Source organism: Helianthus annuus, chromosome 9 (genome assembly GCF_002127325.2).
Source record: "Helianthus annuus cultivar XRQ/B chromosome 9, HanXRQr2.0-SUNRISE, whole genome shotgun sequence".
Lineage (NCBI taxonomy): Eukaryota > Viridiplantae > Streptophyta > Magnoliopsida > Asterales > Asteraceae > Helianthus > Helianthus annuus.
In genome coordinates, this window is record NC_035441.2 from 113,177,073 (window position 1) to 113,249,161 (window position 72,089).

General features: G+C 38.6%; 3 protein-coding genes and 1 non-coding gene across 4 annotated transcripts; 2 read left to right on the forward strand and 2 right to left on the reverse strand.

Annotated features, from left to right (window-relative positions):
- The first annotated feature begins 21,044 nt into the window (after nucleotides 1–21,044).
- LOC118482402 lies at nucleotides 21,045–21,151 on the forward strand. Its single transcript, XR_004868442.1, has one exon. It is a non-coding gene; the product is annotated as a small nucleolar RNA R71 (small nucleolar RNA).
- Nucleotides 21,152–31,634: 10,483 nt separating this feature from the next.
- LOC110878207 (remorin) lies at nucleotides 31,635–33,865 on the forward strand. The gene is made up of 5 exons (XM_022126478.2): nucleotides 31,635–31,975; nucleotides 32,105–32,149; nucleotides 32,573–32,660; nucleotides 32,914–32,995; nucleotides 33,480–33,865. The coding sequence occupies exons 1-5, from the start codon at nucleotides 31,783–31,785 to the stop codon at nucleotides 33,672–33,674; spliced, it is 603 nt and encodes a 200-aa protein (XP_021982170.1). The 5' UTR covers nucleotides 31,635–31,782; the 3' UTR covers nucleotides 33,675–33,865.
- Nucleotides 33,866–62,996: 29,131 nt separating this feature from the next.
- LOC110874528 (transcription factor LAF1) lies at nucleotides 62,997–64,228 on the reverse strand. Its single transcript, XM_022123128.2, has 3 exons — nucleotides 63,993–64,228; nucleotides 63,742–63,871; nucleotides 62,997–63,666 (listed from the first exon to the last, which is right to left on the reverse strand). Exons 1-3 carry the CDS (start codon nucleotides 64,096–64,098, stop codon nucleotides 63,132–63,134), a joined length of 771 nt encoding a protein of 256 aa, XP_021978820.1. The 5' UTR covers nucleotides 64,099–64,228; the 3' UTR covers nucleotides 62,997–63,131.
- Nucleotides 64,229–70,498: 6,270 nt separating this feature from the next.
- LOC110878206 lies at nucleotides 70,499–71,455 on the reverse strand. Its single transcript, XM_022126477.2, has 2 exons — nucleotides 70,766–71,455; nucleotides 70,499–70,662 (listed from the first exon to the last, which is right to left on the reverse strand). The coding sequence occupies exon 1, from the start codon at nucleotides 71,443–71,445 to the stop codon at nucleotides 70,933–70,935; it is 513 nt and encodes a 170-aa protein (XP_021982169.2). The 5' UTR covers nucleotides 71,446–71,455; the 3' UTR covers nucleotides 70,499–70,662; nucleotides 70,766–70,932.
- Nucleotides 71,456–72,089: the final 634 nt, after the last annotated feature.

Genomic DNA, 72,089 nt, shown 5'->3' on the forward strand with positions numbered 1-72,089 from the left:
AGGATGAGGGAAGGTGATTCAGTTACAGCGCACATCAATAACTTAAACTCGATATTGTCTCGATTGGTGTCTGTGAACATCAAGTTTGATGATGAGGTTCAAGCCCTATTGTTATTGTCCTCATTACCCGATAGTTGGTCCGGAACCGTAACTGCTGTTACGAGCTCTTCAGATACGAGCAAGTTTACGTTTGTGAAGATGCGAGATCTTATTCTGGGCGAAGATGTCAGAAGAAGAAATTCAGGTGGATCATCGGGTGATTTAATGCATGTTGGCAGAGGAAGGAAGAATAACAGATGTAGTGGCAGCAAGAACAGAAAGAGGAGTCAGTCTAGGGCTCGAAATGATGTGACCTGTTAGAACTGTAAAGAAGTTGGACATTTCAGGAATCGATGTCCAAACGACAAGAAAGAAGTTAATGCTGCAGTAGACCATTCAGATGATGAAGTTTTGATCTGTAATGTGGAGAGCAGTGTGGATTCATGGGTTATGGATTCGGGTGCTTCATTTCACGCTACCCACAGCCGTGAAGCACTACGGAATCTTAAAATTGGGGATTTTGGAAAGGTACGACTTGCAAATGATGAAGTCTTAGATGTCACAGGCATGGGTGATATTGACTTGGTTACTCCAGTCGGATCTACGTGGACTTTAAGAGACGTGAGAGTTATTCCAGGCTTGAAGAAAATGCTTATTTCAGTTGGGCAGCTGGATAATCAGGGTCACGAGGTTAAGTTCGGTAGTGGACAGTGGAAGGTAATTAAGGGAAATTTAGTAGTTGCACGTGGCAAGAAGAGGGACTCATTGTACATGGTCAGTGTACCGCCTGAGGGAGAGGTTCTCCTAGTTCAGAAGAAGACCAAGACCCGGTTCACAGAATCTCGTGGGCAGAAGAAGGTTTGCTTTGCAGATGGCAAAGCCAGAGTCACAAGTCAGATTCAGGTTGAACGTGCTAGAAAAGGTTCAGTAAAACCAGTCAGTGGCATTCATGGCAGTGGGAGCACGGGTCGTGCTTCAGTCAGAGTTACCAGATGACAGTGGGTTAAGAGAACCAGTATTCCAGCTGTCAAAGTCTCTCCAGTTGATTATCTGCTTTATTCAGAGAGTGTTTGTTCTCAGGATGTTCCAGGATCGGGCAGTTCGTGTCAGTGGGAGCCGATAGGGACAGAGAACGAGTCACGAGTAGTGACTGATGAGTTGAAGCTCAGTGGGAGCTTCAACGGGCCTTCAGGTTAACCGATGAGAAGGCCGCCCACAACTAGTGAAGATGAAATGTTTACAGAGGTACTTATGAATATGAAGTTGCATGGAGTGTAGTTTGAAGTTGTCAAAGCCTCCAAGTGGGAGATTGTTGGGTTGTGGAGGATTTGACTAGTAGGGGTGTTCTTTGTTACACTCCTTCTGCATCTAGCAGAGGTGTTATGTGTTACACTCCTTCTGCAGCTAGCAGGAGTGTTCTCTGTTAGTATAGTTTAAAGTCAACAACCCTAATTGTAACCCCTATATATACTTCTCATTCATGTCTGCAAACTTTTGAGCACCTAATATAAAGAACTAGTTATGGAGAGTGGATGTAGGTCAGATTAGACCGAACCACTATAAATCTTGTGTTCTTGTTCTTGTGATTTAGAGTGTGTGAGTGTGTGTGCTTGCTGCAGATTGTTCTAGTGTTCGTGTGATTCGTGTTCTGGTCCCAACACACTTTACATTCGTTTACATTGTTGTTCAACACATAAACACTCTACCGCACACACACACACACACACACACATATATATATATAGGTAGGAAACCCTCCATTTTTAGAAAACCCAGGAAACTCAAAGCTCCCAACATTTTTTTTTTTTTGAAAAAAATAAGACATGTAATATACATGTTTTTCAGAGTTTTGGGCAAAAAAAAAACAAAAAAGCGCCGAAGGAATGTTTAAAAAAAAAAAAAAAATTTCAGCAAGTTTCAGCTTTTGTTGCCTAACACATGTTAGTTACCCGGACATTGCTGAAATTTGTTTATTTTTTTTTTAAAATATCCCTTCGGCGCTTTTTTTTTTTTTTTGCCCAAAACTCTTAAAAACATGTATATTACATATGTTAGTTTTTTCAAAAAAAAAAAAAAACCGTCGGGAGGTTGGGTAAAAATGGGAGTTTTCAGATTTTTCTGAAATTTTTAGAGTTTTCTATATAGCCCTCCCCTATATATATATATATATATATCCACAAGAGACATAAGCCACATTGAACATAAAGTATTTATTTTAAGCATTTTTTCGTTGCTCACAACACACAATGTGTTTCATTTTTCTCAGCTAGCGACCCCAACACCCCTTGAAGTGAAGGTTCCAGATTTTTATGTTAGAAAAGTGGCATAACCAATGTTTTAAATACCGGTATAAACCGGCTGGTTATACCGGATATCGGATATGATCTTTGTACATTTAAGACCGCTAAAATAAGAAGACGACATACGGTCTAAACCGGTTGTTCACTAGTTTAAACCGTTAAACCGGTTTACAAAATCTTTAACATGGATTTTTAAATTTTAAAAAGATTTTTAAATTTTAAAAAACCCAATATTTTGGTAACCACCGATGACATAAACCTATTGAACATTTTTATTTAAAAAAAAAAACTTTATTGGCAAATTGAATACTTTTGAATTATTTTTTATTATGGATTAACTTTTGAGTTATTTTTAATTATGGAATCATGTATTTTTGAATAATTATTATTTGAGTTAAAGTTGCATTTTATGAAATTATAAGGTTAACCAGTCAATCGGTTGAACCGTTTGGTACACACCAGTTTAACCGGTTGAACAATTTCTGAATTCAATCCAGTATGATTTAAAAACCGGTTTTTATAACACTGAGCATAACTTATACCTCAAATTCTTACTCACTATCATTTTCATAATAATTAGGCCATCACAACTTTAACTTCAGTTAAATTCTTAATCATTCAACATGCAATAAATTTATGATTTTCTCTTATCAAAGAAAATAAGATCCGTTCTAATCAAATATAAGGCTAAAGGGTGTGGGGAACATGATTTGGGTCATTAATGCCACATAGGATCATTTGTTTTTTTTTTTTTTGAACAACAGTCACTTTATATATATATATATATATATATATAAAGAGCCAGCAAGAAACTGGGGGAACAAACAAACAAAAACGAAAGAAAAAAAGCGGAAAACAGAAAATTACAAAATGGCTGCAATGTCAAAAACAAGCCATTTCCCCAGTTCGGCTGCACAAGCTTAGAACGATTAAAAATCCAAATAAACGGTCTTCTTTAATAAGGTCCACCGATTTAGAGACTGGAATGAAATTGTCGTTGACGGCTTTCTCATTCCTAGCAAGCCAAATCCTCCAAACCGTTGCCAACACAATCGTGTAGACCATTTTCTTCCACTTGGCGTCACCCGGCTAACTTTTTATGTACCTAATTAGATCAACAAAGCTATCAATATTCTGCGGGAAACTGACTCGCAGCCAAGACAGGATGGACCACCAAATGCTCTTGGACCATAAACAGTTAAAGAAAAGATGAAAGGGGTCTTCCTCACTTAAGCCACACCGCGGACACAAGACATCAGGGAGCGGAATTCCCCTATGCATCAGACCCGTCTTCGATGCAATTTTTCCAAGAAGGGCCCTCCAAAGCAAGAGATTAGCCTTCGGAGGAGCCCACGAATTCTAGACATAAGCAACCGGTTCAGTAATTCCAGCATAGGCAGCCTCTTCCAAGTCAAGCCTGACCTGTTTCACCCAAAAACAACCATTCAGGTCATTCAACCGATCCAATTACCCCCTCTTTGGATCAATTTTTCTTGAATGCAAATGCCCACTTTAGCCAGCTCCTTTTCCATAGAAAAAATATCCTTCCAAGCCCCTGTAATCGACTTTTTGATAGGAACAAAAGAATTAATATTTGCTGAGTTAACCGAGTGAATAGAACGGATGACTTTAGCCCACAACTGATTCGGGTTCTCTTTTATTCTCCACCACCATTTGAGAGCATCGCTTTATTGAAATTATGCAGCCCGCCGAGACCCATACCCCTAGATTTCTTAGATTTGATGATAAAATCCCACCTCAACCATCTCATTTTATTACCCGAAACCGATTTGCCCCATATAAAGTCTCTCCTATTTTTTTCAAGTTGGTTCAAGATGCATTTTGGAGCCGCAAACAAGGAAAGGAAATAAGAAGGAAGGCTCCCGAGAACCGACTTAGCTAGAGTCATTCTCCCGGCAAAAGAAAGGTGCCTAGCTTTCCATTTGGACAAAACGCTAGAAAACTTATCTATCACCGGTTTCCAATACCTCGCCCTTTTAATATTAACTCCAATGGGAATCCCCAAATAAGAAAACGGAAAGGAACCCACATCACATCTAGCCAAGGTCGCAAACTCCGCTATCTCGGGATCGGAGACTCCAATACCATAAAGTTTGCTTTTTAGCCGATTCACTTTCAGACCGGAAACAAGATGAAGCCATCTCAACAACCGATTTATGGCCAAGATATTCTGTTTTGACCACTCACCAACAAAGATGACATCATCGGCATAGCACAATGCGAGATAGTCGGGCCGTTATTAGGGAGCTTACAACCCTGAAAGAGCCCTTGACAGCACGCCCTATTCATCCACAAATTGATAATTTCCGAAGCAATGAAAAAAAGAAAGGGGGATAAAGGATCACCTTGCCTTAATCCTCTCTTAAATTTGAATTCCTTGGTTGGCGAACCATTGACTAGAATAGAACCCCAAGCTGACCCGAGGCATCCCTTATCCAAGAAACCCAAACCGGCGAGAAAGCATTTTATTTAACATACGAAGGAGGAATTCCCAGTTTAATGAGTCATAGGCCTTTTGAAAGTCCACTTTAAAAACAAGAAGCTGTCTTTTAGAATGCTTGGCCCAAGCAACAATTTCATTTAACATAAGGGGGCTATCCAAGATATTGCGGCCTCCCACAAAGGCTGATTGCGTAGGAGCAGTAATCTCATTCATGACCGGTTTCAATCTGTTAGCTAAGACCTTAGCTAGAATTTTGTATAGCGAGCCCACCAAAGAAATAGGGCGGAAATTAGTAATCTCCTGGGGATCTTTCAACTTAGGGACAAGCGCAATAAAGGATCATTATTTGATTGCTATACCATCCCCTTGCATCATCCACCATGGTTGGCATGGATTAAACCATGACAACCATGAGCCTCCTTTCCTTTTTTAGTGTTTCCTTTTCCTTTTCACAAATATTAATTAAAATAAGAAAATAGTGGTTTGGGTCATGACCACATCCTTAGGGTAGTGATTTTGGATGATGGATTAGAAGTGAGTGACATGGCGCTGATGTGGAGGGTCATGATGACCATTAGGGTCATGACCACACCCTATAGCCTAATAAGATAACTGTAGAAATTTTAGGAAGTTAAAAATAAAAGATTTTATTTTGCATATAATTAGGTAATATCTTTTGAATTAGTAGCATCTTAATTATTATGCAAAAGACTCACCTTCTACTTATGTATGGATTTGTAGGTTTCAATTGTGGTTCAGATTTGAAGGTAAAGAGGAAACATGTGTATCATGGTTTGGAGATGGCGCTTAATATAAAAGATGATCCGATTTCGAATGGAAATATTTCGGGAAAGATTTGTATTGATGGTTGTTGTTAGAGAGCATCAGTGGTAGGTGGTGATCATATATAACAATGAAACAGTATTTCATATACGTAGTTAGGAGGACCGGTGGTGGCAGACGGTTGTGATGGTGGTGTTTCCGGCTGATGGGTGGCGTTATGTTATATATCAATATATCATAGTGAACTATCATTAAATCTAGCATGAAATGTAGTGAAAAATAATAAACTATGGTGAAGTTTTGTGAGGTCTATCATTAGTAATTGTTGAACCATTACATATTGTTGTGAACACTTTGTTTGAATTGAAGAAAAGTAAATGAGAGCCTTCACATAAAATTTGATAAAGTACTATTTATGTTTGTCACAACTAATTTCTCTTAGACATAACTTCGATGATGAGTTCGATACTTGGAATGAGTATCAACTGTTAGATCTAAAGGGTGGGGGGTTGTATCCAAAGTCATTGGGGTTAAGGTTTGCTCCCTTTGAGATTAAGGGTTCGAGCCCCGCTGAAGACGGATTTAGTGTAATTTAAGCCGTTAAAAAAAGATCTGTTAGATTTAAGCATTAAAAATGTGTTGCTTTAATTAGCATAAAAGTCTAAGTAATAAATCAAGTCGTATATGAGTTAATAAAAGTTGAAATATAATGTTGCACCAATTAATAACATTTGATGACTCTTTATGGTATTTCAATATCTATTATAAAGGTACAGTTGTTACCATAAAAGTCGATCTGTTGTGTACGTTGGTCATCAAGAGTTAGTTGCTCAAAATACATTTTGTTTTTGAAGATAAAGTCCACCACACTAAAATCTAAAGATTAGGATCTAGACACTTAGGTAGTTTTCTTTTTTTTTTTGAAAGGCGAACTTTATTAACACACCACAAAAACGACGGGAATCTCCAAGGCGGAGACTCCCAATCCAAATTACATCACGTCAAAACTAAAAGACTGCCAATCCCTCCAACCCACGGAACCCTGTTTACAACGATTAGAAAACCAAAGAAAACTTAAAACTTTAATATCTACAATAATCTCAGCCACGTTTCGCCTTTCATTCTTGAAAATCTTCTCGTTCCGAGCTTTCCATATACGCCAACAAGCAATGATCAAAATGCCCTTTATAATAAACCTCTTACCCGGGGGCCAAGAGGAGGACGTGAACTCATGCATAATGTCGGCCACAGAGAAGAAAAAGAACGGTTGATGTTTCAACCACCTTGCAATCCCGCTCCACACCCCATTGGCAATGATGCAAGCAGAAAACAAATGATCAACACTCTCCTCTTGATCTTCACAAAACGAACACAACCCATCCCCCACGTTTATGTTCCTCCTAGCTAACGCTTGCTTCGTCGGGATCCGATCCATCAACATTCTCCACATAAATATATTGCATTTAATTGGCACCCATTTACACCAAGAAAACACCGCATTATTATCACTAGGGTAACCACTATCAATCCATTTCTTAACTTCTAAAACTGAGAAATGATCGACTGCACCTCTGTCCCAATACCACTGATCATTCGACACCACCAGGACCTGCCCCTCAATCATCTGCATACATGCCTGCAGCTGATCTAATTCCGAATCTGTAGACAAAGGTCTTCTCCAGTTCCATTGATCACCATTGATCCGGTCCCCCACCTTACACCCCTTATTACTTTCTAGACTAAATAACTCCGGGAAAAGATTTTTAATAGGGGTACGAGACACCCAAGGGTCAATCCAAAAACGTATGTCCGTACCATTTCCAAGGCGGCCCCGAATCATGCTAATGGAGTTCACATCATCCACTTTTAGCCGAATCCCACTATTCACCACCTTCGACCACGTACCCGTAAAGGTAGAACTCTTTGGATAAACTTCCCATTTCCTATTTGACCCGTGGATAGAATCAACTACCCTCCTCCAAAGCGCCTCTCCTTCTTGGCGATACCGCCATAACCACTTGACCAGAAACGCATTATTGCAATCTTCAAGTTTTCTAATACCCAAACCGCCTTGGTTCATAGGATTAGTGACTTTATCCCAACCCACCCAATGCATTTTTTTCACATCCTCACTACCTCCCCACAAAAACCTTCTGATCAATCCTTCTAAAACATTTACAACTTCCACCGGAGCCTTAAAAAGAGAAAAATAATACGATGGAAGGCTTTGTAAGGTAGTTAAATATCCACATATTTCATTACAATATGTTGACAAACTTGTACAAAATCTAAACATAAGTCACATGATGTTAGAAATGTTTATCACATTATAGCATTAAGATAATTATGTCAAGTTGTCTTCATTAGATATCTCTTGCAATATATTTCCTCAAGAATTCTACGTGTAAGAAATTTATGTGTAAAATTGAGTGAGTCAGAATTCACTTCCTGGATTTCTTTAATTGATCTCAAAATGATGTTTTTTTTTTTTTTTTTTTTTGTATTTTCACTACAAATATCTGTTATTTGCGTTCTTTATTTAATGACATTTGTCTGTGTGAATAATTTGAGTATTCAGTCTCATTCATTCTACCTTGGTCCCTAAATTCAATATGTCTTCCATCTAGGATAACACTATTTAATATACATGTTTTTGAACCTAGAGTAAACTGCCATTTTGGTCCCTGTGGTTTGGGCACTTTTGCCATTTTAGTCCAAATCTCAAACTTTTTACATCTGGGTCCTTGTGGTTTGCATTTTGTTGCCATTTTAGTCCAAAAGCAAAGTCAGCTCAGATTTAAAAAAAAAAGCCTGATTTTTTATCCTTTTCTAAAGGGCATTTTGGTCATTTTGCCCACTTGCCAACCTACCCACCCCACCCCCTCTCCTTTTCTTTTTTCCCCCTTTTCAGAACTCACATGTTCATCATCATCTTCATCCATTTCTCACTCCCATCCCACTTTTCAATCATTTCTAGCAGACACAAATTCACTAGTAATTCCACCATCCACAACCGCATCAACACCATCCGTATCACAATCCGATACTAACACATGCTCCTGAAATCAGACCTGCTACTGATTCAAGCCCTAACCTAACACCTCGCCAATTTAAATGAGACCTGCTACTGATTCAAGCCCTAACCTACTACTGATTCAAGCCCTAATTAATTGATGATGCCGTCTATTTAACTTGCTCACTATTTATTATTACTCTAGTTGTATGATCTTGTAATCCCTGTGTTTGTTCTATCTTATTGGAATTTGTATTCTACATTCTGTTGGGGTTGGTCTTATCACCGTAGTCCCAGACAATTGAGCTTTTTGCTGAAACATAAAGATACTTTAGTTGTGATGCACTGATACTTGCACATTTACATTATAGAAGCATAAAAGATCACCTGTATGGCTATTCAGGATCTGTGAGAAAAAATATTACCGCATGTCCCAGTAAAATTCGTTGGAGCGATGAGGGACTTGAAAGGGATCTATACATCAAGACACCAAGAGTAACTATTTTAGCAATGGATGGCAGAAGACGTTGGTTGGACATAAAAGAACTGGTTAGTCACACTTCACATATTATAGTGATTGTTCACTCTCTCTATATGTTATAATACAAAATAACGATGGTGTCATAGTCGGCCTTCAATTAGAAATCGATAAAATTTGATAATGCCGTCTATTTAATTAATCGCCGGTGAGAGGTTCGAGAATCGGTGTTTAGATGGTTGAGCTTTCTCTCTCTAGATACTGTGAGAATTACAGGATTGAAGAAGTGAGGATGGAGATTTTAGAGAGAGAAAATGGAAACGGTTAAGGTGTTTCTCTCTCTAGAACTTGTGAGAAAAAATGGAATTGGTGGCGGTGGTTGAGAGAGAGGGGTTTTATGGCAGTGAGGGTGGTGGAACAGTGGACCCAAAACTGCACTTCAGAGGATCTCCCAAAATTGCTTGATTTAGGGTTTGGATGAAATACGGGGAAGATGAAGATCTGGGGAAATATGAAGATGCTTTTATGATGTCCAAATCTAAATATTTAGTTATAATAATTTTAAAATGACCAAAATACCCCTGAGGGTAAGGACAAAACTGGAGGTTTTAATTTGGAGATTCTGGTCAAATATCACTTTTGGACCAAAATGGCAACAAAATGCAAACCATAGGGACTCAGATGTAAAAAGTTTGAGATTTGGACTAAAATGGCAAAACTGGCCAAACCACAGGGACCAAAATGGCAGTTTACTCTTGAACCTATGTGCCTTTACTCAAACTAGGGCTACAAATGAACCGATCAGCGAACAATTTTTAAAGTGTTTAATGGAAGTTCGTTTGTGTTCGTTCGTTTAATATATAATATATAAACGAACAGGAACAATAAATTTCACTCATTTAGTTAAATACATGAATAGAGACCACTTTCGTTCATTTATGTTCGTTAATATGTCCGTTTGTGTTCGAGGGTTCTTAACCAAGTTTTAAAAGTGTTCCAATTAGGTCACTCAAGTTTTAAAAGTGTTCTAATTGGGTCATTCAACATTCATTTTTCACTAAAATTAAGGGTTTTTTCATTCATTTCATAGGTAACCATGGTGATGTGGAGTTTTGTTTCTTTTTTCTCTTTTATTTAATGCTAACGTCGAGTAATGGCGTGGATTGTAACTTGTTTTTTTTAATGTAACTACAGTATTTTTATTTTTAATAAATATAATTTCATATATTAAAATAATTCGACCCCGGCATCTTATGCTCCATTTTTTCTTGACATATGGAAAAAAAAGATATGGCTCGATTTGAATGTTAAGTTATCTGAGTGGAACAAAAACGATACGAATGACCTAACTAGAACACTTTTAAAACTTGGTTACTATTCTGTGACGTTTCCCTTAGTTTTTATATAATCCTTCAAAATCCCCTCTAATATAATGTTTAATTAATATTAGCGTATTGTATAAAAAGATGTCAATTTTTTTCAAAATATAATATATGTTCGTTAATGCAAATAAACACTTGTTTGTGTTCAATTCGTTTGCGTTTATGAAACTTTTCTTTGTGTTTGTTTGCGTCATTTGTGTTTGTTACTAGAACTGAAATGAACGACTACAAACATGTTTATTTTCTTAAAGAACGATCACAAACATTTAATCTTGATTGATAACTGTTCATGAACGGTTCGTGAACACAATTATTTTTTTAACGATGTTCATTTGGCTCGTTTGTAGCCCTAACCAGAATATATAGCTCATATCCTCACAAGAGAGATTTTCCAAACCTACTTTAAGATTATAGGGGAAATGAATTTTATCACCCTAAAATAAGCAAAATTGGCCAATGCCACTCCCAACTTTCATTTTGGCTCCCACCACCCTCTACTTAACATTTAGGTGGTAGTGTCACCCCTTCGTTAAATAATCACTAACTCAGTTAGGTTTTTAATCCTACGTGGCAAGGGACTTGTGAGGTGGATAACCTACGTGGACTCACCCTTTATCATCTCTATCTCTGTAAACATAATAAAAACCCTAATTCAACACAAACACATATTCTCCAAATTGCAGAGGACCAGTTATCGGAATCCTCAAAGGCTATCTCGGCTTAAGCTCCGCCATCTTCACCGACATCTGCACAGCACTCTTCAACAACGATCCAGCGCTTTTCCTCCTCATTCTAATCGTCGTCCCGTTCATCCTCTGCCTCACCGCCATCGTCTTCCTCCGCGAAGTTCCTCCATCCTCCACCGCCGCCGAAGAAAAAATCGAATCTTGATATTTCAACATCTTCAACGTCATCGCCATCGTCGTCGCCGTTTACCTCTTAATCATCGACATCACCGACGAACACGGCACCACGCTTTCTCGAATCCGGTCAGATCTGAAACCATAGATGTTGAAGCAACCACGAAAACTGTTACGGAAGTGATGGAACAGTTGTTTGTTGCGGAAGAAACGATAACTGAGGCGGTTATTGTGACGGAGGATGTGAAGGAGAAGGTGCCGCCGGTGATCGGAGAAGAACATACGGTGGTTAAGGCGTTGAAGACGGATGATTTTTGGATATTGTTTGTATCGCTTTATTCGATTCGGTGATCAGAGTATTTCATGAAGTAAGTTTCTAAATTCTCTTCTCAAACATACAAACATAGGGTGTTAATCGCTTTATTCGATTCGGTTTTTGAATTTCTTTTGGCCTTGCTAAAACCGAGCCGTACCAAATTAAAATGTGTTTAATCAAACTGAATGTAACCGATTAAACAACTTATTGTGTTGAATTAGGGTTTTTATTATGTTTACAGAGATAGAGATGATAAAGGGTGAGCCCATGTGGCTGTCCACCTCACAAGTCCCTTGCCACGTAGGATTAACAATCTAACTGAGTTAGTGATTATTTAGCGAAGGGCTGACTACTGTGTTTAAAATACAACATATAAATTATATTAAATGAGGCATAAAATCAACCTTTTTTTAGTATTAATGTTGGAAAAAGCTTGCGTTTTTGTTCCTTTTGAATAAACAGGGTTAAACGAGCTTAAAAGAACAAAAGAAGCAAAAAGATAGCGAAAACCAACATAAAATGCTATAAAGGAGGATTGATCAACTTGTCGAACCTCCGTCCACATCCAAACCCAAGAAATAACAAAGACAGAAGCTCTGGCACGGGGCCTTGCCACCTAGCACGGGCCGTGCCCGGTGGGAATTTACTGCAGCAGAAAGAGACAACAACAAAAGACAAAATTCAAGCTTAACACGGGGTGGTGCTAAGCCAACACGGGGCATGGTCAACTCTTAGATTTCCAGAATCTGAAGAAGTACAGCAAGTACATTGGCCACGGGCCGTGCCGTTGACACACGCGGCCGTGTTAGTACAAGTCTGACACTGCAGTTAACGTAGAAGAGAGAAACTGATGACCACGGGGCCGTGCCAGGCGGGCACGGGCCGTGCTGGATGTTCTGTTTTCAGGTATAAATAGGGATGCTTGGTTCCACTTCAACTCATCCCTTGGCAAACCACTTCTCTCTCACTTGCCACCACTCCACCATCATCCACCACCATCATCCATTTTCCATCTTTAGAGTGTGTGTGTAGTCTCGGGATCCAAGATTGATCGTAAGAATCTTTGTCAAACAAAGGCCATGCTTGGCTAAATTCTTACATCACTTGGTGAAGACTTTTCTTTTATGTATTTCTTTTATGATTTCCAATCTTTGGCTACTTTTTACTTGGGTATGTATTAATGATGTTAATAAGTAGGTTTTTTTATATTGAAGGCGAATTTACTCAATCATTCTTCATATGTTCGTTGATTCAACATATTCATGTCTTTACGGTCTATATAAAGCATGTTAATTGCCTGGAAGGGGGTTAGAATGGTGGTTTGGGTAATTCTATGTCTCGTTCAGTGTATAGATCCTGCGAGAACCTGGTTCAAGCCTAGTAACACCTCATGAGTCGGAGCGGGCATTTCCCACCACGGGAGAGATGCAAAAAGCTTGAATCCCTTATTCTTAAACTTTTATTAAAACATTAAACCAACCCCGCAAGGATTGTATCCCTGCTGACTCAGACCAACGGGTTGAGGGTGATCGCCACCTCGGAAGAGGGGTCCACCACATTTTGCATTAATAACTTACTTAATTATCTTTCAATAATCCAACTTAGTGGGATTGTATCCTTGCTGACTCAAACCACTAGGTTGAGGGTAACGTCACCTTGGAAGAGGTGCCTACTACTATAACTAAGATAATCTCTTAAAATGCCCAAAGTGCGGAAATCATCAAAATGGTACATGAAAGATAAGTTGGATCCAAGTGATTCTTTCTTGTCTTTCATTTTTTTTATTTTTATTTTCTGTTTATATCTTTTTATTAGTTTAAAAATCTTTTCTCAAAAATTGGTTCGATTAGACGTTAACGATAAGCCGGTGCTAAAAGCTCTTGTGTCCTTGGACGACCTCGGTATTTTTCCATCACTATACTACGTCCGCGATGGGTATACTTGCCCTAGCGTGTGTGTAGAGTGATAGTAGAATATCGTGTTTTATAAATTTAAAACTTGAAATCGGCGAGTGAAAAGGAGCTAAAAATAACTAAAAAATATAGACACCCGCACGCACTTCAAGTTTTTGGTGCCATTGTCAGGGACACAAGGATTTTAAGGAAGCTTAAAATTAACGGCCTAATCAAATTCTAACATTTTTTCAAAACTGCGCGCTCGTTTTTAAATTTTTTCTTTTTTACATTAGGTTAATACGGGGCCGTGCTGCTGGCACACGCCCCTGCGCTGCAAATTTTTCTAATTTTTTTTAAAACGCCCAGATACAGAACTGAACACGGGGCCGTGCCGATTCAGCACGGGGCCGTGCTCAACTTTCTGTTAAATTTTTAATTTCTGTTTTTGATCTCGAGGCTCGTTGTCCTTCTGGGTATCTTCCAATAAAATGGATTACTAATCAGAAGACTACACCTACTATATAGAGGATGATTATGAGGAACCTTATTGTACCATTTGCGGAAAATCCCATTCGGTACAATATTGCGACCTTTTTAAGCAACCATCAACCTCGTACACTACTCCAAGTTCTTCATACACCACTTATGAAGAACCAAGGTTTGAACACACAAAGTCAAGCTTTTGAGATACCAATCCGTTTGAAGATTACGGCACTCCACCAACAATCATCCCCGAAGCCGCAAGACTCATAGAAAGTATGAAAAATCTAGAAATCTTACTTAAGAAATCTAGAGAAAAAGAAGAGGCTGTTTGCACTAAAGAGGTAATAATCGAAGAAGTAAAAATAGAAGAACAAAATGAAAAACTCACACATGAACCAACTCAACAAGAAGGTATATCTAAAACTAACGATTCTAAAACTGATCAAACTTTTTCAGAAATTCACGTTTTACAACCTTCTTTTGAAAATCATAGTTTGGTTTCTTCACATGCTAAGTTTTTAAAAGATTTAAACACTTCTACTAAAATCGAAGAATTGGTAAGCGTCACGTTAACAAATGATCAAACTTCGCTAATAAAAGATGAATATCATGAAATGAACATAAAACCGGTGCCATTTTTTTTTCAAAATATCTTCGTTAGTAATGTGCTAATCGATAAAGATCTTTGCGTTAATATAATGCCTAACTATATTTTCAAAAAATTAGGTACAAGTGAATTTTCTCCTCTTCAAATTCCTATTTTTCTCTCAAATCGCGAAACGATTACTACCGAGGGAATGCTCGGAAATGTCTTAATTCAAGCAAGCAAAGAGGTAATCCCAACCGACTTTGTCATCTTAGATGATGCTCCCCTCGTGTTGGGAAAACCATTTTTAAAATTCCATCAAACCTTGACCCAACGGAAGCAAACCAACCTACCACTTCGATTAGGGGCCGATAAAAGGTATGTCGATCTTGACCAATTAATGAAATATCCAATTCACGATGACGACCCCTTAATCGAAGATGAAGCGGAACAACCCGATACGGAAGAAGAAGAAGAGTTTGTCGAAGAGGAAATTGCCCTCAAGTAATCCTTTTCGGCCATCGACGTTAATAAAGAAGAAAATAAACGGTCTCTTGAAGACCCACCGCCACTTGAACTCAAGGAACTACCTAAAGGTCTAGAATACGCATTTTTAGACGAACTTGGTAAGTTCCCCGTCATCATGTCTTCTAAACTAACACTTTTTGAAAAAGAAAAATTAATAAAACTTTTGAAAAAAAATATAAAAATGCAATTGCATGGAGGCTCATGGATATCAAATGCATCAACCCATCCATGTGCAACCACAAGATTTTAATTGAAGATGACTATAAAACGGTAATACAACCAAAACGTCGCATAAAGCCAAATGTTCAAGAAGTGGTTAAAAATGAAGTCATCAAGTTACTTGACGCCGGACTTATCTACACTATCTCAGATAGCCCATGGGTAAGTCCCATTCAAGTAATTCCAAAGAAAGAAGGTATGATGGTAATAACAAATGATAAAAATGAATTAATACTAACAAGAACCATCACCGGATGGAGAGATTGTATTGACTATCGCAAGTTAAATGAAGCAACAAGAAAATATCACTTTCCTTTACCTTTCATCGACCAAATTCTAGAAAGACTATCCGGTCATAAATTTTATTGTTTTCTTGATGGTTTCTAGGTTATTTTCAAATTCCAATTGCACCGGAGGACCAAGTGAAAACAACTTTTACATGTCCCTACGGAACTTTCGCTTATCGACGCATGCCTTTTGGACTATGCAATACCCCCGCTACGTTTCAATGTTGCATGGTGGCCATCTTCCACTATATGATAGAAAAAACTATGGAAGTTTTCATGGATGATTTTTGATGTGCGTGTAGTGTAATATATTTTTGATGTATATTTAAGCCCCTTTTTACACTTTTAGCCAAGTTTTAAATTTATAAAACACGATATTCACTAACACTAAACACACATATGGGCAAGTGCACCCATCGTGGACGTAGTATAGTGTTGGTAAGATACCGAGGTCGTCCAAGGATACAAGAGCTTTTAATACCGGTTTATCCTCAACGTCTAATCAAATCAAAAAGTGAGAAAAATGTTTTAATCTAAGAAAATAAAAACTAACTAAATGCTGAAAAATAAAATAAAATAAAAACAGATAGACAAGATGAATCACTTGGATCCGACACGTGTATTAGTATAACCTTTGATTATTTTCGCACTTTTGCACTTGTTTAAGAGATTATCTTAGTTATTGTAGTAGGCCCCTCTTTTGAAGGCGACGTTACCCTCAACCCAGTAGTTTGAGTCAGCAAGGATACAATCCTAAAGGGTCGGATTATTGAAAGATAATGAATTAAGTTATTAATGCAAATTGTGGTAGGCCCCGCTTTCGGCGGTGACGTTACCCTCGGCTAAGTAGTCTGAGTCAGCAGGGATACAGTCCTAAATAGCCGGGTTATAGTATTAATAGTAGTTAACTTATGAGGGGGTCAAAGAGTTTGGATCCCCGCCATCCAATACCTATGGGCATTGAAGGAGATCCTACTAAATTTGACCCAAGTCCCAAGCAGGACCTCTAAACGCTGAACAAGGGCAAGACCCTTACCAAACCGTTCCCTTAACCCCCGACCAGGTAGCCAACATACCTCCATATAGACCGTGGAGACATGAATGGTGAAAATCTTTTATTTTATATAGACAGTAAAATAACGCCAAGACACCACGGACAAACGATAAGGAAAGATCACCTTCAACATAAGTAACTAGTTATTAAAGTCATTAATACAAAACCAAATAAAAAGTGCAAAAGATTAAAAATAAAAAGTATTATACTAAACACTTGTCTTCACCAAGTGATGTAAGAGACTTAGGCAAACATGGCCTTGATTGTCAAGAACTCTTACGATCAATCTTGGATCCCGAGACGACTCACACACTCTACGATGGACAATGGATGATGGTGGTGGATGATGGTATTATGGTGGTGGTGGGTGGTGGATGAAGTGTGAGAGAGGTGGTGTGCCAAGGGATGAGATGGAATGAAACCAAGCACTCCTATTTATAGGCTGAACAAAGGCTGGGCACGGCCCCGTGTCCGCTGGACACGCCCCCGTGCCCGTCTGACACTCTCTCTCCTCATTAATTGTAATTCGCAATTACAATTAATGCGCCTGCTGTACTTTCACCACGCCCCCGTGCCCGCTGGACACGGCCCCGTGGTGGGCAATGGAAGCTTCTATAGGTTTGTCTTTTATGCTGCTTCTTGGGCCCGGCCCCTTGCTGGCTGAGCACGGGGCGTGTTCAGACTTCTGCTTTCTCTTCTTTGCCTTGGAGGATGCCGTTGAGGGTCCGGGCAGTCTACTTTTATTCCTTTTCTTGTATTTATGCTAGAATTAGTTGTCTTTTTGCTTCTTTTGTGAATTTGAGCTCATTTCATCCTGAAAATACAAAAGAAAGACAAAAACACTCTTTTTCCAACATTAGTACTTAAAAAGGGTTAGTTTTATGCCTTAATTGATGTGATTTATATGTTGCATTTTACACACATCAAATACCCCCACACTTGAACTTTTGCTTGTCCTCAAGCAAAACTCTTTAAATGTGGCTTACACTCCCAAATGGAATGGGTAGAAGAGAAAGTTTTTGGCTTGTCCTAGAGTGTCGGGAATCCAAGATCTTTGTAAGTTTTATTTTTATTTATTTACAATCCTATTCGTTATGATTTATTTAGAACGTTTCATAAGATAAATTACTTATCGGGCATAGCATGCCTTATTAAAATTCCATTTATATACAAGTTCACATACCTCACGGGAGATCACTCAACACTCGGCCGAAGGTGTAATTTTTTTAGTGAATCTCTCGAGAGCGGCATGGAACTTACGCCTTCCATAGGCTTGCCAAGCAATCAATCCTCCTCCTTTTTAACTTTTTACCCTTGTAAATATCAAGAGGACTTTTTTGGTGAAGGGTTAGGCTTGGGTTAAAGGTGGGTGGTTGGGTTAGTGGTTAGTAAAAGGGCGAAAATCGTAAAAAGCGTCGGTTTTCGTGACACACCCTGTTTTTAGTGACTTTTTATTTTGAAGTATTTCTACAAACAAGCTTTTATATGGCTTTTGTTTGTTTTTGACTTCATCAAAATTTTTTATATATTATTATTATTTTTTTTAAGGAGTCACATAAAATAGCGAGCTTACGAAAAACCGAGCTTGTTACTAAAATAAAGGGTGAAAAATAAAAAGGTTTTTGGTGGGTGAAAAGGTTTTAGGGTAATGAAATGAAATGTTTAGGCTCAAAGGGGCTAACTAGGGGGATTTTGGGTAGGTGGTAAAAAAAATGAAAAATAATGGTGTAGAAAGAAAAATATGGTTAGTCCTAATGCCTCCATCACTTACTTACTTGGGTTTAAGTTGGTAAGGACCAGGAATGTATCGTCGTGGCAAGTTCTAGAGTTGTAAGAACCAAGCGGCTATTCACACAAGAAACGAAAAATGAGCATTTAGTCTAAAGATGTATATTTGTATGCTCAATAAAGGCTCAAAACTCACTTTTGTGGGAATGGGTTTTTAATGTGATCAAGTATATATAATCGAATTTTTAACTAGACTTGTTATGCCGTTTCGTAATTTTCTTATATTGGTTCTTATTATCACGACGCTATCGGTTGTAAATTTGTAAAAATATAGCCTTTTTAGAACTTGTTATTCCCAAATTAAACCAAGACAAGCAAATAGTAAAAAAAAACGAAAAGTTTTTGAAAAAAATTTGGGGTGTTTAGCGGTTCCAATAGAGTTTTGTGTAAGGCTTGTATTTAGGATTTGCAAAATTCAAGGTTTTAGCATCCCCCCCCACACTTAAATTACACATTGTCCTCAATGTGTCCAAAAATAATATTTTCGGTTGATTAGAATGTGTAAAAGTGGGTTAAAAAGCAAAGACTTATGTTACTGGCATCCTGGACACGGCCCCGTGGTGACCGGGCACGGCCCCGTGGTCAGGTGCCAGTAACAGAAATTAAAGAATTAAGACAGAAGCCTGGACACGGGGGCGTGTCCGCTGAACACGGCCCGTGTCCAGTTACCTGAACTGGGTGTTTTTCTGCAGGTGGCTCAGCACGTTGGTTGGGCACGGCCCGTGTTGAGCCTTCTGTGATGGAGATTTGTGTCGGGTTGCTCTGTTCTTCGTGCATGGGTCCATTTTTCTCGTTCCCTTTTTCATCCATTACCACCATGAGTATGTTTTATTCTGCAAATTAAAACTAAAAGATTAAACTAACTAAGGATAGTTCCGCGGAATGCCTCCGTGGCGCGCCACGTTTATAAGGGTCCTTGGCTAGACCCAATGCGAGGTTATATGTTTTCTGAGTGGGATGTCTGGCGTCCCATGTTACACCGTCGGAGAGCAGCATCCAAGCTCGAATCAATAACCTTCATGTAATTGACCGGGTCGTCGTCCTCAATTCTCTTCCCAACCCCGAACTTCACTTCATCATCCCCGTACCTCAAGGTGAGTGTTCCGTCATTCATATCTACCACTGCTTGGGCGGTGGCAAGGAAGGGTCTCCCTAGTATAAGGGGGACCTCGGTGTCTTCCTCCATATCGAGTATGACAAAGTCAGCTGGATAAACGAATCTGCTTACCTTTACCAAGACATTCTCGATGACACCTTGTGGGAATTTGACGGATCGATCGGCGAGTTGTATGCTCATTTTTGTAGGGCTTGTGGTTCCTAAGCCGAGTCTTTTGAACATTGATGAGGGCATGAGGTTAATGCTAGCCCCAAGGTCGGCTAAGGCATTACGAACGGGTGATTCCCCTATTGAGCAAGGGATCGTGAAGCTTCCGGGATCGATTTTCTTTTGGGGAAGTTTATTGAGTACGAGGGCAGAGCATTCTTCGCCTAAATTGACTAATTGCAAACTTTCAATTTTCTTTTTATGCGTAAGGAAGTCCCTCATGAATTTAGAGTACTTGGGCATTTGGGTTAGGACTTCGATAAAAGGAATATTGACATGCAATTGTTTTAACAGACTTTCGAATTTCGCGAATTGCTCATTGGTCTTTTGACGAATTAACCTACCGGGGTATGGAACTCGAGGAGCCTTGGTAGGCTCTGGTGACGGAGGGGAGTTCTTTTCCTGCAGAGGTGTGGGTATTCTTGCCTCCGTTGGTGGCAGCACTTCTGCAGGCCCTACGGTGCGGTTCCGTAGTGTGATGAGGTGAACTTGCGCTTTTGGGTTCGTTTCGGTATTGCTAGGTAATGCACCTTGTGGTCTCTCGGAAAAATTTTGAGCTATTTGATTTAATTGTTTTTCTATGTTTTGAATACTAGCTTGTTGATTTCTAAAATTTGATTCTAATTGTAGAAACCTTTCCGAGTTTTTCTTATCAGTGTCGGAGACGAGGCGAGATACAGTATCTTCGAGCCTTTCTCGTCCACTTTGTTGTTGAGTGAAATTTTGTGACTCATTTCTTGGTTGCTGAAAGTTTGTTCGTTGGGTTTGTTGGTTACTACTATTGTCGGGTTCCCTCCAACCTAGGTTTGGGTGGTTTCGCCATCCTTGGTTGTAAGTTCCCGTTGGGGGACCCGACGGCCTAGGTCTATTATCAATGTAGTTTACCATTTCTTTTTGATCGTCTGTTTCTTTCATGCAACTCCAATTTTCATGTGACCCACCACACCCTTCACAAGCCATAACCGAGACTGTTTTTGTCATTTCCAATTTTTTTATCTTTGAAGAAAGGGCCTCGATTTGGCTTGTAAAGAAGTGCTTTCATCGACCTTATGGGCGCCCGGGGCGATAGACTTATTTCCCCGGGGGGTGTGCCACTGAAAATTGGTTTGAGCAATTTCCTCAATTTGATTATATATTTCGTGTGGGAGTCGATTACCTAAAAGTCCCCCGGAGCTAGAATCAAGTGTCTGCCTAGTGTGTGGCAACAATCCATTATAGAAAGTGGATACTTGTTGCCATATTGCGAGGCCGTGATGGGGACACTTGCGTAATAGCTCCTTGAACCTTTCCCAAGTTTCATATAAGGATTCCCCGTCCTCTTGTGAATATGTATTAATTTCAGTCATTAACTTAGCAGTTTTAGCGGGAGGGAAATACTTATATAGAAATTTTTGGGCTAGTTCATCCCAGGTGTTTACCGATCCAGCTGGGAGGGCGTTGAGCCAAGCTTTCGCTCGTTCTTTTAGTGAGAAGGGAAACATACGGAGGCGGATGGCGTCGTTTGATGCTTCATTGATCCGAAAGGTATCACATATTTCCAAGAAATTAGTTATATGTAGATGAGGATCCTCGTCCGCAAGCCCATGGAAGGTTGCGGAGTTTTGGAGCATTTGTATCAAATGCGGCCGGAGTTCGAAGTTATTAGCTTCGACATTCGGAGCATTGATAGCGGCGCCTAGATTACCTACGGTGGGTCGTAGATAATCCATAAGGGTACGTTGGTCCGCCATTGGAGGTGGATCACCCGAAACCTTCTCTTGGTTTTTGGCTTTTAACCTTTTTCTGAGAAAGCGTTCGGGTTCTTCTAGTGGTTCTTTTATGTCTTTATTGGAACTGGAGCTCATACACTACGTAAGGTTGGCGTCGGGTTCCAAGTCCTGCAATAAAAACAGAAAAGAATGTTGGTCAGAAGGTTCACCACGGCCCCGTGTTGAGTGAACACGGCCCGTGGTCGGAGTTTCAGTGATTGATTTCCAAATCCCCAGTTACTGGAAGTTGGACACGGCCCCGTGTTGCACCGGCACGGCCCCGTGGTCAGCCTTCTGTAACTTGGAAAACAAAAACTGCCAGTAACAATGTTGGGCACGGCCCGTGTCCGACCAGGCACGGCCCCGTGCTGAGCTCTGCAGAAGCTGAAAAACTAAGAAAAATCCTAAAAATTAAAAAGAAAAATAAAAATATGATTAGGCCGTTGATTCCTAACTTCCTTAAAATCCTTGTGTCCCCGGCAGCGGCGCCAAAAACTTGATGTGCGTGTAGTGTAATATATTTTTGATGTATATTTAAGCCCCTTTTTACACTTTTAGCCAAGTTTTAAATTTATAAAACACGATATTCACTAACACTAAACACACATATGGGCAAGTGCACCCATCGTGGACGTAGTATAGTGTTGGTAAGATACCGAGGTCGTCCAAGGACACAAGAGCTTTTAATACCGGTTTATCCTCAACGTCTAATCAAATCAAAAAGTGAGAAAAATGTTTTAATCTAAGAAAATAAAAACTAACTAAATGCTGAAAAATAAAATAAAATAAAAACAGATAGACAAGATGAATCACTTGGATCCGACACGTGTATTAGTATAACCTTTGATTATTTTCGCACTTTTGCACTTGTTTAAGAGATTATCTTAGTTATTGTAGTAGGCCCCTCTTTTGAAGGCGACGTTACCCTCAACCCAGTAGTTTGAGTCAGCAAGGATACAATCCTAAAGGGTCGGATTATTGAAAGATAATGAATTAAGTTATTAATGCAAATTGTGGTAGGCCCCGCTTTCGGCGGTGACGTTACCCTCGGCTAAGTAGTCTGAGTCAGCAGGGATACAGTCCTAAATAGCCGGGTTATAGTATTAATAGTAGTTAACTTATGAGGGGGTCAAAGAGTTTGGATCCCCGCCATCCAATACCTATGGGCATTGAAGGAGATCCTACTAAATTTGACCCAAGTCCCAAGCAGGACCTCTAAACGCTGAACAAGGGCAAGACCCTTACCAAACCGTTCCCTTAACCCCCGACCAGGTAGCCAACATACCTCCATATAGACCGTGGAGACATGAATGGTGAAAATCTTTTATTTTATATAGACAGTAAAATAACGCCAAGACACCACGGACAAACGATAAGGAAAGATCACCTTCAACATAAGTAACTAGTTATTAAAGTCATTAATACAAAACCAAATAAAAAGTGCAAAAGATTAAAAATAAAAAGTATTATACTAAACACTTGTCTTCACCAAGTGATGTAAGAGACTTAGGCAAACATGGCCTTGATTGTCAAGAACTCTTACGATCAATCTTGGATCCCGAGACGACTCACACACTCTACGATGGACAATGGATGATGGTGGTGGATGATGGTATTATGGTGGTGGTGGGTGGTGGATGAAGTGTGAGAGAGGTGGTGTGCCAAGGGATGAGATGGAATGAAACCAAGCACTCCTATTTATAGGCTGAACAAAGGCTGGGCACGGCCCCGTGTCCGCTGGACACGCCCCCGTGCCCGTCTGACACTCTCTCTCCTCATTAATTGTAATTCGCAATTACAATTAATGCGCCTGCTGTACTTTCACCACGCCCCCGTGCCCGCTGGACACGGCCCCGTGGTGGGCAATGGAAGCTTCTATAGGTTTGTCTTTTATGCTGCTTCTTGGGCACGGCCCCTTGCTGGCTGAGCACGGGGCGTGTTCAGACTTCTGCTTTCTCTTCTTTGCCTTGGAGGATGCCGTTGAGGGTCCGGGCAGTCTACTTTTATTCCTTTTCTTGTATTTATGCTAGAATTAGTTGTCTTTTTGCTTCTTTTGTGAATTTGAGCTCATTTCATCCTGAAAATACAAAAGAAAGACAAAAACACTCTTTTTCCAACATTAGTACTTAAAAAGGGTTAGTTTTATGCCTTAATTGATGTGATTTATATGTTGCATTTTACACACATCAATTTTTCTATCTTTGGAGATACATATGACTAATGCCTCGATAACTTTGAACGAATGTTATCCCGATGTGAGGAAACTAACCTCGTCCTTAATTGGTAAAAATGTCATTTCATGGTAACGGAGGGAATAGTACTCGGTCATAAAATCTCAAGTGAAGGAATGGAAGTGGATCGGCCCAAAATAGACACTATTTCCCGACTACCTCCACCTTCCTCCGTTCGAGCCATTCGAAGTTTCTTAGCACATGCGGGATTTTATGGGCGATTATCAAAGACTTTTCAAAAATCTCTAGACCTCTAACAAAATTACTTGAAAAAGACGCACCATTCGTCTTTGACGAGGAATGTAACAAAGCATTTCTAACCTTAAAATAAATGCTAGTCAACGCACCAATCATGATAGCACCCGATTGTAAATTACCCTTTGAAATCATGTTCGATGCAAGTGACTTTGTCGTTGGAGCCGTTCTAGGACAACGAAAAGAAAAGCATTTTCACCCAATATACTATGCAAGTAAAACTCTAAATGATGCTCAAGAAAATTATACAACAACCGAAAAAGAGTTACTAGCCGTAGTATTTGCTTTTGATAAATTTCGTTCCTATCTTGTTCTTTCTAAAACAATAGTCTATAGGATCACGCCGCCATTCGATACCTCTTCAAAAAACAAGATGCCAAACCACGTTTGATCCGGTGGATTCTTCTCCTCCAAGAATCTGACATAGAAATAAAAGATAAATGAGGAGCCAAAAACACTGCCGCTGACCATTTGTCATGTTTAGAAGATCCCGCTTTGGAGTCAACTCGAGAAGAGCTCATCAACGAAAAGTTCCCCATTGAATCTTTAGAAATGATCGAATACCAAGAAGAACCATCGTACGCCGACTATGCTAACTACTTAGCTAGTGGCATTCTAGTAAAAGGTTGGTCACATCAACAAAGAACAAAATTGTTTGCCGGCTATTTTTGGGAAGACCCATATCTTTTTAAAATATGTGCGGATCAACTTATTCGAAGATGTGTCCATGGAAAAGAAGCAAGACAAATTCTTCGCCATTGTCATGAAGGATCGTACTGAGGACATCATGGAGTCACAAGCACTGCACAGAAGGTACTCGATTCAGGATTTTATTGGCCAACCATCCATAAGTATGCTTACAATTTCATTCAATCTTGTGATGCATGCCAACGAACAGCTAATATCTTTACAAGAAATGAAATGCCCCAAAGAGGCATTCTGATTTGTGAAATTTTTGATGTTTTGGGTATGGATTTTATGGGACCTTCCCACCATCAAAAGGTAATAAATACATTCTTGTAGCGGTCGAATACATGTCCAAATGGGCCGACACTGAAGCCCTTCCAACCAACGATGGTAGAGTTGTAATAAGATTCCTAAAACGGTTATTTTCTCGTTTTGGTGCTCCAAAAGCACTAATTAGTGATAGAGGCACCCATTTTTGCAATCATCAATTATACAAAATCCTAACAAAATATGGGGTCTATCACCACATTTCCACCGCTTACCATCCTCAAGCCAACGGTCAAGCCGAAGTAACAAACCGAGGGCTAAAAAGAATCCTAGAAAAAACCGTAGGTCAAAACAAGAAAGATTGGGCGGATAAATTAGATGATGCTTTATGGGCTTTTCGAATGGCCTACAAAACACCAATAGGTACCACACCATATAAGCTCGTCTATGGAAACAATTGTCACCTCCCGGTAGAAATTGCTCACAAGGCCTATTGGGCATTAAAAACGTAAACCTTGACCAAGACCTTGCCGGTAAAAATCGATTCTAACAATTAAACGAGCTAGACGAGTTAAGAAATCAAGCATATTCCAATTCCGAAATTTATAAGGAACGCATGAAAAAACATACATGATAAAATAAGTAAACCTAAAGAATTTCGGGAGGGGGAGCAAGTGCTATTGTTATTCAAGGCTTCGACTATTTCCGGGCAAGCTTAAGTCAAGATGGACGGGACCCTTTTCCATCACCCAAGTCTTTCCACATGGAGCGGTAGAAATTAAGCTTCCAAACGGTTCGCCATTCAAGCCAGGTAAACGGACAAAGGCTTAAACCCTAGCGAGGGTTTATTGAGGAGGAAGAAATTGAAATGGATCTTCAAGAGGTAGACATTTGATTGGTAAAACGATCAAACTTTTATTTAGTTAATTTACATATTTTTCTTTTTAATCAACTTGTAGGGACCATTGGAAAGAATCAACCATGATGATTTGAAGAAAAATAGGTAAGTACCGAAGGAACCATAGAGAAACGGTCAAACACACGTGCATGGATTTAAAAGTAAAGTTACTGGCAGTCTGAACACGGGGTCGTGCCCATTTGACACGCCCCCGTGCCCAAACGCCCAGATACCTTAGTAAAATAAAAAATTCAGCACGGGGTCGTGCTGCACCAGCACGGGCCGTGGCCGATTGACTGTTGGGATATAAAACCCTTCGGTCTTCATTTTTTCAACACACCACGACCCATTTCCTCTGCAACGACAGTTCCTGCCGATTTTCCGAGAGTTTTCCACGTTTGACCGATCCAATCCGACCACAAGGTATGATTCTAACATCATTGTAGTTAGTGTAACGATTTGCAGGTAGTTTAACACCCAAAAATTCGGGTTTAATCTAGGGTTCTTGAACTAGAGCCGTGTCAATCCCGAATTTTTGTCTGTATCTTGTTAATAGTAGTTAGTAGTAGTGATTTTGAAAGTAAATGTTTGAACATTGTTGAGGAAATCAATTGATTCACACTGTTTTCGCTAAACCCTTGTTCTTGACGGGAAATGTTAAAATCAGAAAGGTAAACGAGCATTTTTTGTAAAAATGATAATAAGGGTTTCTTAATCGGGGTTAGGCGCTGCTAATGAACCAAAAATTTCAGATTTTTCGATGCCGACACTAATCCAAGTAAGTAAATGACAGAGGCATTAGGACTAACCCTGTTTTCCATCCAAAAACCTTTATTTTTCATTTGCTTTTCCCAAAAATATTCCTCCTAGACAAACCACTTTAAGCCTTAAAAACCTTTCATTTCTTAAACCCGCAAAATTTTTGCAAAATAAACCACCCATCACCCCAAAAATTCAACCTTTTTAACTTTCTTATATTCTATTTTCAGTAAATGCGGCTCTTTTGAAAAATTTTAGCAAAATAAGTGACTTAGTTAATTTACTCAAAAAAAAAAAGCTATATAGACACTTAGAATAAATAAGGAAAAACAATATTGCTTATAATTATATGTTTTGAACTAAGTCACAACAAAATATTTTCAAAACGCCAACATTCTACTATTTTTCTAGCCACTTCCAAATAAAACTCACCTACCCGAGCCCTAGCCTGCCCTTTAAAAAGTCTTCTCGATACCTACAAGGATTAAAATGTCAAAAAGGAGGAGGTTTGATTACTTGCCAAGCCTATAGAAGGAGTAATTCCTAAATCGGGTATGAGCGCTCTCACTTATACATTTTTCGGCCTAGTGTTGAGTGATTACTAGTGAGGTATGTAAAAACGTGTATATAAACAAAAAGAGTTTTATAAAGGCATGCTATGCCCAAAAATAAATAATTTTTCTTAAATTGTGTTGTAAATAATTCATGACCAAATAAGAATGTAAATAAATAAAAACAAAATAGATTAGAACTTAGATTCCCGACACTCTAAAGATAAGTCTAAAAACTTTCTCTTCTACCCATTCCATTTGGGTGTGTAAAGCTAATAAAGAGTTTTCCTTGAGTACAAGCAAAGATTCAAGTGTGGGGGTATTTGATGTGTTCAAAATACAACATATAAATTACATCAAATGAGGTATAAAATCAACCCTTTTTAGTACTAATGTTGGAAAAAGCTTGCGTTTTTGTTCCTTTTGAATAAACAGGGTTAAATGAGTTTAAAAGAACAAAAGAAGCAAAAAGACAGCGAAAACCAACATAAAATGCTATAAAGGAGGATTGACCAACTTGCCGAACCCCCGTCCACATCCAAACCCAAGAAATAACAAAGACAGAAGCTCTGGCATGGGGCCGTGCTCACCTAGTACGGGCCGTGCCCAGTGGGAATTTACTGCAGCAGAAAGAGACAACAATAAAAGACAAAATTCAAGCTCAACACGGGGCCGTCCTAAGCCAACACGGGGCGTGGTCAACTCTTAGATTTCCAGAATCTGAAGAAGTACAACAAGTACATTGGCCACGGGCCGTGCCATTGACACACGGGGCCGTGTTAGTACAAGTCTGACACTGCAGTTAATGTAGAAGAGAGAGATTGATGACCACGGGGTCGTGCCAGGCGGGCACGGGCCGTGTTGGATGTTCTGTGTTTAGCTATAAATAGGGATGCTTGGTTCCACTTCAACTCATCCCTTGGCAAACCACTTCTCTCTCACTTGCCACCACTCCACCACCACCACTACAACACCATTATCCACCACCATCATCCATTTTCCATCTTTAGAGTGTGTGTGTAGTCTCGGGATCCAAGATTGATCGTAAGAATCTTTGTCAAACAAAGGCTATGCTTGGCTAAATTCTTACATCACTTGGTGAAGACTTTTCTTTTATGTATTTCTTTTATGATTTCCAATCTCTAGCTACTTTTTAATTGGGTATGTATTAATGACGTTAATAAATAGTTTTTTTTATATTGAAGGCGAATTTACTCAATCATTCTTCATATGTTCGTTGATTCAACATATTCATGTATTTACGGTCTATATAAAGCATGTTAATTGCCTGGAAGGGGTTTAGAAGGGTGGTTTGGGTAATTCTATGTTTCATTCAGTGTATAGATCCAGCAAGAACCTGTTTCAAGCCCAGTAACACCTCACGAGTCGGAGCGGGCATTACCCACCATGGGAGAGGTGCAAAAAGCTTGAATCCCTTATTCTTAAACTTTTATTAAAACATTAAACCAACCCCGCAAGGATTGTATCCCTACTGACTCAGACCAACGGGGTTGAGGGTGATCGCCGCCTCGGAAGAGAGGTCCACCACATTTTGCATTAATAACTTACTTAATTATCTTTCAATAATCCAACTTAGTAGGATTGTATCCTTGTTGACTCAAACCACTAGGTTGAGGGTAACGCCGCCTTGGAAGAGGGGCTTACTACTATAACTAAGATAATCTCTTAAAATGCTCAAAGTTCGGAAATCATTAAAAGGGTATATGAAAGATAAATTAGATCCAAATGATTCTTTCTTGTCTATCATTTTTATTTTCTGTTTTTATCTTTTTATTAGTTTAAAAATCTTTTCTCAAAAATTGGTTCGATTAGACGTTAACGATAAGCCGGTACTAAAAGCTCTTGTGTCCTTGGACGACCTCGGTATCTTGCCATCACTATACTACGTCCGCGATGGGTATACTTGCCCTAGTGTGTGTGTAGAGTGATAGTAGAATATCGTGTTTTATAAATTTAAAACTTGAAACCGGCGAGTAAAAAAGAGCTAAAAATAACTAAAAAAAATATAGACACCCGCACGCACGTCAGTGACATTGCCACCTAAATGTTCAGTAGAGGATGATGAAAGTCAAAATGAAAGTTGGGAGTGACATTGACCAATTTTAGCCGGTATAAGCTGATAAAATCCATTTCTCCAAGATTATATACTAATGAAACTATACATTATCATCATTCATCAAGAATATTAACCTTTTGACTGATCAGTTTCTTTTAAGTATAATATATAAATACCCAACACTGTACCTTTTCTTATTTTAACATTGGAAAACAGAATCCGACAGTTTTTTTTTTAGCATTTGGATATGCCAATAGCGTATCTAAAAGTGAATATAAAAAAACACCTTTTTCTATATTAACGCAAATAAAAATTTCTTACAAAAAATTATGATTAATGGTACTTAAAGTAGTTACTTTCATAAAAAAAACTAATATATTTTTTTGACTTGAAAAATTCCTATATTAAAGTTCCACAATTTGTAAAAGCACGTTAAGAAATCAATAAACTAAGTTTTATATTTTAAAGTCTTCTTAAATACATTTTTAGAATAATGAATTGCTAGCTTTTAAATTGGTAAAAGAATAAACCGTAATTTTACCTTTTGTGTTTTGGGGGCGCTGACACCCTAATCCCTGTTTTTAAAAATTGTTGTCTTACCCTCGACTAGTCCCAATTGGATTAAATATGGACCCTGCTGTTAAATGACATCATATTTCTGTTAGTTATCATGCGAAAAGATAAATTTACCCTTTCTTTTCACACCTTGTTCTTTGTAACAACAAAACGTTTTACCTCTTGCATAACTCTTAATCATTCTCGTCTAAACGGTTTGACCTTGAAAAGTCAACATCTTAAATTGTCTGACCCTGGCAAAGTCAACAGGTTAAACAATGGCCAATTCCTGTTTGATCTTTCGTTTAATCCTAATCAAAATAAAATGGCCAAAACAATGGCCAATTCCTGATCAATATCCATGGCTAATCAAGGTATAATCTACCAAGAATGCAAGTCAACTGGATTAACTGTTTGAGCTTATGATCAACATCTATGGCTAATTAAGGTATCTTCACAAAGAATGCACAAAGAATGGCCTTTCAGTTTGTCATCCACAAAACAAATGTCCAACTGCCCCTTCTATTTGACCTTGTGTTATGATCAACATCTAATCCTAACGAAGGTGTAATCCACAAAGAATGCACGTTAACCAGTTAAACAAAACATCCATAATCCTAAATCAGTTAAATTAGACAATCATCCATAATTAGTTAAACAAAATACATCCATAATCAGCTAAACTTAAGATCATATAATACTCCTACACTTCAGTTATTAAGTAAACTATTCAATCTTATAATTTCCAGATGGATACCGGAAGTTGAGGAATGGGCGACCATACAAGGTAACCACCACATGGATCACTAGAGCTATGACGGAAATGTTCATCCTCACATTGACTACAAAAAACAATACACAATCAGTTTATACACATTTGAACATTATGTGGTATCATTGTAATATCATTTGAATTGTCTTAATCAGGGAATGAACATTTCTATAAACATTGTAATGTACATTGTACAATATCATTCTAGTATCAGTCAAATTGTTTCATGATTATTTCATACACATTTGAACATAGTACAATAACACTATGATCACATTTCATTAAATGCTATAAACCCTAATACGATTCACGGAATGAACACCCATGTTTCAATCAGGGATTAAACACCCCTGTTTCAATCTATGTTTCCCACGAACCAATGAAACTGTAAACCCTTATACGATTCAAACCACATACACCAAAATTAACTATACAAACTAACCTAATTTGTTACCCTGTAACCTTAGACCATGTAACATCAAAATTATCCACAATCAGCGGCTGGAATTGAGCTTTGAGAAGGTGAAACATACTTGAAATCTGCCTGATAAGGTTCCTTATGATCGTGCTAATCGGCATCCTGAACCTTTCTGATGTGCCTGCCTGTAACCTCACCTTCGTTTTGTGATTGTGCCCAGAATCCTTCACCAATGATGGAAAAGAAGAGAGGTGTGAATGGTTGGGAGGTAATTCTAAACGGGTTTACATAAGGAGCCGTTTTTTAGTTGATATGTTTAAGGGCATGGTTAGATTTTCTTAATTTGTTATAATAAAACATAAAAAAACCATTTTGCCCTTCATTAAAAGGAAGGAAAAAGACAAAAAAAAAAAAAAAAACTACTGGATGTTAACTGAAAAATCTAACTAGATTTTAATTTTGAATGAAAATGACAATAAAATTGAAAACACATGAACCTAGATTCAAAAGTCTTGAGTTTTGAACTAATGTGATAAAAGTGACCAAAGCACAACCATGTTAACTTTTTTTTTTTTTGATGTATTTTAGATATTTATGGCAACTAGTCTGTGTAGAGTATGTGTATAGAGGTCATGAATTAATCAAATCGGGCAATCTATAACAATCACTCCAGCTTGTCCTCTCCTATACGACACTCTCTCTCTCACCCACCATAATAATATCTCTCTTCTTCTTTTTCAATCATTCACTTCCGATAATAATAACATGGCACCAGCTGAAGAAGAATCCAAGAAGCCGGAGGAGGTCGTACCCGAATCTCCGGCAGAGCCACCACCACCACCACCTGCCCCCGCCCCCGCCGTCGTGGTAGAGGAGGAGAAAGCCATCGTCCCAGTTGACCCACCGGTCATTGAAGACAAACCCGCCGATGATTCCAAAGCCCTCGCCATCGTTGAAAGTAACCTTCTTCTTCTTTTTGTTCTTCTTGTTTTTTTTTAATAATTTTGATTAAAGATGCTTAATTGGGTGATCTTGTTTCTGATTCAGCTATACTATTTTTTTTGTTTATAATTGTTTTATATGCCAGAACCAGCTGTTGAAGACAAATCTGCTGAGGGTTCTGTACACAGAGGTAATATAATCAATCTCTTTTATTTTGTATGTTGTTATCAGTGGCCAAACTTGACCCGAATGACGGGGGCCAAAAACGTATATACCAAAAAAATTTCTATAGAACCGGGGGTCGAAAACGTATATATCCAAAAATATCTATACGAAAACTACATATATAACACTACTAAGTGAAGAGTTCAGGGGGTCGAGCGCCCCTCTGCCTCTTCTATACTTCGCCACTGATTGTTACATCAGTCATTTATTTGTCAATAAAAAAATCATACAGCCCGTATGATATGGTGACCACCACTTCATACGGTCTGTCTGTGAGAGGACTGATGTAACATGTCATGTCAGTGATGTGTTGGAATTCTAGATAGTGTGTCATTGGTGTTTATATAGGTGTGTCATAAAAAAAAAAAAAATTTGATTGTTTCTTTAGATGCTGTACTTGCTAGAGTTGCAACTGAGAAGAAAGATGCTTTGATTAAAGCATGGGAAGAAAGTGAGAAGTCCAAAGCTGAGAACAAGTAAGAACACAACTTAATTCTTGATAACTTTTTGTAAAGAATATTTTTTTTTGTTATTTGGTAACTTACGGGCGAAGCTTGATATTTCCGACCAGAGGGTCGAAAACGTATATACCCAAAAATTTCTATACAAAAACCACATATATTACACTACTGAGCGAAAAGTTCGGGGGTTCGGGCGCTTCCGGCCCCTTCTAACCTGCGCCAATGGTAACTTAAATGAATTTTTAATTGGATTTGTGATATTGAATAGAGCTCAGCAGAAGATATCTGCCATTGGAGCATGGGAGAACAGCAAGAAAGCAGATCTAGAGGCTGAACTCAAGAAGATTGAGGTACCATTCTTCCTTTTTTGTCTGGTTAGATGCTTAGATTACTGACAATTTCTAAAAGGAGATGAAAGTAACATGGGATTAGGTGTAACCAACTATCACTTTGTTGGTAATTTGGGTAACCAAACTGCTTCTTAGATTATCATATGATAGTTTAGTGACCTATATAATCCAAAAAAAATAAAAAAAACGGTTATCTTAGCGTCAAAGTGAGTTGATTGATTACCTTCAAGGGGGTGGTGAAGTGGTAAGCGCCTGAGTTCCTCCATTGGAGGTCTAAGGTTCCACTGATTTTTTGCCTTTGTCGATTTAACCTTCTTGAAGTCCACTTGCCCAACGCAAGTTGCGTTTTGCCCTACCCCACTGGTGGTTAGTAGGGTATTGGTGGGGTCCTGTGATTTTTCTGCTAACGGGTTCTCACGGTTACTAAGGAAAGTGAGTTGATTGCTACACAAGAAAATCATATTAATTGTGAATTGATGGGCAGGAAAATTTGGAGAAGAAAAAGGCGAAATATATTGAGAAAATGAAGAACAAGATAGCTCTACTCCACAAAACCGCAGAAGAAAAGAGGGCGATGACAGAAGCCAAACGTGGTGAGGACCTCTTGAAAGCGGAAGAGGTGGCGGCTAAGTGTCGGGCTACGGGAACTACCCCAAAGAAAGGATGGTTTTCAAGCTAAATGTGTATTCGTCGTAATTCGACTCTGTTGCATTTGTAAATTCTAGTTTTGGGATTTCATAGATGTGTGTTTTCTTGTATGTTGAAATATTGGTTTAATGCTTGATTACTTGGTGTGCATAGTACTTAATATATGTGTATATGCATCATTTGTAAGAAACAAGTTTGAATGTGATGTTTATGTTCCATGAAGTTTTCGATTTGTGTTCATAAAAAAGATGTTGGTTTGGTGAGCCGGCTGATACATTAAAAAGATAGGGAGTAAAGGTGAAAAAACGGCAAACAACAGGGACCGGGACCATACGAGCAATTAACTCTTATCTTAATTGTTTGTTAGGAAGTACTGAACTGAACTCATTGGGTAAGGCCTTAGTCCAAGATGTGTGGTCTGATAAGCCCAATATATAGAAATACTTATCATTGGACAAGCCCTCAACACACGAAAACATGGAAAATACATTTGAAAATGGACCGGGGTACCAGATGCAATTTGCATGAACCCGGGGGTGTTCGAGTAAGGCCCCACCTCCGTAACAATAAACAAGCCCATTCTTTTTTTTGTATGATAAAGTTACCACATTATCCGTTGGTTCTATGAATAATTTTATTTATTTTTTAGTAAAATGCCATTATTATTCCTAAGGTTTGGGTTACTTTTTTCTTTGTATCTAGATATCTCACGTTTTGATTTTGTTGTCATTTCCATGCAAATCACAAATTGAGTTTAAGTGTATCATTAACTCATAGACAATTTTGACAATTTATTCATTTATTTTCCTGTTTTTAACATTTTTTTTACTTTTCTTCTTTTACATTTAAATAAAAAAAATAACTATAATTATAATATATATATATATATATACACATATAAATATACACACACTCTCTCTCTCCTCTCCTTTTCCATATGCACCTCCAACACCACCACCTGCCATTGCCGCCACAACCACCCCGTCTATCTTTACACTTGCGTCGCCGCCCCAAGTGGTGGCCGGTTCCACCGATCTCCATCTTTCTCTCTTGCTATGATGTATAAGTGTGTATATATAATTGTGAGTGTATATGTATATTATAATTGTAATTATTTTTATTGTTTTCTATTTAAAGGTAAACGGAAAAATAAATGGTGAAATTGCTAAAATCGTCTCTGAGTTAACAATACATTTTAACTAGATATGAGATTTGGATGTAAATGACAAACTGGATTTGAGATTTGGATGGAAATGATAATAATATCAAAATGCCAAGCGTCCGGATACAAAAAAAGAGTTATTTTGGGTGTTACAAACAAATTAGCCCAAACCTCATGGACGATTTTGACATTTTACTCTTTATATATAAACTAAATATTAAAATAATTGAAGTGTTTTACCAAATAATTTTTATAGTTTAGTCATTAAGCCCAATTTCTTAATTACAATTCAAACGTAGCCCGTTTTAACCAATTAAAAGCTCATTTCTTATTTACCCTAATAACCCATTACACAATTCCCACACTCATTAACCTAATAATGTAGACTAAAAGGCTGCCAAAATGGTTTGAGGTTTCTGAAGCGGTGATTGACTCTAGTGGATGAAGATGTCATGAATTGTAATATTGTATTCATAACATGAAAAACATGTAAAGAACAAATACAAAATATTTTTTTCTTATATTTCAAATGATTTTGTTTTTTTGTTATGTGTTTTTTCCAATAACAATGAACTTTTATTATGGTATTGCCTTTTGTTATATGAACTAACCCTAGCCGAAATGAAAATTTTGACCCCAGGTAATAAATCTGAGCAATGAAAAAAACTAACATAACAAAAAAGAGTTCCTGGCTCGCCCACTGACTACTCTTAACCAACATGGTGCATGACTGCGTTTTAATAGAGTACATATCATTCCTTCCATTTGAAGACTCCTTGTTCACAAGGAGATAACTTGGACATTCCCAGACTATTGCAGATATCTCCATATAGGATTGTTAGATGATGTCTTGTACCACCAATCTTCATTCTTTCAGGAAATAAACAGAAACACTCACAAAGAATATTCTCTCATAAAGAATGTCACCAAGGGCATAAAAGAAACCAACAATAGAGAAGGACAAAATGAAGAAGGCTCCGACAAAGAGGAAACCAACGGTGGAGAAGAAGTTAGATAGGGAGGTGTGTTTTGGCTACAAGAGGCTTGAAGAGGTTAACGCTCAGTTAACACGACTTGTAAAGTGGGGTTGTGTTGCACCAAGGGTTTGTGCAGCTCCTGGCGGAATTCAACCCATGTTAGGTCAAGAGTTTTATGCTTTATCTTTATTTTATTTATTTATATTTATTGGGTTTAGATTAAGTCTTGGGCTTGGGCTAGGCCATGTGGGCCAATAGGGTAGTGGCTCCTATAAGTAGTCTTGATTAGATTGTTAGTAGTAGAGCTTTCCCATTCTTGTAATCATGTAGCCCCAATAGAGAACCTTGTACCCGACAATCCTAGGGATTGTGTGCAAGGTTCTCGAAGATCGTACCAGACAGTCCTTGAGACTGTGTGCGATCCAAGCAGCGACACTATGTTATTCAATGAAATATTTCTTTTTGTTTGCTCGGCTTGATCTTATTTTCCGCGTTCGATTGAACCGTCGAGTGATGTCATGGGTTTTTCGGGACTTACAAGTGGTATCAGAGCCATTGAAGTCTTTCAAAGGCTCGGCTCTGATACCACTTGTAGGTCCCGAAAAACCCGTGATGTCGCTCAACGGTTCAGTCGGTCGCTGAAAATAAGATTGAACCGAAAGAAAAAAAAGATTTTTCATTAGACTTCAAAGTGTCGCTGCTTAGATCGCACACGGTTTCAACGAACCGTCTGGTACGATCTTCGAGAACCTTGCACACAATCCCTAGGATTGTCGGGTACAAGGTTCTCCTTTGGGGATTACATGGTGACACTATGGGAGAGCTCTAATACAATAATCTAATTATGACTATATATAGAAGCCACTACCCATTGGCCCACATGGCCTAAGCCCAAGCCCAAAAAACCAAATAAACATAAAATAAACCGTAATAAAGAGAGCATAAAACTAAGGGGAGATTGTTAGGTCCAGAGTTTTACGCTTATCTTTATTACGTTTATTTTATGTTTATTTGGTTTTTGGGGCTTGGGCTTAGGCCATGTGGGCCAATGGGTAGTGGCTTCTATATATAGTCATAATTAGATTATTGTATTAGAGCTCTCCCATAGTGTCACCATGTAATCCCCAAAGGAGAACCTTGTACCCGACAATCCTAGGGATTGTGTGCAAGGTTCTCGAAGATCGTACCAGACGGTTCGTTGAAACCGTGTGCGATCTAAGCAGCGACACTTTGAAGTCTAATGAAAAATCTTTTTTTTTCTTTCGGTTCAATCTTATTTTCAGCGACCGACTGAACCGTTGAGCGACATCACGGGTTTTTCGGGACCTACAACCTAGGTGTGGTACGAGCATCCATAGGCTATACGTGGGGAATGACCGCATCGGGGCATTCATGGGGTCCAGCAAGGGGATCCCTTGGGACCTTTACTTTTTGCCCTAGCCTTACACCCCTTAATGATTCAGGTGCAGGAAAACTATAACTCACCTTCCATGCTTGGTACTTGGAAGACGGGACAGTTATCGGGGACGCTGTTCAGGTTGCTAAAGCTCTTGACATCATCGGTTCGGAGGGTCCAGCCTTGGGGCTACGGCTTAATATTAGAAAAACTGAGGTATTTTGGCCGACATGTAATGGGGTGAAGGTCCGACCAGGGCTTTTCCCCAGTGAGATTGGGAGGCCGGAGAGAGGTGTCAAACTGCTAGGAGGGGCAGTCAGCCGTGATGCCAGTTTTATTAGTGGTCTCCTCAAAGCGAACTCCTCTTTCTTAGATCTTGTATGGGGTTACAAAGTTGCTATTTGGTTTGCGAACTTGCCAGCCCCCTTTGTGGATGATGTTGTTTCATGTTTTAATATTGGTATTCGGGAGGCAATAGAAGACATTGTCGTATGTGGGGGGCCTTTTTTGGTGTACTCCAGTGGCGGATCACGACCATGCCGATGCGGCTTGGTGGGTTAGGCCTTCTCTCGGCCCGAGATGTGGCTGCTTGTCCCTTTGTGGCTTCCAGGTCTCAATAATGGGAGTTGCAAGACCACATCTTACGTAACAGTGGGGTTGCTAACACTGACTCGGATTATGCCAGCGCCTTGGAACGTGTGCATGAATCTCTACCTTACTTTGATCTTGGCGGTTTCTCTAACAAGGACACCGCCCCCAAAAAGCCACAGAAAACTTTGGCGAATGCCCTTTGTTGTCGAATCGCACAAAGTTTGGGAGAAGATTTCCATTTGTCCCCCTCTAGAAAGCCGTCATTGAATGACTACAGAGACCTCACGCTCAGGATTTCTTAACTGTTATTCCTATTGAAGGTCTGGGTCAACGTATGTCAGTGGTGGAGTACCGGTCAATCCTTAAGTACCCTTTGTTGATCCCCATGTTCCCGAACTATAAAACTTGTCCAGTCTGCCGTAAAGCATGCATGGATAAATACGGGGAGCATGCTTTATACTGTAGAGAGTTGTCGGGGTTTAAGTATCGTCATGACTTTGTTCGAGACGCGTTAATGGATATTCTCAGACGAGCAGGGATCTCGGCAAAGAAAGAGGCACCGGTTAATTTTCTTACAGACCCGGCGGAAGGGAGGTCCACCCTACACCCGGCTGATGTGCTAGTTTTTTTGTTGGGAGGGCGGGAAACATGCTTGTGTCGATCTCACAGGTGTATCCCCCCTAGCCGGGTTCCAGGAAAATGAGTTTGTGGAGGGGCAAGCGGTATTGAAAGCAGAGACAAAGAAGGTGGAAAAGAATGCGAAAGCTTGTGAGGATAATCAGCATGCCTTTGTCCCCCCGGCGTTTGACACGTTCGGCTCTTTGGCGCCGGAGGCAGTTCAGTTCTTGGCTAGAGTTCAGCGTGTGGTCCACAATAACTTTTTGACCCCTTAGGGGCGAGACTTTGTTTTTAGTATATTAGGGTTTTCTATCCATAGTTGAATCGGCTCTGATACCAATTAATGCGTACCTACTTTTGAAATAAAGAAAATATGAGAACCATTCTCGGAGTTCAGTTCATATTCATTTATTCATTCCCTTCAACTAAAACATTCAATGTTGCTTACATTAGCAAGAAAATGATAAGAAATAAACTATCACTATTTAGGAGTGTAGTGTTTTTCATAATCATCTTCCGAGGGATCATACTCAGGGTAAAGATGACAATGATCACATCATATCTCCATGGGTTATAAAAAAATCTAATTTAGAACGAAGAACTGGTCGAGAGAGATAGAGGAGCAAAATTTAACTTTGACTCTGACGTTAGATATAACCGCGATCGTTCTTTGACATCCCAAATATTATGTGACACATTTTCTTGGTATTGACATACTGATTCACCATCGGTTTTAGATAACTGACGTGTCGAGACGTGTTCACAAATATTAACTATTTTAGGCCGGTTTTAACACATTTTCAAGCTTTTAATTTATAAAAACGATAAAATTCAATTACTTCTACAACACGTTAGGTCAAGTGCACCTATTGTTAGCGTAGTATAGCGAAGGTAAGATACCGAGATCGTCCAAGAACAAAAGATCCAAGAACAAAAGAACTTTCAATACTGGAATGTTATCAACGTCTAACAACCAAAAAGTGAGTTTTGTGAAAGGGTATTAAAAGTAAAACAAAGCAAATAAAAATAAATGAAAGAAATAACAAGAAGAATCACTTGGATCCAACTTCCCAATAATGTCAAAATTAACTTCTTTGGTTAAGGACTTTTCAGGAGATCATTATACTCAAAATACACCTCTTCGATGTTGTCTCCCGAGTACTCTGTGAAAGAACACAACTAAAGTCGTTCTATGAAGAAAATGAATTCATATACTATTAATTCCATAAAGTAGTAGGTTTCCTTTTTTGGGAAAACGTTACACTCGGTTATATTGGTCAGAAGCAAAAGGGTGACCATCCTAGAAAGCTAGAAAAAGTATTAAATAAGTTTTAGTTATAAGGGATTAGACCCATTATCTACTATGGCTTCCTCGATTTAGTGCTATCTCCTTAAGGGTAGTAGGAATGTGAAACGCCAACTCCTTGCACATCGAGTATACCACCTCTTTGTTCAAGGCAAAAACTTAACCCAAGCCACACTTCTAACCCCCTTCCAAGTAGTTAACGTGTTTTTGTAAAGACATAAATGTTTGAACCAAGAAACACAAAGTAATGGATGGATTAAAGCTCACTTTCAATATAACAAAATCATATTCAAAGTCATTAACACACACGAAATAAAAGTCCAAAACTAAGAAATTAAAAAAAGTCATTCAAGGTTTATCTTCACCAAGTGATGCAAGAACTTTAGCCAAGAATAACTATAATGATGAACATCATCAAGCTTGTACGATTAAACAAGTTAAACAACAAGATTGAATTGTTATAAATATAAGTTCTTACAATCTTGGATCCTAAGACAAACCAAACTCTAAACAAGATGGAAGTGGTGGTGGATATTGGTGGTGAGTGAGAGGGAGCGGATGCCAAAGGATGAAGAAAATGGCAACCAGGGAGGCACGACACCATGCGTGGTTGCTTATTTTGTCGTATCTGGATCAGAGTGACACTGAGGTGTGTTTGATCAGGCATAGCCCCGTGTCAGATCTCACATTTTGTCTTTTCTAGAGGGGAACAAGCACGAGGCGTGTTGGTGGAGCACGAGGGCCTTTGATTTCTCTATGCTCTTTCAAAGTCTTGCTTTTCGCCATGAATCTTCTCCTTTTTTCGTTTTAAGCATATTTTTACCCTAAAAATCAAAAGTAAACAAATAAATGACTTATTTCCAATATCTATACAAGAAAACGACCAAAATACGCTCCGATTGATATAAAATATGTGTTAGGTTTTACACATATCAATAATGTAACACCTCGAAAATTCGTACCCAATAAAATAAAGACACGTGTCATGTGGGACAAACGTGTCAGGAACCCGGATCAAATAAAGATGTATGGTAGGATTTAAAAAGGGCGTCATGTTATTAAAAATACCTCTGAACGACCCAAATTATAAAATCCCAAGATCCTTAAATTGTTTGACAAACATCTGTTATATATTAATCGGTTGTTCCTAAATAAATAAAATTCCATCTTTTATATGGAAATTGGGTCATTAAGGTCATTACTACTAAAATGCTGATTTAAACCTTTGTATAAAGGAAATTTAAAAGTAGTTAACTAACATAATTAACCCTTGTGAGAATCCAAGACTTGAAACCTTGAAGTTTCCGTCAATTTAAACTTTTACAAGATGCCAAAGTTGTAAGAGCATGCTAGGCATGCAATGGCTGAGCAAACTGGTCCCTCAACTGAAAAAGAGGGCATGAGATTCGGAATCCACGAAGTTGCATGGTTAAGGCTTGAAGTTTGTAAAATTTTTGTTTTCTGGCCACCGGTTACGGACCGCAAGGCCCTAGGCTTACGGTCCGTAAGGTGCATACCTGGGCGATTTCAGCAAAGGTCGGTTACGGACCGCAATCATCTTAGCATACGGTCCGCAAGAGCTGCATACGGACCGCAAGAGCTTAGGCTTACGGTCCGTAAGCCTGTCGCTGGCAGCAGAAAATGGACAACTACCTGTTCAACCTGTTGCACCGCCTTAATGTTATGGTTTTCGAAACCAGGGACTTGCTAGGCAGTATTTAGTCTTATAGGGGCACCTGGGATCATCTCCTAACTATTATAGAGTTACATGTCAAGATCCTAAGGCATATGGTTCACTATATAAGGAGCTAAGTTGTGACCATTTGGACTTGCTCATTTGCATTCTTGTTCAAGGCATTTCTGGAGCTTCTGGTCAGCAACCATTTTCTCTTAGGCTCCATAAGCATCATTAGGACTCTTGTAAGTGTCCTTAACCTCCCTTAAACCTTTTAGCTTAGTTAATTAGCTAAAAGTCAAACCATCGTAATTAAGGTTTGACTTCGAGATTAGTCCATAATTACTCAGTAATATCTCGAATCAAAAATACCTTTAAGAAGGTAATGATGTGGGTAACGAACCCTTAAAAAGGGTATTTCCAGAATCCCACTCTAACTATGCAAATTGTCGAGTCAAAGCTTACTTTAAAAAGTCAACAGAATGCTTAAATCCAAATTAATACATAATTAGCAATGTAGGATACATGCAACCTGTTTGATCACTAATATAACGTGGTAATAAATATAAGAACGTGTTCCAACATGTTCAACTCGACAATTTTCTGTTTAGACCCGGTTTGGAACCGAAAGTCGCATAGTTTGACTTTCGCTTTGACTTTCAGTTCTGACCCGTTTTAGTCAAGATTAAGATTGCCTTAGAGCTTCTTTTGGACCTAGTAACATGTTAGTATAACCCTCTGTGATTATACGGCTTAGTTCACTAGTTGTCTAATTATTATGCAAATTTCCGTTAAAGGCCCATATGTTGACCATTATGCCCAAATGTCCAAAAAATATGATTTTGAAAATGTAAAAGGGTAGACATCTTAGTTACTAAATTATAGACTTGTACCCGAAATTTGACATCAGTTTGAGGTCTAGAATTAAAGTTATGCTCATTAGCGTAATTAGGAGCTTTCTTAATGAGTTAATGGCGTAAATTGCATATAGCCTACCCAAACCCAAATTTTTATACAAAACTTTATACCTACTGTTATAAAATAATATTATGGGATTTTTAAGGATTTTTATTCAATTTTAGGCTGAGTATAACTTAGTGTTCTAAACTTAATTCGACTAATGCCGGTTTTGCCCTTTTGAGCCATAAAATGAATTTTATAAATCCTTTTGACTTCAAACCTTTTTCCACTGATTGATTATGTTAAATATATTATTTTGAGCCTTCTGGAATTATAAAAATGTCAGCTTTCCTTTTAAAACCCGGAAATGGCTCTAAATCGCCTTTTTAGGCATTTTTACGACATAGTTTATGTCAAAACTAGTCTATATGTATAAGAACCAATACCTACTGATATATTTAGTAAAATTCTATATTATAACAGTAAACTAAAGATTGAAACTCAGATTTCCAGTTTTGACCTTTTAGGCTTTTGTGAAATTACCAAAATGCCCTTTCGGTGCATAAGATGGTTATAATTAATAAAATTCACATATATATGATACCCTACTGTTATAGCATGATAAACTAAGTATAATTACTGATTTATCAAGTTATGAAATTCAAATTGCTAGTTTAACTCTTTTATACCCTTTTAAATGACCAAAATGCCCTTATGAGGCGTAATTTGAGTTTAAAATCATTTGGGGCATAATAGGACATATCTTACTGATATCACAACATGTTTGGTGTATATAATCTCAGGAAACTTGTATATGATTTATATGGTTACCCGTTACGCATTTTCGCGTTCGGATCGGCTTATGTAACTAGTTTTCGCATATTAGCCAAAACGGGTCAAACCATATCATCTTTGTTTCAAAATCCAGAATGTGATCAATTTACCCATGTTATACAAGTCTCCAAACTTGTTGGGCCTAAATCACATTCCTTCTCGGTTTTCGCCTTCCATGCGATTAAACCGTATTTATTCCTTGAAACTAACCGGTCTAAGCTTAGGCTATATTAAAGACCCGTTAGGATTCTAATAGGTTATTATAAACCTTCGTTCCAGAATAGGAGACCAGTAAAAGACACTTGCATTTGCTTATTGTGGTTATTACTTACTCAGGTAAATACTTTTAACTTATTTTCCCTTATACGGGCTTGGGGTACGGTATATAAAATACCGCTTGGTCGGGCAATTGACCCTAACTCATTAGTAGTTGGGTATTATCAATGTGACCCGTTTAGAAATTGGTTTTGTTTGTTTTACGCCTTTGGGAGTTTAATGACCATGTCCCAGATATCCTTGGCATCATTCATGAAATGGCCACGACCTTGACACGCGGGTGTAGGCGTACACCCGACAATGTGTCCATATAATTCAGGTATAACCGTTGGTTTCCCGCTGCGGATTTATACTAAGTGGTGTGTCTATTAACCTTAAACCCGGCACGAACCGGGCGACTGAACGCATAACAAACATGTAATTCTTTTACAAGATTAGATTTAATTAATTATCCCAAGTTATAAAAAGTTTTGTGCCATGTGCATTTAAATCAACTTTTACAACATTTTCAAAATGAGTCAGTTAAATTGTATTTACCAGTGTAAACTGACGTATTTTCCCCAAAAAGATTAAGTGCAGGTTCTACACGTAATAGGCTGGCTACTCCTTAGCATCGTTAGAATCTCGCAAGCTTGGGATGCCATTCATCTGTTGAACAATTTTCCTCTTTATATTGATCCGCCTGTGGATCTATTTCAGCTACTATGTGATACTGGATATTACATTTTATATGGTTGAAATAAATCTATTTTTATTGCTTCCGTTGTGCATTATAATTTGTGTTATTTGACTATGATGATATCAACTATGTCACGATACTCCCCCACCGGGCCCACCGGTGACACGTGGAAATTAGGGGTGTGACAGGCTGGTATCAGAGCCAACACTAAGTGAATTAAACACTAGCCTTTTGTGTTTAATCTCAGTGCACGAATTGCACATTCCTCGAGTTCCGAGTCTAGACATTGAACATAGGACAAACTCTGTTTTTTTTTTTTGTTTATTCGGTCTTTTATTTTATATTATATATGTTGGTCGTTATCTTAACCATATTTGCAGGTCATAATGCCGCCAAGATTTCTACGAGGACGAGGCAAGGGCCCAGTTACGGGTCACAATCATGAAGCCGGGCCCTCACACCGGCGAACACCTTCCATAACCATGAGTACGAGCCCGCAGGAGCCATGGAGGCTCTACGTGGAACCAGGGAGGCGGTCAGTCTCTCTCAATTCCTCACCTTCGTATCAGCATTCTTTTGGGCCCCAATCAGAGAATGAGCCCAACAACCAACCACCTTCTTTCATACCTTTACAGAGATCCAACTCTCACCACTCTTTTGGTGACCCTACCCCCGCATTCCAAAGCCGGTTCAACCCGTCTAACTACCTTCCAGAACCCGTGGGATTCAACCCACTAGGACCTGATGATCATTTCTCAGGAGACCATGCGGACGACATGGACGAAGACACCGATCCCGTGGAGCCTGCGTCCGGAACACCGAACCACCCCATTGAAATCTCCGATGGGTCATCCTTTCACGGATCAACTTATCGTGGTCCGGACAGCTATGAGGAGAGGTTCAGGAATATTGACTGGTATTTTACCCCCTCTCACCACTCGTCTCCTTATCAGCAGCAGCAGCAGCAACAGCAAGAGGATCCTTCCCAGGATTCTCGTTTCGTGGCAGTCACTCCGCCACCACCACCACCAGTGGAGCAACAACCGCCTCCGGAGCCACCGAGGCGGAGAAGGTCAAACGCACGGATGTCCATGCGTGGGGGAGTCCGCATCAGCACTCCCCAGCCCTCGAGTAGCAGTCATAATCCGCCACTCCAGGAAGAAGAAGAAGAACCGCAAATGGGGGGTCCATCAAACCCCATTCCAGAGGTCAACTCAGTGCCTATGGCACCTCCATTGGGTTTTGATAACCCAATACCTGCATACGCCGGTTCAGCGGCGTATAACCCTTTCGAGCAGCCGGCGCATACCCATTATGACTATGCCAATGTGGACCCTTATCAGGAGGCATTGGACTACAACGCTCATCACCCAGAGGGACCCTATGGCGGTCTTTGGACCACTGGTTACCCAACTTATGGGTACCAGCGTCCGCCACCTCCTCAACCTCTGTATCAGCCGCCGCAGCCACAGCTGATCCCGCCGGAGCGCCAGCAAGTGGTCCTCAATAGATTGGACCACTGTGAAGAAGAAATTCGAACGGTACGGGAAAGCAACCGAGGCTTCTTTAAGGGTCTGTCGGACCTACTCAAAGGGAAGTCCAAAAGGAGGGGTCATTGAAGACCTTTTTGTTGTTTATTTATTTTAGTTGTAATCAAGTCCCTACGTGGACTTTTTGCTTCAGTACTCAGCCTCTGCGTGGGCTTGTCATTTTGTATTCTGCCCTTGCGTGGGCATGTCGTGTGGTTAACCCCTGCGTGGGTTTGTTTTGATTTTCGCCCCTGCGTAGGCATTTATTTTCGTAGAAGTCCCGTTCAGGGCAAATGATGTACTGGTTTAAACAATTTATGAGATATTCTAGTTTAAATCTTCATTTTATTTATTTATTATTAAATATGTGCATAAAACATGAAAATAAATGAAAATAATAAAAAGATCTGCCATTATATTAAAATGGCAAAATCTAAAAAGGGACAAAGACCTAGCCAAATGTTATCATAAAACAAGGCCAAGATGGTAGTTCCATAATTAGATTAAGAATCCATATTAACATCTCAATTTAGGACTAATCTGCGATAATTATTAAAGGAATCTTAGAGGTAAAACCTAGCCTATATGTTGTTGCAGACAGGGCCAAGATGGTAGGACCCACATAATAGATTCCAATTATTGTCAACATCTGTTAGTACGTTGACATTCTTGGCAAACTGTGAATCAGTAAAGTCACACAGGCCATCCTCTATAAAGGGTTAATTTATATTCCCTAACTTTTATAACCGCCCCTTGTGGACGAAGTGCCTATGGGCAATAATTAAATGTCCCCTGGGACCAAGGACAGTGGTAGCTTATGACTCCCTGTCAATAACAGGTGACGAACTGTGGTTCAAACCTGAATACCGGGACTTTGTAAAATTCCGGGTTTATTATTAAAATAAATTGTCCTTGTGACTAGGCCTTATGTGCTATTATTAATGTATTTTAGGGTAATAATAAAGATCCTAAAATTTTTAACAAATTAACCTAAAATGGAAATTTAAAACCATGGTTAATAAAATATAAAATACTGTAAAACCCCCTAATTAAAACCTTGCCCATTAAATTTTAAATGTAGCAATTGAAGCTACATGGCTGGGTCGGATGAAGTGAATAGCCATCCGGTGGAAAACCACGATAATGCCAGAATTCAGTTAACTAGAGCAGAACTTCAAGCATTAGTGGATGATGCAGTTACAAAAGCTTTAGATAGACAGTACAGTGAGTCCTCTAGGACCCGAAGTAGAACCCTGTCCACACCACATGCTAAGCCAAAGACGCATTCTGAGGCTCATAGCAAACCACCACCTACCCCACCTAAGTCTAAGAAGGATGATGACCGACATTCTTCAAATGAAAACAGTGTTCACCCCAAGAAGATTGTGTTGGATGATGCCCCATGTGCTAAGGGTTGCACGTATAAATATTTTGTGTCTTGTAAACCCCGGGATTTTACTGGGGAGAAAGGGGCGGTAGACTGCATGACTTGGCTGGATGAAATGGACACTGTTGTGGACATTAGTGGTTGTGCTGAGAGGGATATGGTTAAGTTTGCATCCCAGTCATTTAAGGGGGAAGCCCTAGCGTGGTGGAGGTCGTTGATCCAAGCCTCTGGAAAGGTTGCCTCGTACAACATGTCATGGGAGCAATTTGTTGCTCTTATCAAAGATAACTACTACCCTCAGCATGAGGTTGAAAAGATAGAGTCTGATTTCCTATCGCTGGTCATGAAGAACCTAGATTGCCAGGCATACCTCACAAGTTTCAACACCTTGTCAAGATTGGTTCCGTACCTTGTGACCCCGGAACCCAAGAGGATCGCACGTTTCATTGGGCGTCTGGCCCCAGAAATCAAAGCTAGCGTGAAAGCTTCTCGGCCCGCTACATTTAGATCCGTAGCTGATATATCTCTGTCTCTCACTCTGGATGCAGTGAGACAGAGATCATTAAGAAATGCTGACACTGAGAAGAGAAAACGTGAAGATGATGGTTCACGACGCTCAGATAAGAAGCGAAAGGGAAACAATGACCACAAGAAAGGGTCGGGATCCAAGAAGGGTGATCAACAGTCAAGTGATAGGCCAAAGTGCAAAATCTGCAAGAAGCACCATTTTGGGAAGTGCAGGTATGAACAGAAATCCCAACCGAAGGCATGTGGGATTTGCAAGTCCTCTGAGCATAGGACCCTTGAATGTAAAAAGTTGAAGGATGCAACTTGTTTTAGTTGCAATGAAAAAGGGCATATCAAGACCAATTGCCCAAAACTGGTGAAGAAGGCTGAAGATGGGAAGAAGAGCAACGCAAGGGTCTTTCAGATGAATGTTTAGGAGGCCATCCAGAACGACAATGTCATAACCGGAACGTTTCTCATTAATGATGTTTTCGCAAGAGTATTATTTGATTCTGGAGCAGATAAATCCTTTGTGGATAATAAGTTTTGTGAACTGTTAAAATTGCCTGTTAAAGCCTTAAGTACGAATTATGAGGTAGAATTAGCTGATGGAACAATGGAAACAGTTTCCACTGTGTTAGATGGATGTGTCATATCCATTAGGAACCACTCTTTTCCTTTATCCCTGTTACCCTTTAAGCTAGCCGGTTTCGATATAGTATTGGGTATGGATTGGTTATCGCATAACCAAGCCCAGATTGTGTGCAATAAGAAACAAGTGGTGATCAAGACTCCGTCTGGTGAACCACTTACCATTCAGGGAGATACTCAACATGGATTGCCCGAGCAGGTGGCTATGCTAAAGGCATCCAAATGTTTGAAGAAGGGTTGTGTCATTTATATGGCACAGGTATCCATTGGTGAGGAGAAACCCAAGATTGAAGATATTCCAATCATTTTTGAATACCCTGAAGTTTTCCTGGAAGAACTACCTGGTTTGCCACCAGATAGACAAGTGGAGTTCAGAATCGACATCATTCCAGGAGCAGCTCCCATTGCAAGAGCACCTTATAGATTGGCACCAACAGAAATGAAGGAATTGAGAACGCAGTTAGATGATCTGCTAGCCAAAGGTTTTATCAGACCTAGTTCGTCTCCATGGGGAGCGCCAATCTTGTTCGTTAAAAAGAAAGATGGTTCGATGCGTTTGTGCATCGATTACCATGAGCTTAATAAGGTCACTATCAAGAATAGGTATCCTCTGCCCAGTATCGACGATTTGTTCGATCAGATTCAAGGAGCGAGCTACTTTTCCAAGATCGATCTAAGGTCAGGCTACCATCAATTGAAGGTCAAGAACGAAGATGTACACAAAACTGCGTGACTCGTTACGGTCACTACGAGTTCCTAGTGATGCCTTTTGGGCTCACTAATGCACCTGCCGCATTCATGGATCTCATGAATCGCGTCTGCAAGCCTTATTTGGACAAGTTTGTCATTGTCTTCATCGTTGACATTCTCATATACTCAAAAAGTCAAGCTGACCATGAGAAGCATCTTCGATGTATTCTTAAATTGCTACATCAAGAAAAGCTCTATGCCAAATTCTCTAAATGTGAGTTCTGGCTTCGAGAAGTCCGATTTCTTGGACACGTCGTGAGTGAGCGTGGTATCCAAGTGGATCCCGCTAAGGTTGAAGATGTCATGAATTGGCAGGAGCCAAAGACGCCTACGGAAATTCGCAGTTTCCTAGGACTAGCAGGATACTACAGACGCTTTATCGAGAATTTCTCAAGAATTGCAGCACCCCTGACTCTTTTAACTCGCAAGAATAGCAAGTTCAATTGGGGGCCTAAGCAGCAAGAGTCATTCGATATTTTGAAGCAGAAGTTGAGCAATGCTCATGTGTTGACATTACCTGATGGGATTGAGGAATTTGTAGTATATTGTGATGCATCACACACCGGGATGGGTTGTGTGTTAATGCAGAAAGGCAAGGTCATTGCCTGTGCTTCACGACAGCTAAAGGTGCACAAGAAGAATTACACCACCCATGACTTGGAGTTGGGTGCCATTGTATTTGCACTTAAGCTTTGGAGGCATTACCTGTATGGAACTAAATGTGTGATTAATTCTGATCACAAAAGCCTTCAGCACCTGTTCAATCAGAAGGAATTAAACATGAGGCAGCGACGCTGGATGGAAACTCTGAACGGTTATCATTGTGAAATAAGATACCATCCAGGCAAGGCCAATGTAGTCGCAGATGCTTTGAGCAGAAAGGAAAGAGTGAAGCCAATCAGAATTAATGCCAAGAGCATTGAAATCAAGAATAGTCTGAGTGAAAGGTTGTTAGCTGCACAAAAGGATGCTGTGTTAGAAGCTAACTATCCTAATGAGAAGCTGGGAGTAACTGAAGCGCAGTTATCCTATGGCAAAGACGGAATCCTGAGATTAAATGGAAGAATATGGGTTCCTGTTTATGGAGGACTTCGAGACGTTATCCTTCAGGAAGCCCACAGTTCCAGAAATTCCGTTCATCCTAGAGCGGATAAGATGTACCAGGATGCGAAGGCAAATTATTGGTGGATAGGCTTGAAGAAGTCTATAGCCACCCATGTAGCCAAATGTCTGACGTGTGCTCAAGTTAAGGCTGAGCATCAGAAGCCGTCAGGTTTGCTACAACAGCCTGAAATTCCCACTTGGAAATGGGAAATGGTGACGATGGATTTCATCACCAAGTTGCCTAAAACACAGAGGGGAAATGATACTATTTGGGTGATAGTTGATAGGCTGACTAAGTCAGCACATTTCTTACCCATTAAGGAAACTTACAGTTCGAACATGTTGGCCCAACTGTATGTTGATAAAATTATATCCCTGCATGGGCTACCAGTGTCTATTATCTCTGATAGGGATACTAGATACACTTCACATTTTTGGAAGAGTTTCCAACAGTCTCTGGAGACGCAATTGAACTTTAGCACAACTTACCATCCTCAGACGGATGGGCAGAGTGAGCGTACCATCCAGACATTGGAGGACATGTTGCGTGCATGTGTGATTGAATTAGGAGGTAGCTGGGATAGGCACCTACCTTTGGTCGAGTTCTCCTATAACAATAGCTATCATACCAGCATTCAGGCTGCGCCTTTTGAGGCATTATATGGTAGAAAGTGCTGAACGCCCATTTGTTGGGCAGAAGTAGGAGATACTCAATTATCAGGTCCTGATTTAGTCTTTGAGACAACGGACAAGATTGTCCAGATTCGAGACCGCCTGAAAGCTGCCCGAGATAGGCAGAAGAGCTATGCTGATAAAAGGCGAAAACCCCTCAAGTTCGAGGTTGGTGATAAAGTTTTGCTCAAAATATCACCCTGGAAGGGGGTGATGCGATTTGGTAAGAAAGGTAAGTTAAGCCCGAGATATATAGGACCATTCGAGATCATCGAATGTGTAGGGTCAGTGGCTTATAAGTTAAATTTACCTGAAGAGCTCAGTGGTATTCACAATGTGTTCCACATCTGCAATCTAAAGAAATGTCTAGCTGATGAATCACTAGTCATACCACACACGGATGTGCATATAGATGAGAGCTTAAAATTTGTGGAAAAACCTGTGTCGATTGAGGATCGACAGGTAAAGAAGCTTCGAAGGAAGTATGTGCCTATTGTCAAGGTCAAATGGGATGGCCGTAGAGGTCCCGATTATATGTGGGAGATAGAGTCCACAATGAAAGAAAAATACCCTCAATTATTTCAATAAATCTCGAGGTCGAGATTTCTTTTAAAGGGGTGAGGATGTAACACCTCGAAAATTCATACCCAATAAAATAAAGACACGTGTCATGTGGGACAAGCGTGTCAGGAACCCGGATCAAATAAAGATGTATGGTAGGATTTAAAAAGGGCGTCATGTTATTAAAAATACCTCTGAACGACCCAAATTATAAAATCCCAAGATCCTTAAATTGTTTGACAAATATCTGTTATATATTAACCGGTTGTTCCTAAATAAATAAAATTCCATCTTTTATATGGAAATTGGGTCATTAAGGTCATTACTACTAAAATGCTGATTTAAACCTTTGTATAAAAGAAATTTAAAAGTAGTTAACTAACATAATTAACCCTCGTGTGAATCCAAGACTTGAAACCTTGAAGTTTCCGTCAATTTAAACTTTTACAAGATGCCAAAGTTGTAAGAGCATGCTAGGCATGCAATGGCTGAGCAAACTGGTCCCTCAACTGAAAAAGAGGGCATGAGATTCGGAATCCATGAAGTTGCATGGTTAAGGCTTGAAGTTTGTAAAATTTTTGTTTTCTGGCCACCGGTTACGGACCGCAAGGCCCTAGGCTTACGGTCCGTAAGGTGCATACCTGGGCGATTTCAGCAAAGGTCGGTTACGAACCGCAATCATCTTAGCATACGGTCCGCAAGAGCTGCATACGGACCGCAAGGGCTTAGGCTTACGGTCCGTAAGCCTGTCGCTGGCAGCAGAAAATGGACAGCTGCCTGTTCAACCTGTTGCACCGCCTTAATGTTATGGTTTTCGAAACCAGCGACTTGCTAGGCAGTATTTAGTCTTATAGGGGCACCTGGGATCATCTCCTAACTATTATAGAGTTACATGTCAAGATCCTAGGGCATATGGTTCACTATATAAGGAGCTAAGTTGTGACCATTTGGACTTGCTCATTTGCATTCTTGTTCAAGGCATTTCTGGAGCTCCTGGTCAGCAACCATTTTCTCTTAGGCTCCATAAGCATCATTAGGACTCTTGTAAGTGTCCTTAACCTCCCTTAACCCTTTTAGCTTAGTTAATTAGCTAAAAGTCAAACCATCGTAATTAAGGTTTGACTTCGAGATTAGTCCATAATTACTCAGTAATATCTCGAATTAAAAGTACCTTTAAGAAGGTAATGATGTGGGTAACGAACCCTTAAAAAGGGTATTTCCAGAATCCCACTCTAACTATGCAAATTGTCGAGTCAAAGCTTACTTTAAAAAGTCAACAGAATGCTTAAATCCAAATTAATACATAATTAGCAATGTAGGATACATGCAACCTGTTTGATCACTAATATAATGTGGTAATAAATATAAGAACATGTTCCAACATGTTCAACTCGACAATTTTCTGTTTAGACCCGGTTTGGAACCGAAAGTCGCATAGTTTGACTTTCGCTTTGACTTTCAGTTCTGACCCGTTTTAGTCAAGATTAAGATTGCCTTAGAGCTTCTTTTGGACCTAGTAACATGTTAGTATAACCCTCTGTGATTATACGACTTAGTTCATTAGTTGTCTAATTATTATGCAAATTTCCGTTAAATGCCCATATGTTGACCATTATGCCCAAACTATTGCAGATATCTCCATATAGGATTGTTAGATGATGCCTTGTACCACCAATCTTCATTCTTTCAGGAAATAAACAGAAACACTCACAAAGAATATTCTCTCATAAAGAATGTCACCAAGGGCATAAAAGAAACCAACAATAGAGAAGGACAAAATGAAGAAGGCTCCGACAAAGAGGAAACCAACAGTGGAGAAAAAGTTAGATAGGGAGGTGTGTTTTGGCTACAAGAGGCTTGAAGAGGTTAACGCTCAGTTAACACGACTTGTAAAGTGGAGTTGTGTTGCACCAAGGGTTTGTGCAGCTCCTGGCGGAATTCAACCTAGGTGTGGTACGAGCATCCATAGGCTATACGTGGGGAATGACCGCATCGGGGCATTCATGGGGTCCAGCAAGGGGATCCCTTGGGACCTTTACTTTTTGCACTAGCCTTACACCCCTTAGTGATTCAGGTGCAGGAAAACTATAACTCACCTTCCATGCTTGGTACTTGGAAGACGGGACAGTTATCGGGGACGCTGTTCAGGTTGCTAAAGCTCTTGACATCATCGGTTCAGAGGATCCAGCCTTGGGGCTACGACTTAATATTAGAAAAACTGAGGTATTTTGAGCGACATGTAATGGGGTGAAGGTCCGACCAGGGCTTTTCCCCAGTGAGATTGGGAGGCCGGAGAGAGGTGTTAAACTGCTAGGAGGGGCAGTCAGCCATGATGCCAGTTTTATTAGTGGTCTAGCGGCTAAGAGGGCAACGCGAGCTGCTGACGATATGGGACACCTTCACTTATTGCGGGATCCTCAAAGCGAACTCCTCTTTCTTAGATCTTGTATGGGGGTTACAAAGTTGCTATTTGGTTTGCGAACTTGCCAGCCCCCTTTATGGATGATGTTGTTTCATGTTTTAATAATGGTATTCGGGAGGCAATAGAAGACATTGTCGTATGTGGGGGGCCTTTTTTGGTGAACTCTAGTGGCGGATCACGACCATGCCGATGCGCCTTGGTGGGTTAGGCCTTCTCTCGGCTCGAGATGTGGCTGCTTATCCCTTTGTGGCTTCCAGGTCTCAATAATGGGAGTTGCAAGACCACATCTTACGTAATAGTGGGGTTGCTAACACTGACTCGGATTATGCCAGCGCCTTGGAACGCTTGCATGAATCTCTACCTTACTTTGATCTTGGCGGTTTCTCTAACAAGGACACCGCCCCCAAAAAGCCACAGAAAACTTTGGCGAATGCCCTTTGTTGTCGAATCGCACAAAGTTTGGGAGAAGATTTCCATTTGTCCCCCTCTAGAAAGCCGTCATTGAATGACTACAGAGACCTCACGCTCAGGATTTCTTAACTGTTATTCCTATTGAAGGTCTGGGTCAACGTATGTCAGTGGTGGAGTACCAGTCAATCCTTAAGTACCCTCTGTTGATCCCCATGTTCCCGAATTATAAAACTTGTCCAGTCTGTCGTATAGCATGCCTGGATAAATACGGGGAGCATGCTTTACACGGTAGAGAGTTTTCGGGGTTTAAGTATCGTCATGACTTTGTTCGAGACGCGTTAATGGATATTCTCAGACGAGCAGGGATCTCGGCAAAGAAAGAGGCACCGGTTAATTTTTTTACAGACCCGGCGGAAGGGAGGTCCACCCTACACCCGGCTGATGTGCTAGTTTTTTGTTGGGAGGGCGGGAAACATGCTTGTGTCGATCTCACAGGTGTATCCCCCCTCGCCGGGTTCCAGGAAAATGAGTTTGTGGAGGGGCAAGCGGTATTGAAAGCAGAGTCAAAGAAGGTGGAAAAGCATGCGAAAGCTTGTGAGGATAATCAGCATGCCTTTGTCCCCCCGGCGTTTGACACGTTCGGCTCTTTGGCGCCGGAGGCAGTTCAGTTCTTGGCTTGAGTTCAGCGTGTGGTCCACAATAACTTTTTGACCCCTCAGGGGCGAGACTTTGTTTTTAGTATATTAGGGTTTTCTATCCGTAGTTGAATCGGCTCTGATACCAATTAATGCGTACCTACTTTTGAAATAAAGAAAATATGAGAACCATTCTCGGAGTTCAGTTCATATTCATTTATTCATTCCCTTCGACTAAAACATTCAATGTTGCTTACATTAGCAAGAAAATGATAAGAAATAAACTATCACTATTTAGGAGTGTAGTGTTTTTCATAATCATCTTCCGAGGGATCATACTCAGGGTAAAGATGACAATGATCACATCATATCTCCATGGGTTATAAAAAATCTAATTTAGAACGAAGAACTGGTCGAGAGAGATAGAGGAGCAAAATTTAACTTTGACTCTGACGTTAGATATAACCGCGATCGTTCTTTGACATCCCAAATATTATGTGACACATTTTCTTGGTATTGACATACTGATTCACCATCGGTTTTAGATAACTGACGTGTCGAGACGTGTTCACAAATATTAACTATTTTAGGCCGGTTTTAACTCATTTTCAAGCTTTTAATTTATAAACACGATAAAATTCAATTACTTCTACAACACGTTAGGGCAAGTGCACCTATTGTTAGCGTAGTATAGCGAAGGTAAGATACCGAGATCGTCCAAGAACAAAAGAACTTTCAATACTGGAATGTTATCAACGTCTAACAACCAAAAAGTGAGTTTTGTGAAAGGGTATTAAAAGTAAAACAAAGCAAATAAAAATAAATGAAAGAAATAACAAGAAGAATCACTTGGATCCAACTTCCCAATAATGTCAAAATTAACTTCTTTGGTTAAGGACTTTTCAGGAGATCATTATACTCAAAATATACCTCTTCGATGTTGTCTCCCGAGTACTCTGTGAAAGAACACAACTAAAGTCGTTCTATGAAGAAAATGAATTCATATACTATTAATTCCATAAAGTAGTAGGTTTCCTTTTTTGGGAAAACGTCACATTCGGTTATATTGGTCAGAAGCAAAAAGGTGACCATCCTAGAAAGCTAGAAAAAGTATTAAATAAGTTTTAGTTATAAGGGATTAGACCCATTATCTACTATGGCTTCCTCGATTTAGTGCTATCTCCTTAAGGGTAGTAGGAATGTGAAACGCCAACTCCTTGCACATCGAGTATACCACCTCTTTGTTCAAGGCAAAAACTTAACCCAAGCCACACTTCTAACCCCCTTCCAAGTAGTTAACGTGTTTTTGTAAAGACATAAATGTTTGAACCAAGAAACACAAAGTAATGGATGGATTAAAGCTCACTTTCAATATAACAAAATCATATTCAAAGTCATTAACACACACGAAATAAAAGTCCAAAACTAAGAAATTAAAAAAAGTCATTCAAGGTTTATCTTCACCAAGTGATGCAAGAACTTTAGCCAAGAATAACTATAATGATGAACATCATCAAGCTTGTACGATTAAACAAGTTAAACAACAAGATTGAATTGTTATAAATATAAGTTCTTACAATCTTGGATCCTAAGACAAACCAAACTCTAAACAAGATGGAAGTGGTGGTGGATATTGGTGGTGAGTGAGAGGGAGCGGATGCCAAAGGATGAAGAAAATGGCAACCAGGGAGGCACGACACCATGCGTGGTTGCTTATTTTGTCGTATCTGGATCAGAGTGACACTGAGGTGTGTTTGATCAGGCATAGCCCCGTGTCAGATCTCACATTTTGTCTTTTCTAGAGGGGAACAAGCACGAGGCGTGTTGGTGGAGCACGAGGGCCTTTGATTTCTCTATGCTCTTTCAAAGTCTTGCTTTTCGCCATGAATCTTCTCCTTTTTTCGTTTTAAGCATATTTTTACCCTAAAAATCAAAAGTAAACAAATAAATGACTTATTTCCAATATCTATACAAGAAAACGACCAAAATACGCTCCGATTGATATAAAATATGTGTTAGGTTTTACACATATCAATAATGTAACACCTCGAAAATTCGTACCCAATAAAATAAAGACACGTGTCATGTGGGACAAACGTGTCAGGAACCCGGATCAAATAAAGATGTATGGTAGGATTTAAAAAGGGCGTCATGTTATTAAAAATACCTCTGAACGACCCAAATTATAAAATCCCAAGATCCTTAAATTGTTTGACAAACATCTGTTATATATTAACCGGCTGTTCCTAAATAAATAAAATTCCATCTTTTATATGGACATTGGGTCATTAAGGTCATTACTACTAAAATGCTGATTTAAACCTTTGTATAAAGGAAATTTAAAAGTAGATAACTAACATAATTAACCCTTGTGAGAATCCAAGACTTGAAACCTTGAAGTTTCTGTCAATTTAAACTTTACAAGATGCCAAAGTTGTAAGAGCATGCTAGGCATGCAATGGCTGAGCAAACTGGTCCCTCAACTGAAAAAGAGGGCATGAGATTCGGAATCCACGAAGTTGCATGGTTAAGGCTTGAAGTTTGTAAAATTTTTGTTTTCTGGCCACCGGTTACGGACCGCAAGGCCCTAGGCTTACGGTCCGTAAGGTGCATACCTGGGCGATTTCAGCAAAGGTCGGTTACGGACCGCAATCATCTTAGCATACGGTCCGCAAGAGCTGCATACGGACCGTAAGAGCTTAGGCTTACGGTCCGTAAGCCTGTCGCTGGCAGCAGAAAATGGACAACTGCCTGTTCAACCTGTTGCACCGCCTTAATGTTATGGTTTTCGAAACCAGGGACTTGCTAGGCAGTATTTAGTCTTATAGAGGCACCTGGGATCAGCTCCTAACTATTATAGAGTTACATGTCAAGATCCTAAGGCATATGGTTCACTATATAAGGAGCTAAGTTGTGACCATTTGGACTTGCTCATTTGCATTCTTGTTCAAGGCATTTCTGGAGCTCCTGGTCAGCAACCATTTTCTCTTAGGCTCCATGAGCATAATTAGGACTCTTGTAAGTGTCCTTAACCTCCCTTAACCCTTTTAGCTTAGTTAATTAGCTAAAAGTCAAACCATCGTAATTAAGGTTTGACTTCGAGATTAGTCCATAATTACTCAGTAATATCTCGTATTAAAAATACCTTTAAGAAGGTAATGATGTGGGTAACGAACCCTTAAAAAGGGTATTTCCAGAATCCCACTCTAACTATGCAAATTGTCGAGTCAAAGCTTACTTTAAAAAGTCAACAGAATGCTTAAATCCAAATTAATACATAATTAGCAATGTAGGATACATGCAACCTGTTTGATCACTAATATAACGTGGTAATAAATATAAGAACATGTTCCAACATGTTCAACTCGACAATTTTCTGTTTAGACCCGGTTTGGAACCGAAAGTCGCATTGTTTGACTTTCGCTTTAACTTTCAGTTCTGACCCGTTTTAGTCAAGATTAAGATTGCCTTAGAGCTTCTTTTGGACCTAGTAACATGTTAGTATAACCCTCTGTGATTATACGGCTTAGTTCACTAGTTGTCTAATTATTATGCAAATTTCCGTTAAATGCCCATATGTTGACCATTATGCCCAAATGTCCAAAAAATATGATTTTGAAAATGTAAAAGGGTAGACATCTTAGTTACTGAATTATAGACTTGTACCCGAAATTTGACATCAGTTTGAGGTCTAGAATTAAAGTTATGCTCATTAGCGTAATTAGGAGCTTTCTTAATGAGTTAATGGCGTAAATTGCATATAGCCTACCCAAACCCAAATTTTTATACAAAACTTTATACCTACTGTTATAAAATAATATTTTGGGATTTTTAAGGATTTTTATTCAATTTTAGGCTGAGTATAACTTAGTGTTCTAAACTTAATTCGGCTAATGCAGGTTTTGCCCTTTTGAGCCATAAAATGAATTTTATAAATCCTTTTGACCTCAAACCTTTTTCTACTGATTGATTATGTTAAATATATTATTTTGAGCCTTCTGGAATTATAAAAATGTCAGCTTTCCTTTTAAAACCCGGAAATGGCTCTAAATCGCCTTTTTAGGCATTTTTACGACATAGTTTATGTCAAAACTAGTCTATATGTATAAGAACCAATACCTACTGATATATTTAGTAAAATTCTATATTATAACAGTAAACTAAAGATTGAAACTCAGATTTCCAGTTTTGACCTTTTAGGCTTATGTGAAATTACCAAAATGCCCTTTCGGTGCATAAGATGGTTATTATTAATAAAATTCACATATATATGATACCCTACTGTTATAGCATGATAAACTAAGTATAATTACTGATTTATTCAGTTATGAAACTCAGATTGCTAGTTTAACTCTTTTATACCTTTTTAAATGACCAAAATGCCCTTATGAGGCGTAATTTGAGTTTAAAATCATTTGAGGCATAATAGGACATATCTTACTGATATCACAACATGTTTGGTGCATATAATCTCAGGAAACTTGTATATGATTTATATGGTTACCCGTTACGCATTTTCGCGTTCGGATCGGCTTATGTAACTAGTTTTCGCATATTAGCCAAAACGGGTCAAACCATATCATCTTTGTTTCAAAATCCAGAATGTGATCAATTTACCCATGTTATACAAGTCTCCAAACTTGTTGGGCCTAAATCACATTCCTTCCCGGTTTTCGCCTTCCATGCGATTAAACCGTATTTATTCCTTGAAACTAACTGGTCTAAGCTTAGGCTATATTAAAGACCCGTTAGGATTCTAATAGGTTATTATAAACCTTCGTTCCAGAATAGGAGACCAGTAAAAGACACTTGCATTTGCTTATTGTGGTTATTACTTACTCAGGTAAATACTTTTAACTTATTTTCCCTTATACGGGCTTAGGGTACGGTATATAAAATACCGCTTGGTCGGGCACTTGACCCTAACTCATTAGTAGTTGGGTATTATCAATGCGACCCGTTTAGAAATTGGTTTTGTTTGTTTTACGCCTTTGGGAGTTTAATGACCATGTCCCGGATATCCTTGGCATCATTCATGAAATGGCCACGACCTTGACACGCGGGTGTAGGCGTACACCCGACAATGTGTCCATATAATTCAAGTATAACCGTTGGTTTCCCGCCGCGGATTTATACTAAGTGGTGTGTCTATTAACCTTAAACCCGGCACGAACCGGGCGACTGAACGCATAACAAACATGTAATTCTTTTACAAGATTAGATTTAATTAATTATCCCAAGTTATAAAAAGTTTTGTGCCATGTGCATTTAAATCAATTTTTACAACATTTTCAAAATGAGTCAGTTAAATTGTATTTACCAGTGTAAACTGACGTATTTTCCCCAAAAAGATTAAGTGCAGGTTCTACACGTAATAGGCTGGCTACTCCTTAGCATCGTTAGAATCTCGCAAGCTTGGGATGCCATTCATCTGTTGAACAATTTTCCTCTTTATATTGATCCGCCTGTGGATCTATTTCAGCTACTATGTGATACTAGATATTACATTTTATATGGTTGAAATAAATCTATTTTTATTGCTTCCGTTGTGCATTATAATTTGTGTTATTTGACTATGATGATATCAACTATGTCATGATACTCCCCCACCAGGCCCACCGGTGACACGTGGAAATTAGGGGTGTGACAAATAATCGCTTAAAATCACGGTCCTATGCAATGTACACAACCCTAATGGACTTTAAACAAACTGATCCAATTGTTCTAGTGGCCTCTGACCCAAACATACTAAACATAAACATGATAAGTCTTAGCCCATGAAACTATTCAAACAATAAAACATTAACAACTATCCCATTAATCGGTTGGTTGATTAATTTAGCAACATCACCCCTTAATCAACATAACTAGCCTTCAACTTCCACATTCAAATCTTCCCATCTTGAGTGTCATCCACGATGATCACTAGTTCTTCCTCTGGATCTTTCTTAATATCTGATGCATGTATTGCTTATGTTTCTTTGTTCCCAACATATGGTTCGGAACCTCTTGGCCAACTTCATATTGTACTTACACTTCTCTTTCCCAAATTTCTTCGCTCCTTGTAGTTTTTCCTTCATTTTATGATCTACACATGCTTGAGTTGCCTTTTCTTTCTTTCTTACTTAACTTGACCCTTTCTTTCATTACATGAAAATATCATTCACACAAGTTAAGGTATCTTATGTGAGTTAGTTTTAGACTTTTAGCGTCTCTATTGTCATGCCCGAGTTTGACCGCTACAATCTCCCACTTATCTTCTTTATTAACCTTGTTGAAATCTCCCATGCTATCCAGAATTGTGTGTAACTTTAATAAATTTACTTCATCACCTATTGATATGCGAGCAGGCATATGTTCGTCCTTTAAGATCATATAATCTTGAACAAACCACTATACCAACTTTGCGAATTCCACCTTAAACACAATTTGATGCCTCAATAACCTTTCATGTAATTTGAGCAATTCAGGATAATTCATACAGCTTTCTAAAGTTGTTTCTTCATCAAGATTTGCAGCACCTTTACTTTTGTTTACAGAATCATATACCTTTTCATGTAACACTTCATGCATCACATTTGGATCATTATCAATCTCCTCCATATAACACATCAGAGTGGTTTTCTCCTTCTTGAAATACAGATTCTCATCATTTTTAGCCTTACTACACAAATTGCCCTGCTTGACTACCTGCCCGAATTTCCCTAGTTGACGACCCCATAGCCAACCTTAGAACTTTCATATTCACAATGTTAACTAAACTTTTTTCTCATAGAATCTTCAACATCCGATTAAAAATTTTCTTTTTCCGTTTGATAACAAGTAGAGGCATCCAAATTTTCATAAAATTTTTCTAAATATTCTTGTTCCAATTCAACCTTTGATTTTTACCAATTAGAGGCATCCAAACATCCTTTTTAGACTATAGTCCCTACCATCTATAATGACTTCTATTACTTGATAGACTAGTTATGCTAAATTAAGAACATTTCCTTCCATGGTTGGAAGATAACATATGCAAGGAACTGTTTTCAACCTACCAGATACCGGTACTTTTGATTCACTCACCCTATGAATACAAACGGAATCCTTGATCTTCTTGTTGGTAGTAATATCAAAGTGTCTGTTGAAGACCTTGAATATCGCTTTATTACTGATAATGTATTTTAAAATGGATCAAGGTACCCAAATATTGTTTCAATCCCCTCTTCAGTACCCTTGACAAGGTAGTCGGTTTCTTGTGGTAAAGAACTTAAGTTTATGTACTTACTAGGGCAGATTGACGCGATGCGACCAATTTCTTGGCAAATGTAACACCTCACTCCCATTTTCCCAGGCCTCCTAACCGGAGCCTTGCCTTTGGTGTTGATCTTCCTCCATCCTTGTGTTGGAATCGTCTACTTGGTGAACTTAAAACATGGTGTCTTCCCTTTTGATCAAGCGACCCCTGTGCAACTCTCTTTCCCTTGTTGCTACCATGGGCTTGCTCTCCTTCGATGTACCTGACACCCCTCCTCTCGATTTCATCCCTGTTCACAAACATTCCCAAAGTAAAACCTGGTGTCCATGTGTTCTCTAGTTCACCCCTGCAATTACCTTGGCCTCCGTCTTCATGATCATCCTCCAAGGATAACTTACTTAGAGCCAAACTTTGGCTCTGATACCACTTTAGTTATTTTCATAATTGTCTTCCCAGGAATCATACTCAAGGTAAAGATCACGATGATCACATCGTTTCTCTATGGGTTATCGAAACAAACAAATTTGATTTAGAATTAAGAATTGATCGAGAGAGATAATGGATTGACTTTGACTTTAGATAATAACCACGATTACAATTGTTCATTCTTGACACCCTAAATACTATGTGAAATGTTTCTTTGGTAACTGATTCACAATCCGTTTTAGATAACCACTTGAATTGATATTCATGGTCCCATGCAGCGTACACAACCCCGATGGACTTAAATTGAACCGACTATTTATATTACTGACATCCGGCCCAAACATAACAATCATAAAAATGACAAGTCTTAACCCATTTTAAATTATTCAAACAATAAAGTATAAGCAACTAGCCCATTAACCGGTTTGGCTGATTAATTTGGCAACAAGTAGGTCATGACCTACTAACTTTCCCACTAGCACTAACAGTTGAAAGACATTAGACGATAACTACCCATGTTGCCCATCCACCACTCTTAAACTACGTGTGCATGGTTGGGTTCGATAGGGTACATATTAAACTTCAAATTGCCATAAGTTTACAAATACAAACAGTAAGTAAAAAATCAATAAAAACAGCAAAAGGAAAGACAAAAACTGTAGTTATTAGGGAGAAACCATGAAAGAACTCCATGAATTTGTTTACATACAAAGAAACTTATAATATAACATTAATGACAATCAATTTACAGAATTAGATGCTACTCACTTCCTTGTTCCTTACATATGCAACAAGTCTTCAATGTTGAAATCTCCACCGTTAAAGTTGAAAATTTGATCAATTTTCATTTGTGTATGGAACATATCTTCACTTGAATAATTGCTTAGACAATTGACTGTCTCACAGCTATCTATAGATCCTTCATATGATACCAAATCATTCACATGGGCTTTTTGGTAAGTTGACCCATTGCTAATCCCATCCCTACAAACCAAACTCTCACATCCACTAAATTCTTCTAGGCTAAGCCAATCTGAAAATAAAATCTTTGGTAATTTGTTGACTTTTGCGAAATCAGAAGAATTGAAACTTGGGTTTGGTGTAACCGAGCTCATGCATGATGATGATGATGATGATAGCGATGATGATGTTAATGATCCGGTATGTCCCATGTTCGTGTAGTTTGTACATTCTTGTTTAATCTGACTACCAAGATTTTCTGGTTTCGCCACTCGTTTTTTTAGATAAGAATGCCAGTGATTCTTTATCTCATTATCGGTCCGCCCGGGTAAATGTTGAGATATTAGTGACCATCTGGTCAAAATAATTTAAAAAATAAATAAGTTGTCCCATTTAATGTGTTAAATTGAAAAAGTTGATTATGCTTACTTGTTGCCAAAAAGGCCATGAAGGGTTAGAATAGTTTCTTCTTCTTGCATAGAAAATGCTCCTTTCTTTAACCCTGGTCTAAGATAATTAATCCACCTTAATCTGCAACTTTTTCCGTTACGTTCCAAACCTATACACGTCGGTATAAACCATCAGGATCGATAGTCATATAATGCTCAAACGATTACGAAAACTGAAACACATTGCGTTACTTGTGGCTGAAGAAAGAGCACATTGGAAATTCAAGTTACCTGCATTTATAGGGACAGCACTCCAACAACCATGACCATAGTTCATCACATAATCTTTTAGCTTTTGGTCCTCATCAGGAGACCATAACCCTCTCTTATGCTTCATCTTCGGCTTATTCGATTACTTGCACCTCAAGTAACGAGTTTTTGAGCAAAATAAAAGCTAAGGATCAGAGAATGAGTAGAGAAGTTGATGATGAATGATATGAACAACTGAGTTTTATATATATGGTTTGGCATTTAAGAAACCAACGACTGTCTTTATATATATTCCATTTGATAAATATTTAAATCTTCCTACCCAACACCACAGGATTAAATAAAGAATAATACCAAGACTTAAAAGTAATGCAGATTAAAGTCAAGTTAAACAAGACATATTAGAGACAATTATTTAAATTGATATGATTTTTAGATCCATTTATGAATTATGACGATAGCATTACACTTTATGGAATCTGATATGAATCAATGTTGTAAACAAGGCCTCGGAGGCCGAGTATTCGTCGAGTAATTGCTACAAGATAGGTTGTCGAGATGATTTTCTTCAACTCCGACTAATTATCAGGAATAGATTAAATGCGGTCAACCTCAGCCAAAAATATTGGATCTAGTTAGTCAATTCAGGCCGAGTTTGACTAAAAAGAAATAATTCCTATGTCTATCATAATATTAAAGAATGAATATCAATTTTTGAAATACTTTACTATTTGAACATGTATTTTTTTGTATTTATATTCATATTCATGAATTTTGTTATAAATATTACTAAACTTATTATTTTGACATATATATAATTTCCGAAAACTAATTTCTTTATAGTTTAGCATGTCCAAGTACTTAGGATCGGATCCCCGAGTACTCTCCACCAATGCCGAGAACTCGCAACTTCCCGGTTGACCGATCTGTGAGCGCCTAACGACTTCTACAACCATGATATGAACATCATGTAGTTGACCATAAACAGGTCAATGATCATATGCATGCATCTTCTGGCATTATGTATTACAAATCATACATTGATCTGCATTTGATGTGTTAATTTGGGCAAAGTGATAGTGCGTACAAGATCATTTGAAGTAGAGCAATGCAAGAATGGGTGGGATTTAGGGAAAACGTCTAAAAGTGTGAAAACGGTGAGAACGATTTTGGTGTTTACATGTGGCGTTGGTGCCAACTTACACTAAAGGTAATATTGTCAAAAAAATCTATGCACATGCCACTCACATGCAAAAACCATCCACTTGCAAGTCGCATGCATATTCCACCATCCTTTTTAAACTACCGTAACTTTTTTATACGTGATTATGTTTTTAAAAAGAATTACACCATAAAATTGAGTGTTTTATTATCTTTCCAGCGAGTATACTATTGCTATACTTTTGAAATAAAAAAATGACATGAACTGGGTGTTCAAATAAAAACGCCATAAAACGCTCAGTTCAGAAAAAACGCCATGAAAATACCCAGTTGGAAACGCCATAAATCACATAGTTCAGAAAAAAACCCTAGTTGAAAACTCCATAAAAACACTCAGTTCTGAAAATGTCATAAAAAAACTAGTTGAAAACGCCATAAAAACACCCACTTCAGAAAAATGCCATAAAAAACTAGTTGATAACGCCATAAAAACACCCACTTTATAAAAACGCATAAAAACACCCACTTCAGAAAAACGCCATAAAAACCCAGATCAAAACGCCATAAAAAACCCAGTTCATTTTTTTGGAAAACTATATCAATAGTATACTCGTTGGAAAAATAAAAAAAATGATGAGTTTTATGGTGTAATTTTTTTTAGAAAAATAATCACGTATAAAAAGTTATTGGCGTTTAAATATGATTGGGGAAAATGACATGTGATTAGCATGTGCACCCTTGTTTTGGATCTTTCAATTTTACCGCTCCTAGTAGTTATAAGGTTCCCATTATTTACAAGAATGTCATCGCATCATGGTAGCCACAAATCACAAAAATCTTATGGCTGAAAATCGTTCTTACGGTTTTCACACTTTAAATCGTTTTCTCTTGATCCCAATTCATGCAACAATCATATAAATAAATACATATACTTAATGTTTTCTTAACTAAATCATTTCGAAGTAGAGCAATGCAAGAATCATATAAATAAATACATGTACTTATGTTTTCTTAACTAAATAATTATCAAACCGGCCGATTATGTGGGCTGTTCCAACCCGATCGACCGGTATGTTCTTGTTCCTAGAACAATGGATGCCCAAATTGCTTTGGTTGTAATAGTTAAAATGATGAAATGATGACGCATTCTAAGGTGTCTACTAAAATTCGTTCTATGTTAAACATGCATTTTACGACAACAAAGTTTTCAAAACTATAAAATAAAATTAATGACAAAAAGCGAGGTTCGCATGCATAGTTTTAATATATCAACAAATGTTTGACTAACGTTATGATAATCGGAATGATTCTTGTTATGAAAAGTCTAATAAGTCCTCACCAATAAGAAATTTGATTTATTTTTTTTCAACAAAAATGTTTAACAACTTCAATTAAATAATAACCCACATGTCCATTAAAAAAATATTTAATGGGGTATTTATTTAATATCACATGTGATTAACTATTCATATACTTGATTCTATCAGGTCGGCCTACGATTTAACCTTAACTATTCATATACTTGATTCTCTCAGGTCGGCCTATAATTTAACCTTTTTTATATTTTCTACTCAATAACGAATTTATGTAAAAATTGATAAAAAGGAAACTACTGTTTTGGTCATGTAGTTTGATTAGAATTGAAGTTTTGATATTTTTTTTCAAATTTCTTCATCGATAGAAAAACAAATCTCAACTTTCTTTCTCCGCATTCTCACTCCATCTCGCATCGTTGGTAATTGCAAAAACCTCATCTTCTCTCTCATCTTCACCGACCAAAAACCTCTCACATGCCCTAGTGTGACCTACACCAAGTTCACAATATTATAGATCGTTCCATCCAATTTCAATCTAAGTTCGCAATTTCAATATGTAAATAGATGTAGATAACTTCCTCCAAAAAACTACGCACATACATATGTTACCTACTCGTTGCTTCTTACGCTTCTAAATAAAATCCACTTTATGATACCATATAGGAAATACACACAGAGGATTACGATATTTTGAGAACAACCTCGAGTTGAGTGAACTCGTAAAAACTTCATGTAGTGACTTTTTTATTGATATGTTTGCTAACATGTGGTATATGTCAAATAACATTTACGGAAATTTAAAATATGTGTGTATATATATATATGCAAAAAATAACATATGTGTAAAAAGAGTCATGTAATTAAATACCCGTCACTTTAGATATGTGTAATTTAGTTTTACATCTTATTTACATATGTGTAAACATAAATCTTTTCTTTTTAATTTTCATAAATGTTATTAACATATAAAATATGTTAGCAAAGAAAGAAAAACCTTTTATGTAGTTATTACGAGTTCTCTCAACTCGGTTAGCTCTCAAAGCATCGATCCCCTATACACACATAGTTACCTTTTAAAAATATTGACAAGCAATAGTATTATATTATAATTTAATAAAAGGTGCAATAAAATAATTCAATAACTAAATTTACCTCAAGACGTTTTGACTTGGTGTTATGAACATTAGTGAACGCTTTCAACATTATGAAAGTTGTCATGGTAGATATTTTGAGCTATCAGACCATTTCATCATATCACCCAGATATCATTCAGTGGGCATTTTCTATTTCATATTATTATTAATTAGATTATTTAGAAAATAAACACGTCAGCATGCTTCCTTTAACAAGATGCATAGCATGGCATCTTTTAGTATAATTTTCTCAACAATTATATGTCTTAAAAGCTTTATATAATATATTATTGTTGATTATATATAATAGTTATAAAATACAGTAATACCAATTAAAAAGACTTGGAATGTCAATGGTTTAATATATTAATCCAACAGGCATTGTCAACCAGTGAACAGCAGCCTTCTGTTTTATTTATAGACTTATAGTAATTATAAACAAGATATAATGTCCTGTCACTGGTAAGCACCAATGAAAAGGGCCGTTGAAACGATTAAATAATTTTGGTGTTTAAGAACTCGATCATCTTCACCGACCGTGGCCTGAAGTGTGATGTCAGCGTTTTATTAGATGTGGGCGTGGAGGAGCGGCGTTTATGCCCTTCCACGCTGCACATACCACACTGTCCTCCTGTGTTGTCAACGGTGTTGTTTAAAGCCCTTGAAGAATCCCACCAGCGTTGTGTTTATTTTTCATTGACGTAGTGTGCATTGGTTGGATGTGGCAGGTAGCCGTTGGACCTCAACGGCATAATTTAAAAAAGAAAAAGATTTTTTATTTTAAAAAGTTAATCACCCCTCCTATATAAAAAATTCACCACTTTCACCTCATTCATTTTTATAAAATCTCTCAATCTTTTTTTAAAAAATAATGCATCCACACAACCACAACTTTGATCTGAACAACTTGTACGGTTTCGGCGAACTACCGAACACCGCTTCGCCGCCTCAAGGATCTCAACCGAACCAACCATGTTTTAACGATGCGAACATATTAGCATACGGTCATCTTCTTGCCAAACTACCTTTTATTTTTCCACAACAACCGCTCACTCCTCTATCACAAACTCTATCTACACCTCAATCTGTGCCAGAGACTCAACCTACACCACCCAAATCCTCTACGCGAAGAAAACGAAACCATAAAAAAACGAGTCCGAAAAGGAAAAGGCAAAAAAGGATCGTCGTGTATATCCGTGGACAAACGACGAAGAGTTGGTGTTGACGAAAGCTTGGCTTTCGATTTCAGAGAATTCGGCTATTGGTATATTTTTATTTTTCTTTATTGTAAAAAAAACAGCTCAAACACAACCCCATAAAATGGCCATATAATTTAATACAAATGGATATATACCATTATTCCTCTCCTCTTCATTCACTCAAACCCTAAATCCACAGCTTTACATTATCACCTGGAACAACGGACTTAAGTTCTCCGGGTATATTAGAGGACCCCATCTGCAACAGATGGCGGTAACCGCCATGTAGCATATTTCATTTCAATTAGCCCTAAATCTGAATTCGTTTCCATTAGCCCTAAATGAGAATCCGATTGGAACCGATTATATATCATAAACCCTAGATCGATAACCATCAATCTAACCTGTACTGTATTGTATCGCCTCAACCACAACGATGTACATGCCACCTTTCCCTCTGCAATCTTGAAGCTGGCCGGTTGCTAGTAATTAAACCATGAATCGTCACTGCAGATCGTTGCTATAGTTGGAACCGTAGGGGTTCGCTGGAAAACTGTCGGCCGACACCCTTTTTCCCTCAGTCTCTCTCTACATAGTTGTTTGTGTTTTGTAAAAAAGAAAAAGGATAACAAAGTTGTAGACACCGTACAACAACTTAAACGAATGGAACAACACCATACAACATAATAAAGCTATAAAGCTGATGGTACAACATGTATTGCAATAGAATGTTAAAAATTATAGGTATATATTGTAACACCCTACTTTTCACGACTTTCCTAAATTAGAAAGCTTGTCTTGTAAATCAATTTTTGGAAGCTTATTCCTCTTTTAATCGTATTTCGTTTTATCATTGCGAAAACTGAGACTTTATTCGTAATAAAACCCATTGTTTTATCCCAAAGTAGACCTTATGTATTCGTTACACTTGTACATCTTGATTCATTATACGTTGATTCCTTGTTCTTAATTCTTAGGGTATAAGGAGTGGTTAAACAGTTTAAAGTGGCAAAACATTGAACCGACCAATCAGAGCGTGCCATGTCAATTAGGCAAAAGTGTTTAAACTTTGCTGAAAATTGTTGGCATTGGTTTAAACACTTGCTGAGTGGCAAACTTTATTTTTATTTTATGTTTTTTTTATATTTAAGATAAAATGGAAAAAAATAAACTTTTTAAAAATAAAAATAAACCATTACATTATAATTAAAAATAAAGCATTACATCTGAAATAAAAATAAAAACATTACATTTTTAATAAAATCTAACTTAAAAAAAAAAACTAAAAATCACAAGGCCATCCATATTTTTTTGCGATCTCCCGTTTTCTAGCGAGTGCGACTTCCAACATCTTCGGGTTAAGGTCGTCGGTAGGCCGATTATACCACTCAAAGTCCTTCTCGTACATTGTTTGTCGCAACGCCTCTCGTTGCTCATCGGCCAAGGTCAAATATTTTTCTTCTCGTACACGTTTAATTTCCATTATCTCTTTTTTCATGGCCTTGTACTCTTCGAATTTGCTTGTTATATCTCTTGGATCTTCGTTTTTTGAAGACGGCCCTTTGTCCTTTTTCTCCTTTCTCGTTTGTCGTCTTGGTGGTGGTGGTGAAGGATCCTCGTTTATGTCGGGAATAGTGAAACCGCTTGAGATTTCGACATTCGGTGATCCTCGGGCATAATTTCCCGAATCCGAAGACTTTCTTTTTAGACCCGAACCGGAGCTTTCTTCATTCAACAAAGGTACCGGCGACCACTTTTCACTTGTTCTAACAACCTCCCAAGCCGCAACATGAGCGAAGTCAATATTTTCTTTGCTTTTGTAATCCTTTAACGCTTGTTTCATTACATATGCGTCGTCACTCCCGCTAGGACGTAAACGATCCTATAAAAATTAAACCGTATAAAAAAAATAAATCGTATAAAAAAAATAAACCGTATAAAAAAAATAAACCGTATAAAAAAAATAAACCGTATAAAAAAATTACCGCTTGATGATATAGACCGTTGAATGTGTTAATTTTTGTTTGCATCGTCACCCATTTTGATCGAACTTGGTGGTGGGTTCGATTACTTCCGCCAACCGTTTCGTTAAAGTGGTTAAGAACTTTCTTCCAAAAGCTATCCTTCTTTTGTTGATTGCCTTTTCTTTTATTCAAAGTGCAATGAACAAAAGCCTTTGCCAACGCCTCTTCTTGTCTAGGCGACCAATTTTCCCGTTTGGCTTTTGCTTTTTTTCCGGTTCATCCGCAACATCTTCATCATCCGCAACATCTTCATCAATATCATGTAACTCATGTTCTTGTGTTTCCGGCACGAACTCCTCATCGGCGTCATCTTGTTCGTCTTGGGTTGGTGATTGTGACATTGGGTTTTGAAAAGCAAACGGGTCAAAAGCATTTTGCGCTTCTTGGGAGTAATCATAATAACCGGCTTGAGTCATCCTCGGACCGTATTGCATCCAATTTTGGGTGGGTTGGGTATCATAACCGAAAGGTTGATGCATGGGTTGGTTAAAATAAAATGGAGGTTGGGTGTGACTCGCAAACCCAAGTTGCGGATTAAACGGGACACTACTACCACCCGAACCACGTTTATCTTGAGGCCTCGACTTTGAACCGGACCCTACCATTTTCTTCTTGCCTTCACCCTTCTTTGAGCCTTCCATATTTTTCAAAGTGTAGAATAGAATGAGAAAGTATAGAGAGATAGGTGTATTTTTTTAAAATGTTTGAGTGGTATTTATATAGGGTGAAAAAAAATTTTAAAAACAATTTTTTTTTTAGGGTCAAACGGTAATATTACTGTTGGGGGTAATTAATTTGGCAACTTTCATCTTTCTCGATTCGGTATTCCCTCACCGCCATTTATGTTTTGCCGCAGACCATGTTGGTTGGCGGCGGTGTTTGCCGCGCGGCAAACGGCTTTGCCGCCCCAACCTCTCAACCACACCGTATGCCCTTATAAACATATCAAACATACACCATTTATACGTTTTCATGCATGTGTTTACGACCATGATACTTACGTATACTTAATCGTACTTCCTCATACTTGTTTTTATGTTATTAATGCTTTACAAACCTTATACTATGTTTATACTTTGCAAAATACCCCTAAAACACAACCAAACCTTCAAAAATAAACTTCAGGGACCAAAGGTTCCAAAAGGCAAACTTTATTTCGGAGAACTAACCCGTCCCGTCGCACGATGGGGAGATGGTCTTGCTGTCGCGCAGCGCTACGGCGTGAATCCGCCAGAATGTTGTTCAGCTTTGATTATTGGTTGATTTTGGTTTTGTTAAGTGTGTT

Bases quoted from the DNA above. Each gene is read 5' to 3' on its own strand.
- LOC110878207 (XM_022126478.2), top strand. From the start codon at position 31,783: ATGGCACCAGCTGAAGAAGAATCCAAGAAGCCGGAGGAGGTCGTACCC. The intron at 31,976-32,104 runs GTAACCTTCTTC...TTTATATGCCAG, and splicing joins AGCCCTCGCCATCGTTGAAA to AACCAGCTGTTGAAGACAAA. The intron at 32,661-32,913 runs GTAAGAACACAA...GATATTGAATAG, and splicing joins AAGTCCAAAGCTGAGAACAA to AGCTCAGCAGAAGATATCTG.
- LOC110878206 (XM_022126477.2), bottom strand. From the start codon at position 71,445: ATGGAAGGCTCAAAGAAGGGTGAAGGCAAGAAGAAAATGGTAGGGTCC.
- LOC110874528 (XM_022123128.2), bottom strand. From the start codon at position 64,098: ATGAAGCATAAGAGAGGGTTATGGTCTCCTGATGAGGACCAAAAGCTA. The intron at 63,872-63,992 runs GTAACTTGAATT...CGACGTGTATAG, and splicing joins TGCTGTCCCTATAAATGCAG to GTTTGGAACGTAACGGAAAA. The intron at 63,667-63,741 runs GTAAGCATAATC...TATTTTGACCAG, and splicing joins CATGGCCTTTTTGGCAACAA to ATGGTCACTAATATCTCAAC.